The 72,089-nt window shown below is 33.8% G+C and overlaps 4 protein-coding genes across 4 annotated transcripts; 1 reads left to right on the forward strand and 3 right to left on the reverse strand.

Moving 5' to 3' along the window:
- The first annotated feature begins 13,082 nt into the window (after positions 1 to 13,082).
- Positions 13,083 to 15,787, forward strand: LOC25482739 (protein ECERIFERUM 2). Its single transcript, XM_013611332.3, has 2 exons — positions 13,083 to 13,556; positions 14,693 to 15,787. The coding sequence occupies exons 1-2, from the start codon at positions 13,119 to 13,121 to the stop codon at positions 15,572 to 15,574; spliced, it is 1,320 nt and encodes a 439-aa protein (XP_013466786.3). The 5' UTR covers positions 13,083 to 13,118; the 3' UTR covers positions 15,575 to 15,787.
- A 12,722-nt stretch (positions 15,788 to 28,509) lies between these two features.
- LOC25482740 (alkane hydroxylase MAH1) lies at positions 28,510 to 30,168 on the reverse strand. The gene has a single exon (XM_013611333.3). It carries the CDS (start codon positions 30,131 to 30,133, stop codon positions 28,604 to 28,606), a length of 1,530 nt encoding a protein of 509 aa, XP_013466787.2. The 5' UTR covers positions 30,134 to 30,168; the 3' UTR covers positions 28,510 to 28,603.
- Positions 30,169 to 37,752: 7,584 nt separating this feature from the next.
- On the reverse strand, positions 37,753 to 47,688 carry LOC120578020 (uncharacterized). The gene is made up of 5 exons (XM_039830100.1): positions 47,664 to 47,688; positions 47,341 to 47,570; positions 47,147 to 47,262; positions 46,676 to 46,907; positions 37,753 to 40,647 (listed from the first exon to the last, which is right to left on the reverse strand). The coding sequence occupies exons 1-5, from the start codon at positions 47,686 to 47,688 to the stop codon at positions 37,753 to 37,755; spliced, it is 3,498 nt and encodes a 1,165-aa protein (XP_039686034.1).
- Positions 47,689 to 58,311: 10,623 nt separating this feature from the next.
- Positions 58,312 to 60,086, reverse strand: LOC25482742 (alkane hydroxylase MAH1). The gene has a single exon (XM_013611335.3). The coding sequence runs from the start codon at positions 60,081 to 60,083 to the stop codon at positions 58,518 to 58,520; it is 1,566 nt and encodes a 521-aa protein (XP_013466789.2). The 5' UTR covers positions 60,084 to 60,086; the 3' UTR covers positions 58,312 to 58,517.
- Between the last annotated feature and the right edge of the window lie 12,003 nt (positions 60,087 to 72,089).

The raw sequence follows: 72,089 nt of genomic DNA on the forward strand, positions 1-72,089 counted from the left end.
CTACATGTTTTTACCACTTTCTTGATGATTTTTAATGATATTTTGCTTGCAAATAACTGGTAAAAATATGTGCATAGGTCTCTTGTTCGATTTACTTCTCTGGTTAGCTTTTTCATGCTTTTTAGGTTGATTCTTGTCCTAAGAATTTTGGTGCATAGCATGGCTAATTAGAATGCATTTTCATGATAGATGTGATGATAATCCAATGATTGTGCCACTGTTTTCATTTGGTTCGTGCTTGTTCTTGCATTATAGGCCATTTGTTACACATTGTGCTTGATAAATTCTCATGTTTTTACCCCTTTTTATTGCATATTCATTTGGTGCATTTTTCATCATTCCCATTATATTTTTCCTTGTTTCACTAACATTTTGTTCCTCATGTGACTTCACTCATAGCATTTCACTATCTCCTCCACTTTCTTTAGCTTAGCATTTATTTTTGCAAATTTTAATTCATTCGGTGATGTAATTTGTTATCATTGGTTTGTAGCTTGGCAAAGAGGCCATAGAATGTATTTAGGCAATTTTTGTAATATGGACTATGGACACTATGGCGCACCGGCACGCACACGCTCACCCTAGATGTATGCCTAGGATTGCATGTGTAGATGTATGGCTAGGATTGCATGGTTGGATGAATGCTTAGGTTTAAACACTTAGAGAAAATCCAATTTTTTCCAAAAAATATGCAAACAAATTCGCTTCAAATGTTTTTTCATAAAAAATGGAGTCAAAACTCCAACAATTTTTCACCTTTTATTTTCTTAATAAAATTCTCAAATAAATCTAATCATTTAGACTTTTTTGCAAAATCACTAAACAAACCCCCACTTTTTTCATACTCTAATGCTCATGAAGCCTCTCAATCCCCTTCTTCAAAATCATTTTCAAAATTTAAAATCAAACAATTGAAACAAAAAAAACAAGTCTTTTTAGCAAGAACTACGCCGGTTTTGATCCCGTAAAACGGTACGTAGGCAAGGGACTTTAACCCCTCCAAGCCGAAATAAAATCAAATTCTACTTCTTCTCACCCCCATTCTTCACTAACCACACCTTCATTTTTTTACAAGTAGGCAATAAAAATAAAGCGTAGAAATAAACTTAGGAGAACGGTTCTTATGGAGTACCATAATCGCTCCGGGTGCCTAACACCTTCCCTTAGCGAAAACGACCCCCGAATTCGGAAAATCAAGGGTTTTTCTCCTTTTACCCTTCCCAAGAAAAAAGAGAGATATCAACGGTCAAAAGGTTCAAGTCCAATTAATGGCTTGGCACCCAAAAACCACGATAACAGTGACCATCTCCGAAAAGTTATTCGGGGCAGCGATGATCATTCTCTCAACATAATCCTTCTTCAAGGTCTTTAAGAATGTCTGGGTCATTTCTTCTTCATCAAGAGCGGGAGTAATGCGGGCAGCTGCCCCCCTCCATCTTTGTGCGTATTCACGGAAGCTTTCCTCCTTCTTCTGAGAGAGAGATCTGAGGAATTCCCTGTTCGGCTTCAATCGGGTGTTAAACCCATAGTGGCTCTTGAAAGCAGCGGCTAATTCATCAAAGGTATGGATGTCATTTTTGCTCAAAATAGTATACCACTCTGCAGCATCTTCCATCAAACTATCCTGGAAGCAGTGGATCATAAGGGAATCATTGTCTTTGTAATTGCCCATCTTTCGGACGTATTTGATGATGTGGTTTTGGGGACAAGTTAGCCCGTTGTACCGGTCGAAATCTGGGATTTTGAACTTCTTAGGGACATCCACTTTTGACACCAAGCAGAGATCTTGAGTTTTGAAAGAGTCCGCATTCCCTCGATTGGCTTTAATCTCATGACGGAGTTCTTTAGCAAGTTCCTCCATCATCTCTTCCATGGTTTTGGTCACGGGGATGCTTCCGTGCTGTGTGTTGATGTTAACACTTTGAGGCATGGTATGCACAAGAGGCTCGGTGACAGCTGCCGTTGTTTGTGGCAAAGTAGCATTGATGGAGACAGCATTTGTTGCAGGGATCAGAACATTGTTAGCAGTGCCCGAAGTGCCCGCTGCAGTACTGGGAGTGAAGAACGGTGGAAGCCCATACGGAAACCCAGCCGGCATAGCAAAGCGAGCGTCTGTAGATGTGGTTGGGAGCATGCTTGTAGTCACCGGTACAGCTGTGGCTATAGGGATAGCCGTAGCTGATTGTTCTTGAGCGGCTAGCAGAGCAGTCATGACATCATTAGCTTTGGCCAATTCTTCCCTTAGAGTGGCTACCTCGGTACGGAGCTGAGCGTTCTCTTCTTCCATAGCCTTTTTCCTTCTTCTGTATTCTCTGGTTCGATCGATTCTGTCAGGTTCGTAGACCTTCTGAGCACGAGCCACTTTTCAAACTGTGGCAGAGGAACCAGGAGGTAGTGAGCAATTGGAAGCCTTTGTGACCAATGCATGATGCATATGATGCATGATATGCAAATGCAAATGCAAAAGACTTCTTTTTTTTTCATCGAAGGATTTTTAAACAAATTAGAAATCTTGCAAATAATCAAAACTACATAGTATTTTCAAAAGGAAGACTTTGAAATTTCAACAAGATAAACAAATGAAGCCCTCAAGCATAGGAAGTAGTCGGAGAATCATCGGACTCGGAATCTGAATCACGGTATCTGGCAAAGAAGTCTCGTCGTCCTCTGGCTCTCTTGGAATCCCTCATAAGCAGCTCGTCTTTCTCTTCCAATTCCCTCCGGACCTTAGCTAGTTCCTTCTTCAACATCAGGTTCTCATGAGTCTTCTGCTCATCTCTACCATCCAAAGTCATGATTAGATTATCAGCTTGATTGTACCGAGCTTTCCACACTTGCTTCTCACGACTCTCCATAGCTAGATGCTCCTGATACATATCCTGAGTCGTGGGGAGTAGAGGTAGAGGCATAGATGGAGCAGATGAAGACACGTATCTCATAGCTGGATAAGGCATGCCAATCTCCTCAGCTCGATCTATCACCCATTGAGTATAGGCCTCATGAGCAACACCGGATCTCACACCTAGATGCTTCACACTCTTCCTTCGAACCTTGGACCAAGCATCCATGAAAGCTTTCCTTTGTCCGGTAGGAGCATTCGTGTAGAAGAAGAACTCTGGAGATGTAGCAAGATTGATGGGCTTCGACTTCATAGGAAAACCAAACTGTCTCATAGCAAGCTCGGGGTTGTAGTTAATTCCTCCACGAGTACCAAGAAGAGGTACATTGAGAAAGTCCCCACAACCCATAATGATTTCCTTCACCTGAGCGGCAGGAGTGAGCCAGACGACCTCATTAGGAGTGAGGGCCATAATCCGCTGCGAGTAGGACCAGTTCTCCGAGTTGTCATGGAAGGAACTCGGAAGGTGCGAAATAAACCACCTATACAAAAGAGATATGCAGCAAAGAATATACCCACGGCCCTTGAGAGTCCTGTCATGAATGGCGTGGTAGGTATCCGCTAGCAAAGTAGGAACCGGGTTCTTGGAATGGAAGACCTCGATAGCATTCATGTCCACGAAGTTGTCGAGGTTCGGAAAGAGAATGAGCCCGTAGATAAGCAGAGCAAGAATAGCCTCGAGTGTATCCTGACAAGTAGTACTGAGATTAGCCTGCTCAAGAAGATACTTCGAAGTGAACCCCCGGATGTGAGACTTGGTAATAAGATGGTTGGAGACGTCGGAAGTCTTGAGGTAGAGATCCTTAGCAATAACCAGAGGAGTAAGAGAAGTCCCGGGACCGGTGAAAGGCGTCTTCTCGGCTATAGGTAAACCCACTAGATTGGAGTAAGCCTCGAGAGTAGGAACCAACTGGAAGTCCGGGAAAGTGAAGCAACGGAAGCTCGGATCATAAAATTGCACTAGAGTGTGCACTAGCTTCTCTTCCACATCGGTTCGGAGCAAAGTAAGCAATCCCCCATACCGGAGTCGGAACCCTGTTTGACTCTTGACCTTGAGTGCCAACTCTCTTAAACTGACCAAATCCACTTCCTTGAACTTGTAGCACTTAGTCTTCTTCATACCTGTGATTATTTACAAAAATTTCCATTTGTTTAAGCCCTTCGATGAATGCATGAAAAATGTTTATGCATGAATGTATGTATGCATGATTGTGTTGTTTAGTTACAAAGAACAAGGTGGGTTGAGATTCAAAGTAACAGGGCCACGGATGGACACGGCGTCCGGTGAGCTAAGGCTTTGGATAGTAGTAACCAAGGTTCTAACACAGTTCCCAAACTGCAACCTCTCTCACATATATCATGGTAGTACAGGACGACACCCGTTCCATGATTATTTGTGAGAAGGTCTAGTTTGAGTGTAGTATCGCGTGACGACTAAAGTTTGAGACAACACTCAATTTAGCCACCGCACTACGTCCTAAAAAGGCTAGGATGGGTTTGGTAACTACGGTTCATAGCTTCGTCGAACAATTGAAAGTGAAGTGCCTAAGCATGACAACACACGCCAACAATATCACCTTCAAAATGCCTCAGCTATGTGAGATTGATCGCATAATCCAATACACGAGGCAACCCCCGGATCGAATTGTCGATTATATCTCTACCTAAACATAAGTTCACTTAGCCCGGGTATAGGACTTTTGATATTCTCACCCCACACGTCAAATGAAAGTAAACAAGTATTCACATATGTAAGCAATAAAACAAAGCGTAAATATAAACTAAGGAAAACTAGGCGCGACCCGCTAAAAAAAGTCCCCAGTGAAGTCGCCATTTCTGTTATCGCGATTTTCGGGTGTCAAGTCATTAATTTGGCTTGAACCTTTCAATCTTTGATATTCTCTATTTTTTCTTGGGAAGGGCAAAATTGAGAAAAAACCCTTAGATTCCAAGTTCGGGGGTCGTTTTCGCTACGGGAAGGTGTTAGGCACCCGGAGCGATTATGGTACTTCATAAGAACCGTTCTCCTAAGTTTATTTCTACGCTTTATTTTTATTGCCTACTTATTTAAGAGAGAAATTTTATTTGAGTGAAGAATGGGGGGAGAAGATGATTGAGGTTTTTATTTTACTTGGAAAATGATTTTTGAAAAGGAGGAGAGAAGCCGTAAGGCATAGAAGAAAAATGTCGAATTTGATCTTTACTTTTATTTCACAAAAAAGGCATTGGAGTTTTGACTCCAAAGTTTGTTTGAAAAATTTAGCCTATTTCGAAGAAGCAATTTCACTAGGCGTCGAATTCCTAAACATACACCTAAATCGATAATCATGCAACGTGTGTGCGAGTGTCGGTGCTTGTGTCGGTGTACATTATTAGAGATAGTCCATAGTCCTTTACATTGTCCTAGATACATGCTATGGTCTTTGTGAAGAATTTTAAAAGGAACTAATCTATCTAAGATTATTACAAACCCAATTGATATAGAAATGAATAGAAAAAATGATGCCAAAACTATAGGATGAATGAAATGTGAGATGAGATGGTTAGTATCATAAAGCATAAAAATAGTAGAAAGGTAAACAAAATTGAATAGAATAGCAAGAGAGAAAAAAAAGTAATGAAATGAAATAAAGTGGTAAAAATACACCTAGAATTTAGGTATAACACTCATACATGCATATGACCTATAATTCCCTCATTATAGCCATTTTTGAAAGGTTTGAATTTAAGCTACAATGTGAGGATCATAAGAGCACACACAAGCAAAGCATTATATCATATTCCTAGAGATATTTTCACACATTATTTCACATGCCAAAATATCACAATATGAAAAAATGCATCAAAAACATATATAGAATTTAATGAGCAAGAATTAAAAGAACAAAGTAAAGAAAATAAATGTAAAAATAAGCAAATAAATTCTAAAACTTAGAGGAAAAATCAAAATGATAGGGAAATATTTTTAGAAATTTTTTTTAGAAGCATAAAACACCAAGAAAGTGTAAAAAAGGTATTTAAAACACAATTAAAAAGCAATTAAAAAGAGGCTCAGCAGGATTTAATCTGGTCCGCTGGATGAATCCAGAGGTCCAGATCTAACTCCCAAGATCACATCACAGCCACTGGATCAAAGATCCAAGGGTCCAAAAAAAAAGCACAAAAGATAGTGTAAAAATGCAGGAAGCACAGTGACCGTTAGATCAAAGATCTAACGGTTCAAACAGAAGATATACCATATTCCACACAAAAAGTCACACACAGGATTCAAAATCAAACACACAGCAGCCATCAGATCTTGGAACAATCCAGATCTGATGGTTCACAGAGCGAGGGAACACAACAAGAGCACGCACGCGCGCGCGTGGGAACGGAGGGAGTATAAAAAGGATTTTTCACACAAAAAACTCACAAAACCTTTTCCTCTTCTCTCTCTAAGTTAAACTTAGAGAGAGAAGCTCTCCCTTCTCTCTAAAACAAGCTCGCCGGCGAGCATGAGGTGGTGGTGGCCGGAGCTGCTCCGGCGCGGTGGCCGGCCGGTTTCCGGCGGCGGCGCCACCGCGTCGGAGCTTTTTTTTTTTTTTTTTTAAAAAAAAATTTTATACCAAAAGCTTCGTCTCCTCCTCCTCTACACAAATCCGGCACTAGTTTTAGCGAGAACGGTTCGGTTCGGACTAGATCTACATTTTTCTTTGAAAATTTTTTCACACTTTTTTTGAAAAAAAAACCACGGATCTAGATATCCTTTTCGCTCTAGTGTCCGAATCCGGCCTCAAAATTTTCAAAATCCGAACGTACAAGCCTAGATCTACAAATACATATCCGTAACAAACTTTTCACATGTGTATATGCGCGAAAACGAGGGAAAAAAGTGTTACCGTCGTCGTGAAACGGAGAAAAAAAATCCGAGCCTCCTCTTCTCTCCGCCGCGCGCGCGCGGATTTTCTCCGGTGGTGCCGCTTTTGCTCGAAAATCCGGTACGGATTTGGTGTTGGTGTGGTGATTCGCGGTGGTTTTGAATGATTCCGGTTCGGATTTGTTGATTTTGTGATGATTTGAGTTGGTTTTGAGTGAATCCGGTTCGGATTTGTTGATTTTGTGAAGATTTGTTCTTGGTGTTCTTGGAGAATTTTTTGGTGATTTTCTGTTTTGGATCTAACTGATTTTGGAGAGAGAAAGAAATTTCTGTTTTTGTGATGTGACTGATTCTGATTTTTTTGACTGATTTGACTGATTTACTATTTATAGTCTGCCATGTGTATCTGAGAACCAATGAAAAAATGACATCTGGACTGTTTTGGACTTAAGGACTAATCTGCAAAAAAGTTAATATGAGGACTAATCTGCAATAAAAAAAAAGACTAAAAAAATGCAATTAAAAAAAGTATTGGACAAAAATGCAATTTTGGGACTCTTTTGGGGGACCGAAATGTAAATAAAAAATAAAATGAATTAAAATTGGTAATTGGTAAAAAGGTAAAGTGAAACGAAAAATAAAATCAACAAACGGACTAAAACGAACAAATTACCGACATGAGGTATTTTAAAATACCTCCCTGCCGAAATTTTGACGGGAAAAGACCAAAATGCCCCTAGGGACTAAACTGACCCAAATTGACTCAGATGCGATTTTGAAATGATTTTTAACAAAGAATTAACGATGATTTGTACAGACAAGTTGAAGAGACTTAGAGACAAATACAGGGACAAAAATGGGTTCCACTGCAGGAAATGACCAAAATACCCTTTTGCATGATTTTTTTGAAATGAAATGCAAGAAAAAGTAACGCGACGTTTCAGAGAGTTCTTAAATGACTTGAAATGTCAGAAAAGACAGAGGCAGTAAAATTCGTTTAAAAAGAGAGTAAAGTTTCAGAGAAAAAAACAACAGCGAATTGACAAATATCAGTTGTTAAAAAAGAAATTTGAACGAGTATTTTTAGATCCAAAATCAGGGTATAACAAGTTTGTAAAAAAACTAAAAAAATTTCAAAGTGTGAAAATAATTTGTTTGAAGAGGATAATTTTTACTTTGTTAAGAGATTATCTAACAAAAACATCAAAATTCATCCAAAAAAAGAGTTTTTCTATTTAATATTCAAATGTTCATACAAACATTTTCAATGGGCATTTCTAAGTGCAAAGTCACTAAAAAATGTGTCAACATCAATATGTTCTATCATATATTTCTCAATACATAAAATGGCCAGATCATTCCACTTTTCTTGTGATATTGACGATCTCGAGTAGCCTTTCAATAGTTAGAGGACCGAAATAAATCAATTTTTAGTTAGAGGACTAATCGGATACCAATTAAATAGTTAGAGGACTAAAAAGGTAATTTAGCCAATATTGATTGTATGAATTATTAGATGTGATTTAGAGATAATTGAGGACCAAATTAAAGATACTTAATGTCTCAAAGTGAGACATAATTACAGCATAATGTAACATATGAAACATAATTCTATTAGATGTATTCCAATCAGGAGTTAAGAACGCTGTTATTTTTAACATTTTTTTATTAAAATTGAATGAAAGAAAAACAAATAAAAATATGCGGTAACAATGGTTTTTAAGGGAATATTGTAGCAATGTTTTCTTTTTTAAGAGCTGACAATTTTGTAATGGTAATATTAATAAAACTAAAGTAATTCCTTCACCCCAAATTATAGGTCGGTTTGAACAGAAAAATATGTTTCAAATTATAAGTTGTTTTACGATACCAGTGAAATATTAATATTATTTTTTCTATTATACATTTAAATATTTGTTACTCTTTCGTTTTTCAGTTTATTAATTTATCTTTTTCATATCAGTTATTAAAGACAGTTTTGTAAGTCTAGAAGTTCTAGCTTAACTGACAAATGATTAAATTGCAAGGTCGGACGTCGTAACCCGAATTCGAACCTAGAACCTCACAGTTGTGTGTGAGTTTAATTTCAGTGGATTACCACTTCATCTAAGACAAAAAAAAAGGACAATCATATAAAATAACTCATAATACATCAATTACGGTACGATTTCTTAATACTTGTCCAATGATAGTTGGCCAAAACCACTTATACCTTGGGGGACAGATGAAGTAATTATGATTACGAAGGAACTAGTTAATGACAGTTAACTACTAACTCCTAATTACGCTACGCCTATGGAAATGCCGCTTTGCATTAAAACTCAAATCAACACTGAAAGTGATTAGTGGTTAAAAGATTTCTTTATTTGGAAAATGGAGTGTCGATTATGCAACGGTGTTTCAATAAATTAGTAAATATATTAACCATGATTTAACTCATCATGGTTCGTTCGCTTTCATTTTGTTAGCTGTTACTCTATTAATTATTACGTTAATCAGTTTGTTGACAACTAATTATCATATTGCTATTGCCATAATATGGTTCAGTTGCTAAACTGTTATTGTGTTTATTAAGCTAACTAGTTAAAAAATTATCTGAAAAGATTTCAACAATGGCATAAATGACGGTGGCAGTTTAGTGGAAGAAGACTGCGTTAATCAATTCAAAAAAATTGGCTTTTAATTTTTAGGTTTAATTGCACTTTTGGACCCATATCTTTTTAAAAGAGTCCCCTATGTTTTGATTCTTTGGAAGTTTTGGAGTCCCTATCCATTGTTGACTTGGTCGTTGCTGACGTGGCACCCACATCCCATTAGTGAGGTGCCACATGTATTATTTTATTATTATTATTTTTTTAAATTCATGCAGGCATTTTTAAATTGGAAGAAATTAAAAAAAAAAAAAAAAAAGGAAAAACAATTAGGGTTTAAAAACCCCCAATTTCCCAAATCTGCAAATCGACCTCAATCCACCTTCTTCTCCAATCGTTGTCCTTGTTCGATTTCCTCCTCAGTTTTTGCTGGAAACCAAAAATGGTTGAATATTCATCTTCATCGGTTAGGGGGTCAACATTGAAGCACAGTTTACAAACATTAAATGTTTAAAAATTAACAGATCCATAGGTTTGTTCACACGTAACACTTCATAGCTTGCACTTTGAGCCTTCTCTAGAGATTAAAAGATCCATAGATATTAACATTAGTATATTTTATTGCAGGGTATGAGATGCCCAGCAAATACACATAAACCAAGTTTATGGTTGTTGAGTGGTGTAAATGTTTACTTAACATCACCATACCCTGAATCCTCCTCTGTTATAATTTTTAAAAAAAAAATCGAAAGTTTAAACCAATAAGCCATATCAATAGCCTAGAAAATGAAGAAGATAAATGGTTCATAGTTTGTATAAACTGTTTATTGATACCCTACTGTAGTTATGTCCATTAAAAAATATGAGAAAAAGTTTCAAGAGATCCATAATTTCAAACACCCTTTCATGTTCTAAACTATTTACCTATTTTCATATCTCTTGTTTGTATCACACATATACCCATCACCCATAATCAACAAAGCATAAATGAAAAACTACACACAATATGTTAAAATGAGAAGCATAAACGAAAAACATAACAAAAATTGCATTAATCAAAATGAGAAGCCAATTGAATCAGCATAAAATTAAAATGATCAATTAAAAGAACAAACCAGAAATTTCTAGGGAAAAGATTGAGACTTTGAGTCTTTGACATTAAACGTGAAAGGAGAGAAGGAGATGTAGTCGGTTACTAAAATTAAGAAAGGGAAATCTCAAATTTACTAAACTGTTGTTTAGTTTTCAAGGGTAAAATGTGAAATTCTCATTAAAAAGGGAGGGTGTAATTGGAAAAAAAATAGGCTACATCAAAACTAAATTTTCCCTTTATTAATAGGTATAGATTATTACTATTATTATTATTAGGGTTAATTATTTTTGTGGTCCCTCTAAATCTATGCCATCTTTAATTTTTAGTCACTCTATTAAAAAAATAAATTAAATTGAAGTAATAAGTATCGGTAAAAATATTTAAAAGCAACAAATAATATATTAATGTAATATATTATACAAATACATATGAAATATATATATATGTGAGTTAAACTTCTTACTTTTTATTACGGTTGCTAAACATGGCCGATGCTGATGCTGATGCTGTTGTTTTTGCTGAGCACACTTCATTACAATTGTGTTCAACCAATCTTCCTGTAAATGTCTTGTCTTAGTACAAAAATATATTTATTGTCCATGAATATATTTTCAGCATAAAATACATTTGTTGATAGGAGGGGCATCACCCTTTTCTATTTTTGTTTGCCCCCGAAGGGTTTAATGTCTTGATGAGAGCAATGGTGGAAGCACAACTTTACAACGGTTATGGGGTGGGCTGAAATGGGGAGGAAAGGCTCACACACCTTCAGTTCGCTGACGATACCCTCATTTTAGGTGAAAAGAGTTGGTTAAACGTGCGTTCTATGCGTGCGGTTTTACTTTTGTTCGAGGAGATGTCTGGTTTAAAAGTCAATTTTCATAAAAGTATGCTTACTGGTGTAAATATTAATGAGTCGTGGTTAGCGGCAGCGTCGATGGTTATGAATTGTAGAAGGGGATCCATTCTGTTTGTGTACTTGGGACTTCCGATTGGTGGGGATTCTAGAAAACTAAGCTTTTGGAAACCTGTGATAAACCGTATAGTTGCAAGTTTTTTCTTTCGGAGGGCGTCTGGTACTGCTGAAATCTGTCCTGTCATCGCTTCCGGTTTACTTTCTCTCCATTTTCAAGGCTCCAGCAGGTATAATTTCTCTTATCGAATCTATTTTTAAAAGATTTTTTTGGGGTGGGAGTGAGGATAATAAAAATAATTGCTTGGATTAAATGGGATGACATTTGTGTCCCAAAGGAGGATGGGGGGTTGGGGGTTAGGAGGTTAAGAGAGTTTAATTTTTCTTTGTTGGGGAAATGGTGTTGGAGGATGTTGGTGGACAAAGAGGGGTTGTGGTACCGTGTTTTAAAAGCACGTTACGGAGAGGAGGGTGGTCGATTGATGGAAGGGGGAAGACATAGTTCGGTGTGGTGGAGGATGTTATGTAATGTTCGTGGGGGGGTTGGTGAGGGAGTAGGGAATTGGTTTGACGGAAATATTCGAAGAGAGGTGGGAAACGGCCTAGGCACTTTATTTTGGCATGATCATTGGGCCGGAGTGTCGCCTTTGCGATATAAATATCCTCGACTATTTGATTTGGCGGTTAATAAGCATTGTATAGTGGCCGATATGGAGAGAGAGGGCTGGGAAGACGGAGGAGGGGCGTGGGTGTGGCGAAGGCATTTGTTGGCTTGGGAGGAGGAGAGTGTGAGGGAGTGTTCACTATTATTGCATCACTTTGTTTTATAGGTTAATACTATTGATAAATGGAGTTGGACTCTTGACACTGTGCATGGTTATTCGGTGCGGGAGGCATATCGCTTCATTACTAGTCATGGGGATCATTTAGACAGGAGTTTCGTTGACAAGGTTTGGCACAGTTACATACCATCAAAGGTGTCTCTGTTTGTGTGGCGCCTCCTTCGCAATCGACTTCCGACTCGAGGCAATTTGTTAAGAAGAAATATTCTCCACGCAAATAATGTTATGTGCGTGATTGGTTGTGATGTTCCCGAAACAGCAAGTCATTTATTTTTACGGTGCGATAATTCATTAATTTTATGGTCATTGGTAGCAGCTTGGTTAGGCTTGTCTTTGGTTTATTCTAATGATTTACGACAACACCACATTCAATTTTGTTTTATGGCAGGTTTTCCTCGGTGTACACACTCCTATTATACAGCTATTTGGTATGCTTATGTTTGGTTGATATGGCAAGACAGAAACAAACGTATCTTCCAAAACGAGGAAACACATCCTGCCAATCTTTTGGACAAACTCAAATGTATTTCTTTTTTGTGGATGAAAGCAAAGAGTACTTCATTTAGTTACAGTTATTATGACTGGTGTACTCGTCCGCTCCTTTATATGGGAGTGCATCAGTAGTTTTTTGTTATTTTTGTTGACGGTGTCGGTTCTTTTGGCACCGGATTGTTTGTAAATTCTTAGCGGTGTCGCACTCTTTGCATATCTTGTGCAGGGTGTTTCATGCGCATTTTTAATATATCTCATTTTAGCTTGTGCAAAAAAAGAAAAGAGAGGAGGGAGTGGTATAGTACACTCGTAGCATCAATTATTTCCCTATAAATAATTAAAGTCCCATCCAAGGTTAGCAACAAATAATTATTTCCCAACTCCCTTCTAGTGATCTCTATCAATTATCCAAGTCAGTTAGTTACCTTGGAAATGAGTTCGCTACCTAGTTTGGAAACTCCTCACCAAAGTTCAAGGATTACAACTGTTGTTCCTTTAACCCCAACCCTTCAAGGTGATGAAATCGTTGCGTATAACTTAAACTACATGGACTTGCTAATGAAACTCCACTATATCCGATCAATTTATGTATTCAACTCTGAAGTCATGCAAAACCTCTCATTATCCGACTTAAAAACACCAATTTATGCACTACTCGAGTCTTGCTCACATGTTTCAGGTCGGATTAGAATACTCGAATCTGGAAGACCGTTTATCAAGTGCAACGATGCAGGAGTACGCGTGGCTGAGACACGGTGTGATAAAACGCTGCATGAATGGTTTGATGAAAAAGAATACAGTGTTGAAGGATTTGTCCCAGATCATGTGCTTGGTCCTGATCTTGCTTTTTCTCCATTGGTTTTTGTCAAGGTACGTATACGTATACGTAGATTGTGACTGTACATTGTCATTTGCACTCCGTGGTAAAGTTATTTCTTTTTACTAAAGAGTAGTGCTAGCAACACTCTCTTTTGGACACTCTCTCTAACACTCACTATCTCATTGGGTTAAATCAATGTGGGTTATACATTTTGGAAATGGAATCCATATAAAGTGGTGGGACATATATTGATTTTATCTAATAAAAGAGTGAGTGTTAGAGAGAGTGTCCAAAAGAGAGTGTCGCTAGCATTTCTCTTTACTAAATATATGATGATGTGATTATTTCTTCCCGCCTTGTCCAAATTATTTTTACTGTTAGTGCAGTAAAATATTTGGAATTGCTTATATAATTAACTTGCTGATTAAATAGGAAGAATGATCAAATTAAATTTATGCAATGTTACATCATTATTACATCGTTTGATATCGTTTTACTTAATATATATTTTAAAAATTTGACCCTATTAGATCGTATAAGTTTATATTATATAGATTTTTATGTAAAATTGTACCCAAATCTATAATCATTTGATATGATATTTAGAGTCATTGAGATTAACAATGTTTAATAAAAACTCATAAATTCTTAATCTTTATGAGTATCAATAACATATCAAACTATTTTAAATTTGGATTAAAAGTTATATAGATATAAACTTATTTAAAATTCTTAATCTTTTTGTCGATGAAGTAAATGATATAAACTTAAAATTTATACAGATGACCTATATGATATAAACGTACACTTCAACAGTCATATTTAAACAATATGCATCGAGTAAAAGAATATTAAACCATGTAATATTACATCAACGTCATTGTCAATGACGTAAATGATATAAACTTAAAATTTATACATTTGACCTATATGGTATATACTTACACTTTAACAGTCAAATTTAAAAAATATACATCAAGTAAAACAATATTAAACCATGTAATATTACATCAACCTAATTTGATATAGAAGTATATATACGTGTGGGTATAATATTCACTCAAAATTTTGAATGATACAAGCAGAGACCAAAAGTAGTGAAGCAGAATTTTCGGAATCAAAAGTCGAAGGAAAATTTGGAGCTGAAATTCGTAGCTGCAATTAATCATGTATGCTTTTCTTGCAGTTCACACACTTCAAATGTGGAGGACTCTCTGTGGGAATGAGTTGGGCTCACATCCTTGGAGATGCATTTTCAGCTTTTAACTTCATCAGCAAATGGAGTCAAATACTAGCTGGCCAAGCTCCACCAAAATCTCTTCACAAGCAAAATCTCACAAAACCTCAATTCTCATTAAATTCTGTTTCTGACAATCCCATTTCCATCAAAAGGGCAACATGTGTTGAGGAATATTGGCTTGCTACTAACCACAGTGATGTAGCTACTCACACTTTTCACATCACTTCCAACCAACTTCACCATTTGGTAACACCATCCACAACATCTAACAATATCAAAACAAAATATTTTGAAATTATTTCAGCTATGATTTGGAAATGTATAGCGCAAATAAGAGGAGATTTTGGACAGACGGTTGTGACAATATGTACTACAAATATCTCTAATCGTGCTGAAAATGAATTCCCAACAAATGGCTCCGTGTTGAGCAAAATTGAAACAAATTTTCCACCTGATCAAGCTAATATATTAGATTTAGCAAATCTGATTACCGAGAAAAAAATGAATGAGAATCATGTATTGGAAAAAATTGTGGAGGACGGTGAAGGCAAAGAGCATTTTATAGTTTATGGAGCTAAGTTAACATTTGTAGACTTGGAAGAGGCTGATTTTTACGAGATAAAGATTAATGGACAGAAACCCATTATGGTAAATTGTGATTTCCGCGGTGTTCATGATGAAGGAGTTGTTTTGGTTCTTCCAGGACCAGAAGATACTGATGGTAATAATGGAAGGATGATAACAGTTTCATTGCCAGGAAAAGAACTTGACCAGCTGAAATGTAAACTAGCAGGAGAATTGGGAATACAATATTTGCATTTTGAGTAATTAATAATGTTTGAGGCTCTTGATATCTACATATGATGCTATTTTATAAGGGCAAGCAAAGTGATCTATTAATATTCACTATCTTATCTTATAAGGAATAATGAATGTGACATATATGGTGGCGAGATTATTGTAGGCTACTGCTATGTAATTTTAGGGATAGTGGTCGTTTTATAAGCTAATAAATTGAGTGTTGCAACATTATAAATTTGAATGGACAAATATGTATAATTTTAAATATTTTATTTTATTTTTGGTTACAAATTTTAAATATTTTTAAATCTCTTTAAAAGTTGATTTTAAATATTTTTTTTATTTGTCCCATATGTCCTACCTCAACTAACAAAAATGTCGAAATTGTTAGGCTGGACGTCATGACCAAGGTTCGAACTCCGGTACCTTCACTTTGTGTGTGTGAGTTTATGATGACTTTGCCATCTCCAGTTTGTGGTCCTCCTCTTGAGGTATCTCATAACATAACGCGCCACGCGTCCTTCACGGACAAGTGACGTGAGTTGTGTACCTTTGACTCCATGCGCATTATATGGACGAGCAATGCAAGGAAACATGGTCCGCGCCACGCGTCTGTTACAAATGAGCCATATGGACTTCAGAGGGTTAATGGGCCTAGACAGTCAAAGAAAGGCCTATTAGGTCAAGAAAGTGAGGCCTATAAAAGGAGACATCTAGAGAGCAATGAAGGGGATCGAATTCATTATCTTGAACAATGTATTTTCATCTAGTCTTATTCAGAGTACTCTTGGAATCCCACCAAGGATATTTCACTGAGCAGCTCATATGGTGTAATTAACTTGTGTTTACATACGTGAACAAGTCTTAATTTCACGAATTGTAGAAAAATATTAAAATAAAATGATAAAAAAATAAAACAGATTGACTTAATTTTTTGTATTCAAATCCACCATAATTATGGTCTTTGATCACCAATATGCACTCCTATGTATTCTCATTATAATACCCTAAATTTTTTGTTTTTTCTTGACCCTTTTGATCAAGTTGCATTAATTGTTTTTGAGAATGTAGGACGCTTCTTGGTTTAACTGAGTTTTGATGATGTTTATGTTTACTTGTTTATTTGATTAGATAATGTTCTTGTTTAGCTTAGTTACTATTGTAAGGTGCCCTTTAAATCTAGGTCTTCAATATCTGTTGTCTCATTCCATTGCATAAAAATCTTATTTCTCAAGTTGTGATTTTGGAAACAAGTTTGGTGATAATTTCTCTTTAAAATCTCCTATTTCAAATTTTGATTCAAATCATGGTTCAAATCATTAAAACTCAGTAGATTTGAATCAAATCATTTTAGATCTCCTGAGTTTTGATACAAACAAGAATAATGATGGTTCAAATCAATCTTCAAGCTGGGATCAATGATTCAAATAAGCGTTCTATTGATTCGAATCAATCTTCATTGCAACCCATAATTTATATTTGCACTATTGATTTGAATCATTAAAACTCTAATTCGAATCAAACATGGATTTTCAATTTTAAGTAACTCAAATGTGTTCCTATCTCACTCACCTATATATACTCGTCTCCGCTCATTCTCTCATGCATCATTGAATCAAATTACAAAAACACTCTAAAGTTTTTTCTCTTTCTTTTTCTACAACTTCTTTAGATTAAACACTTTTTCTAGAAACACTTGTAGGAATTGAGATCTAGATTGTTAGGATTCTATATGATAATTATAAGTTTGGTTTCATTCAAGATAAAAAAGAAAGGATGTATTTTTAACTTCAAAAGGTAATTGTGGGGGTTGTTTCTCAAAAAATAAAGTTTTAAGAGGATCGAAGTGAGGTCATAGAAAAGAAGATTTCTTGAGAAAGAAGATCGAAAGATTGTATGCTAGCTTGACCCAAAGACCTTGGAGTTCATGCAATTTCATGGATCTTTAAGGTTAAATGCATTGGAGTGGTTACATTAGTGTAGAAGATTTAGGATCATGGTGATAGGTAAATTAAAGGAACCTTGTAATTAATTCTTGTAAACATTTTCAATATTTTAGTGGAAGTCCGTCAATAAGACATTTTCTTCTAGGAAGAGAGGATGTACCCTTAGTGAGGACGATAGGAGATCCTTTATAATTCCGGTGTTCTATTTTCCCTGACTCCTTAATTTTTACAAATTTACTTTGATGTATGATGTTGATGGATTATGTTAATTGTTATATGCTTTTTGATTGAATAATTTCTAAAACCTTTCATATTAGAGATTAACTTGTTGGTAATCACATCACATATATAAAAAAAGTTTTGTTTCTTTTTTTTTTTGACAAAAAAAAAAAAAGTTTAGTTTCTTGTGATAGTAATTTCTTGTTCATGTTTAGGTTTGATTTGAAATAGTTATTTGTTTTTTGATTATAGCGTGTATTAATATTGATTGATAAATTACAATTCAAGATTGAATTTCTCATTCTAATTTGAATTGTTATTGTATCATTGATTATACTATTTTCATTGAAGCTATTGCATAATCATATGTAGTTTTTGATTTCAAAAAAAGTTTAATAAAACCACGTTTTTGATAAAGCTTTTAAAAGGGGATAGTCTATTCACCCCGTATAGCTTATCGTTGCTCTTGTTATATCGGCCAACAAGTGCCATAAGAGCTTGGTCTTGTCAGTCACAATTAAATCACGAAAAGATTTGATATGAATAACAGGTATCCTAAATGGGAGTACAATAATACTCCTGCTTTTACTATGACAGTTATGACTATTGAAAAGAATAAATGAGTGTGCATATCCAATTGGTTGACATGGATGTTTAGTATACTAAATGTCCAGGTGTCATGCAAACCAAGTCTAAGGGCGATTGAACAACTAATCATAAAAAAAGTCCAATACGATTCGAAAGCGAGAGAGACATACTCAACTTCACCCTAGGCTTAAATGGGTATCCCTCGGTTTCACATTGTAAACCAGCTAAAGAAATGTGGGACGCTTTGGAGACTCTCCATGAGGGTACCGAAGATGTCAACCAATCAAATATTAATACACTCACTCAACAATATCAGTTGTTTCATATGGAAGAAGATGAAACCATCTCTTTCATGCAAATGAGATTTACTCAAACTGTAAATGAGCTACAAAACTTTGGTAAGACTATCTCAAACCAAGATTGCACTAACAAGGGCTTGAGATATATGACTAGGGAATGGAAACAAAAGGTAACCACCATTAAGGTTTCTGAAGATCTCAACACTATAGTCACTACTTTATTTGGAAAGCTCAAGTAACATGAGCATGAAATCACAATATTGAAATCTAATGAGGAAAATGTTAATAAGAAAGAGAAGAAATCAGTTGTGTTCAAGGACTTTTGTCCAATTCTAAATACTTAGTGCAAGAGAATAATGATATCGATGAGGAGATGAAATTATTTGTGCACCAATATCATACATATATTCAAAATAATGGTTTGAAACATAGTGACGAAAACTTGATTATTTTTAGGAAGGTTTCACTTAAGTGAGGAGAATTCGGGAAGGATGAGAAAGTTCTAAATTGCTAAGTTTTAACCGATGTTTTCGGCAAACTGAAATTGCAGGCTAACACTATGGGGACACTATAAGAATTCCCCAATTTTACTAATCAATTCAAAATTGCATACATGAGGGATTTAGACCCTCAGTAATTACTGGCGGAATAAACCTTCAATAACATCCAAAAAACCCTCAATAATGTTACTGACGGAAAAATCCCTCAATAATTCAGTGAGTTACATTACTGACAGATAAATCCGTCAGTAATATCAACAAAGAACCTATGAATTATTACTGCGGAAATGTTCCGCCAAAACGTAATCGTACAAGGCATTGCATTACTGAGGGATATAAATCCGTCAGTAATAGTATAAGGATTAAATAATCCGCCGGTAATGCCAATAATCCGCCGGTAACAATGTTACTTGAGAATCCGTCGGTAAACCATATTATCCGTCAGTAATGCGCCTTACTTGAGTACACTAGTGAAAAAGCATCGCGTTTCTTTCTGTTCTCTCTCACTAACACAAAGTTCGCCGCCGCTGATTCTCTCTATCAGTTCGCCGCCGCCGCTGATTCTCTCTCTCAGTTCTCATTAAAAAATCAGAATCAGAAGAACTTTTAAACACGAAACAAAACAAAATAAAATTAAGTGATAGAGAGGTGAAATTTACCTAACGGTGTCGTTTGGAATGTCACTCCTACGTCGTAGGAAAGGGGAAAATGAATGGTTTATGCGAAAAAGAAATAATTGTGGTGATTCTTTCAATGAAATAGTTTTTCAAATTGACTGATTAAGTGATTATTCAAATTAATGGTGGTTTAGGCTCTGTTTGGTAAAAATAGCGGATAGCTGATAAGCTAGCTGATAGCTTATAGCTGATAAGCTAACTGAAGTGTTTGGTAAAAATAGCAGTTCAACTAGCTGATAAATGTAAAATGACATAAAGGATATTCTTAATTCATAATAAAAATTATATCATTAATTTAAGTATTTGTAATTTTGTAAACTAATTTTTCTTTAAAAAAATACTTTAAATTTATTAATTTAATATATCCTATGTATTATAAATTAAATTAAACTTTATTCACTAAAATTTTATCTTATATTTATTATCATTTAAGTGTTTCCACTTTATAAAAAAATAACATTTACCTCAAAAACAAAAAAAAAAAAGGTAGCACTAATAGAGTAATACTAATAACAGAGAATAAAGAAAATAACACTTACCTCAAAAAAAAAAGTAACACTAATAGAATAATAGTATTTTGTTTCGTAAAAAAAAACGAAGGTATATATTTTTTCAAAAAAAAAAAAAGGCCAGCTGATATATATACAAAAATTGAAATAAAGGGATAGTTGTCTTTATTACATAGCTTATTATAAAAATTATAATGGATAAATATACAATTTAAATGAAATAATAAGGGTAAAATTGGAAGAAAAAGTGATAAGCTATAAGCTCAAACGCTACTTGGAATAGCTTCTGAAAAATAGCTTATAAGCTCGTGAAATAAGCTATAAGCTCATGGTGAAAAAGTGTTACCAAACAGAGCTTTTTTTGTCAAACGAGCTTATAAGCTATAAGCTAAAAGCTAAAAGCTCTTTTTGGGGTTAACCAAACAGACCCTTAATAGCATCAAATTTATATCCAGAAAGTGGAACTAGAGTATAGAAAAAACTCATACGTGTGCTGAAGAAAAAAAAGTAACATATACTTTTTTAATTTAAGTGGGGGTGTGTATTATAATTTTTGTTGAGCCCCATAGTTTTAGAGACTCGGTTCGGTAGCGCTTCTTGCACTCCCCAAGGTTCGGCACTGAAAAAAGATGGTGATTATGATGAGTATCTTTCTTAGCAAGCCCTAATAATCATTGTTCTCTTGAACTTTGGGGTGTAAGCCAGCCTTATCTTGTGAAGGTAAGAATAACTTTTTTTGAGGAAAAAAATATTTAAATTTTTTGAGATGGAAATGTTATATAAGAACACATATTTAAAATGTGGGGGAAGTTCTTTCAGATTAGTCGTGTCCTTTTTCCTTCCATCTTCAAAATTCTCTTTGTGCTCCTCTAATGCTGGTGGTGATTCCAAATATACTAGCTCTTCTTGTTTCTTGATCTAGATCATCATCTATTAGCATTGATAATCATCCTTTCCAAACGGTCAGAACTTCCACTCCTTGTTCTCATCAACTATTCCATTGTTCTCATTACTTCAACTTCCTAAGTTTCATCCGAAAATGCATGATTGCCCATCTCCCTTTAGGTATCTAGAAACGGTCTTCCAAGTAGAAGTGGGCAATTATCATCTTCTTCCATATCCATGATTACAAAATCAACAGAGAAGACGGATTTGTCAACCTGTTCCAAGACATCTTCAACTACTCCATATGTGTACTTGACAGATCGGTCTGCCAGATAAAATGTTATTCTTTCCCTTCAAGATTTTTCATCATAGAAAGTGGCTTCAAACCAATACTCTCTCCTAGATCGGACAAGCCTTTCCTGTATAGATAACTTTCCTATTGAGCATGGAATGGTGAACCTTCCTAGGTCGGTTTTCTTTTGTGGAACCCTCATTTGTAAGATAGTGCTACAATCTTTGGTCAACATTACAAACTCTTGTTTGGGTAGTCTCTTTTTTTTAGATAGGAGTTCTTTCATAAACTTCGCATAAATGGACATTCTTTCAAGATATTCAACTAGAGAGATGTTAATTTGCAAGTTGGTTTAAAACTCCATGAATGTATAGAATTTCTTTTCTTGAGCAGGGTAAGGTAGCTTCATGTAACTGGGAAGATCCTTAGGATTGTTACTTTCTTCCAAAGTCTTCCTACGGTTCATTCTTAGAATGGAAACATTGTCTATTATGCGCGGTTGGATGGCATCTCGAATAAGTTTTGTAGTGATGTGTAGAGTTTCCTGAGTAGTCTTCATTAGCAATAGGAATGCATTTTCTATTGCTATGGCATATAATATGGATTATTCGAATTCATATGGGTTCTAAGACAGAATATGGATTATTTGAATTCCTATTTATTTTCCTGTAAGAGAAAAACTAATACCAAAGCAATATTGTACATGGTATTAATTTAAAGAATTTTTATTTAATTTTTTGAATTTTCATAATAGAATAAAAGAATCTAATCTAACGACTACAAACCTAATTCTAACCGATAAATTAAAAACAAATCTAACCTAAAAGAAATTAAGTTCTAATAAAAAACTAACCTCTAAATTAAAGACTGACAAACTAAAATTTGAATTAAGTAAAGATGATTGTCTTCTTGAAAATATCAACAATTCCCGTTGATATTGCAAAAAAACTTGATGACTAAATTTTGCAGGTGCATCAAGTAATAAAGTTTGATTTCGACAAGGCAATTTGCTAAAGACTTTTTTTAAACAAACAAATCACTAAAACGTGATGACTAAAGTAAGTAAATCTTGTCCCCATGATTTTTCTTTCGAGAAGGCAATTAGTTAAACCCATTATATATATTAAAGCAAACAAATGGTTGGAGTTTGAAAGTTTGATTTGATTGCAGAAATATAATGGGGGTTGATTTAGATGATTTCTAGCGATTAGGATTCTTCGAATCTCATCTACCTCTTTATTGGACTTAATGCAATTATGATTACCAATTATGAACTAAAGTCATACATGCAAAATGGTAAAGGGTCGTCAACCCTCTAGGTTCTATACACATTGATATAGTTATTAAAGTGGGGACCTAAACATTACTATGTAATTAAAATGAGACAAATATTGAAATTTCTAAATTGTAATTTAAAGAAACTGCACTGCAACCGAATCTTAGAGCCTAAAGTTCACTAACTAAATTAAAGATATTAGAATAAAATTCATATCCAACAATTTTGACAAAAGCAAGACTCCAATCTTTACCTGATCTAAGTTCAATCACATGGGTTAGGTATATCGCACTCCCTAGTGAATGAAGGCTATGAACAAACATATGAAAATTAAATAAAATTTAGATCATAACGAAACAAAAGACTTGCATTAATAAAATTCAATAAATAAATAGAGGTTCATCGTTGAATCCAAATTAAAAGATGTTTAGTTATTCATGGTAACAAAATACATAATCAGAGAGAAATAAAACATATTATAAGAACAAAAGTTGAGGAGGTGTGAGAATCTTCCTTGACACTCTTAGCGCTTGACTTCCACTTGAACCTCCAAATTTTAAATGAAAATTTGTCTGTGGAAGGAGTTCTATTAATATAGGTATATTTCCTACTGGGTTTGGGCTGAACTTCTAGGATTTTTTCCCAAATTCTCTATTTTTTCCTAAACATCACGGGCTTTGTGTGTGGGGCTTTGCACATCGCGCATGGCAGTTTACATAGAGCAATTTGCTCTCTGACCCATGCGATTAGGGCGCAGGGATTCAGCCTCATTTGTAGATTTTGCATTTTTTTTGCCATTGTTTAAGTGTTTTCTTCCTTCGACTTGTTTTTGGGACTAGAGTTAAATTATCCCCAACTTGTGTTGTCTTCAAATCCTTCTTGAATGTTAATAATTTTCATTCCATATTTCCCAAAATTTCCATGAGGTGTCATACTTGCTAAATTACATGATTTTTCAATACAAGACTCAAAATGGTATAGTGACTCGATTGCGGACGAAACAAAATTACTTGACTCGATTTGAAAACATTACTAAATGTCAGTTAAACCATTATTAACTTATCTAAAACTCCTCTATAATAACTCAAATGCCAGAAAAATGATTGAAAAATATACTATAAAAAACATAGGATGACTTGTTATCAATAACATGAGTACTGAAAGCTTAAATTTAGAAAGATGGTTTTTAGAACTTTGTTGTTCCAATCACATGACAGGAAATAGAAAATGGTATAGTGCATAATAAAGTTACAACTCCTTACACTCCATGACACAATGGTTTAGCAAAGAGAAGGATAAATATGTTTAAACGAAGAAAATGCCAAATACATTTTGGGGAGAAGTTGCATTATCTGCAGCCTAAGTTCAAAATAGATGACCAACAAGACAGCTAAACAAAATTCCAGAACAATTATGGAGAGATAGAAACCAATCAGGGAAACACTTAAGATTGATTTTTTCCTTGTTCTACAAGCATATCCCTAGGGTTAAAAGATGGACGATGGAAGTGAAACTATGATACTTGTGTATATCATGTGTGTTGCGAATTCGTTCAAAAATCACACCAATAAATTACTTGATGTGTGGAGCAAAAATAATCAAGCAACCAAAACAAGTGGGTGACAGTTATAAACACAAGCAAAAGTAGAAAACAACGAGAGAAAGAAAAGAGAGAACACATGAAATTTGTTTACCTAGTTCGGTCCTATACTGACCTAGTAAGGGGGGGAGAGCAACTCTCCGTTCCACTATAATGATGAGTAACTTTACAAAAGAGATATCAAAGGGTTACAAGAATAAGTCTTCAAACCTAATTCTACCCAAAGTCCCAATCTCTTCCCTTGACCAAGAGCCTCAATCCTAACAGCGTTTCCCAATGTGAATCAACCTCAACCCTAGTGTTTGTCGCCAAGAGCAAACTCTATACCAAACCCTAGTTTCCTTGTTGGCTTCTTAACCCTTGTTTCAGCCCCCTTTCTCTCAAGTTTTACTCTGATACAAGGTTTCTATTTATAGAGAAATAAAACCCTCAAAATTAGGAACAAATCTCACGCTGAAAATACGTTTAATTTTTATCTTTCGGGACAAAATCGAGGCATGATTATTGCAAATTGTGGCCCGATTTTTCCATAAGAAAAACTCCCAAAAATCGTGGCTCGATTTCAACAAATCGTGGCTCGATTTTGACAGATTTCTTATCCTCAATTTTGAGTCAATTCTCAACAATCTCCACCTTGACACTAAATTAGTGATGATGCCAATTTAACCATCAATCACCTTGACGCTCTTTCCCTTGCTTCCCATTACACCATGTAGCTCCACAAGTTTCCACCCAACCTCTTCAACCATCAGATTTCCTTCCACCTTCTTGAAGATCCTTGCATGCAACTACGCTAGGAATTTTAGGTAGTTCCGCAAGTCTACACCTTAACCTCTTCAGCCATCAGAATGTCTTCCGCCTTGTCGAAGATCCTTGCATCCAACTACACTAAGAATTTTAGGTAGTTCCACAAGTCTACACCATAACCTCTTCAACCACGGAACATCTCCCCTTCCTTGAAGATCTCCTTGCATCTAATCACCCTTGGTTTTTTAGCGTAATCCCACAAGCCATGCTATACTTTCTTCAAACTTCGGAATGCCTTTTGTCTTCATGAAGAATTTCCTTGCTCACAACTAGAGCATAACACAAGGTCCTCTATAGTCGTACCATTTTCAGTGTGTTCAACTCCACCTCTAGCTGAGCTTTCTCTACCTCAACTTCCAAATGCGTACATCCCACTATGTCTTCCACCTTGAAACTCCACCTTAAAGGTAGATTACAAGTATTCTTACCTCCGCCTCTTCAGACTAACCATAAGTATTCTTACCACCGCCTCTCCAAGTTGATGTTGAGTGTTTATCATCTCTCCAGACGACCACCGCTCTACAAGGCATCACTCCCAAGGTGAGAAACATCGCCTTCTTCATCCTCCCAACAACACACCACCAAAGCACCCGCATCCTCATAACCCTCAGAGACAATTTGTGCGGAGTTACCATTGATCTCTGGACAATCCTTCCTGAAGTGACCCATCTTGTTACAGTTAAAGCATTTAAACTTTGACTTGTTATCAGTCTTTCCCCGGTTACATCTACCTCCACCATTCCCTCTTGAAACACTTACGCCTTCACCATTTTCATCAGCTCTCAAGTCCTTGGATTTGGTCAACTCCTTGGTTCTCAAAGCTGCTTGAACTTCTTCCAAGGTAACAGTACCTTCTTTGCCATAGAGCATGGTATCTTCGATAGATTCAAAATATCTCGGTAGAGCACACAACAAGTATAGCTTTATCTTCATCCTCAAGATGCACCTCAATATTCTCCAAGTCATCAAGGATTTTGTTAAACTCCATAAGTTGCTACATGATGATCTTTGACTCCGCCATATTGAATGAGTATAGTTGTTTCTTTAAGAATTGTCGATGAGCCAAAGAATTTGTCATATACAAAGACTCCAACTTTGAAGACATCGATGTCGCGGTTAGTTACTTCGCTACATCTCTCAAAATTTTATCCCAGAGGCACAAGAAAATGGCACTCCTGGCTTTGTCCACCATCTCAGTCTTCTCCGCTTGTGACATGGTGACCGATAACGCACCTTCACTCTTTAAAGCCTTCTCACACTTTTGTTGTATTAACACCGCTTCCATCTTTAACTTTCATAACCCAAAATTACTATCTTCGGTAAACTTCTCAATATCTCACTTCAAACTCATGGTACTTCATTATCGTTTGATCCTTGCCCCACGGTGGGCGCCAATTACTTGATGTGTGGAGCAAAAATAATCAAGCAACCAAAACAAGTGGGTGACAGTTATAAACACAAGCAAAAGGAGAAAACAATGAGATAAAGAAAAGAGAGAACACATGAAATTTGTTTACCCGGTTCGGTCCAATACTAACCTAGTCTGGAGGAGAGAGCAGCTCTCCGTTCTACTATAATGATGAGTAACTTTACAAAAGAGATATAATAGTGACCAAGAGACTTAATTCCAACAATGTTTCCCAAGGTGAATCTATCCCAACCCTAGTGTTTGTTGCCAAAAGGAAACTCTATATAAACCCTACTTTTCTTGTTGGCTTCTAAACCCTTGTTTCAACCCCTCTCTCTAAAGGTTTACTCCGATACAAGGTTTATATTTATAGAGAAATAAAACTCTCAAACTAGAAACAAATCTCACGCTCAAAATATGTTTTATTTTTATCATTCAGCACAAAATCGAGGCTCGATTTTTGAAAATCGTGGCCCGATTTTTCCAAGAGAAAAACTCCCAAAACTGCACCCAAAATCATGGCTCGATTTATCCAAATCGTGGCCCGATTTTTCTACTTATAATTAAAAATCAAAACTAATTCATGTTAGTTTCTTCAAGGTAATAAATCCTATTAAAAAAAAAAAACCTTAATAGTTATAAGAATAAATTCATAGAAGAAAGAATTTATATAATTTACTAATTATGAAATGAACTGAACTTTATAATGTAAAGAGTTCAATCATATTTTGTGATACTGGAAGATTTTAATATTTGTATTCTAAATGCTGAACTAGATATTTCGCACGGACTAGCAATGAGTTGAACCCTTCTTTCAAAAAAAAATTTAAAAAATGAATCGAACTCACTCCAAAATAATTTGGAAACAAGTTTGAATCCAAACATTTAATCAATTGCATTGAAATGAACCCCACCTTTATAACAGAAGTACTTGATTTGGACTGTCATACATTTAATCAATTGCTAATTTGATCGCAAACAATATTTTGTCCACATCAGTTCCAACTTTTCCTTTGCAGTGCAGCAAGGTTGAGAGGCTATTATTCCTTGGCGCTGTCACTGTCTCTACTAGTTCTGCTAGGGATCCTATTCTTGATATGCGAATTGTTCCACCTGCGCTAGCTTCTCTTGGTGATTTTATTCTCTCACCTATCATTGCCCCTATTACCATGACTGATGAGAATCTTGGACTGGACAAAGGTAAGGTTGCTCAATCTGCTAACGTTGTTAATAATTCTGAGGCTTGCAGGAAAAGTGAGAATATTCTACGTAAATTCTGGGCTGATGATTTGGACACTGATCAGGCATCTGATAGCACATGAGAGCTTGACAATACTGAGCAGCAGTAGGTTTTTTCCACTGTTTCTCCTGAAGTGAACAAATACTTATCACAAACTACAGAAACTGTTAAAAAAGGCAAGAGAGGGAGACCTAAAAAGTCCAAGAGTCTCAAATCTCTTTTTGGCACCAACTCAAAACACAAAACCTCTACAGATCTTATTGAGACTGGCTCTAATACTGTGAATACAATATCCAAACATGGTGTCATCAAAATCAATCCCAAATATGGTGATTAGAGGATTAGGAAATTTTGATACTCATTTATTTTGCATAACAGATGCTATATCTGATTAGAATTCTTTAGGGGCATGTGCAGCCCTATGCTTTCTTGGCAGGCTACACTTTGTTTTGTTGCTATAGGGTAGCCTTTGGCTTCCTTTCTTACTTTTGTAAACAGGTTCAGGCCTTAATCCTGGTTTGCATTTTATTTTCATTGCTTTGACCCAAAAAAAAATTGCAGAAACAAGTTTATAAAAGATAAGATGTATTATTATTGATGCTTGGAGAGCTTATCTCCAATAACTTCAAAATATAACAACAGTTCAACTTAACTTACAGCAGTTTATTACATTGAAACATAATTTCAAATAAAATAGAGAATAACATAATCAGACCATACAATGTATAGAAAAGGCACACAGAGCAACAATATATGACAAATAGGTTATAGGAGACAACATAAATCGTGGATCATTCGGAGAAGTCTCAGTCAAATGCTTCTTTTAGAGACTTCAACCTTCAAGCCATGTTTCATGCGAAGAAGCACAGAAAGCCTTGGGGTTACAGGGTGACCTTCCACCACCTGTATGTGAAACTTCTGTAACAAAGCAGCTGCGACCATCTTCATTTGAATGAAACTAAGATCTTTACCTATACAAATTCTGGGTCCTGTGTTGAAAGCTACGAACTTGTAAGATGGTACATGTATAATATCTCCCCTCTCAGATATCCATCTCTCAGGCTTAAATTCCATGCAGTCTTCTCCCCATATTTGTTCCATCCTTCCCATAGAATACAAAGAGTAAATCAAAGTTGTATTTGGACTAACATGGTATCCACTAGGTAGTATATCAGATTTGATTGAACAGATATGCTCAAAAGGTATAGGAGGATAAAGCCTTAAGGTTTCACATATAGCTCCATGGAGGTATACTAGCTTATCAAGATCCACATGCCTCAAAGTAATCCGATTACCCTCTTGTGTTAACCAATTATCTTTGATCTCTTGAATGATTTTTTCTTCCACAATAGGATAAGTTGAAAGAAGCCAGAAAAACCAACTGAGAGCTGAACTAATTGTACCATTTCCGGCAAATATCATAGTAAATGCAGTGTCTCTAAGATACTTCTCACTGATTTCTCCCTTTCCATGTCCTTCTTTCTTTAGGGCTTTTACCATGCCTAAAAAACATTGGTCCATTTCTTCATCGCTGCACTTGCTTTGCTCTTCACCATGGGAAAATGTTATACTTTCATACAAGAATCGGTCAAGATATTCTTGGGCAACCTTGAACTTCTTCTCTTGACCAACATTGAGCCATTTTTGCAACTTCCATAAACTACTTGGAATGAAGTGCCTGTATAATATCACTTCCTCCATCACAGGAAGAGATTCTTTATACGGAATTTTTCTAAGCTGATTAAACTTGTTTGGAAGGCAATTTGGATCAAATCCGAATAAAATCATGCAGCTGCTATCAAAGGTGAACCTATTAAAGGCATCTTGCAAATCCACATGAGCTCCTGCTTCAGATACATCATTAAGAAATGGTATCAGGTAGTTCTCCACCTTCTTCTGAATGGATTGTTCGAACATGTTCTTGAAGCTTTTCCTTCCAAGAACTAAATGAAACATTGTCTTCTCTTGTTTCCATACATCGTCGGAATCAGAATTGAAAATACTACCTCCAAGAACTTCAAAAATGTCATGATATTTTGACCCTTTCCTGTAGTTGCCACAATTCTTCTTTGTGATGTAGTTCACGTTCATTTGATCAGCTAGAGCGATAAAGCTTGTGTTTGTGAACCAGGGCCCTTGAAATCGACAAGTTCCTCCATAACGCTTCAAAACAATGGTTGAATAATCATGGTAATCGGAGAGATGACACAAAAATGACGGTAGTATACCAATTATTGGCCAATTAATTAGTAAAAGTTCATCTCTATTGCGTCTCGAATAGTAGATGTATAGGAAGATTAGGATGGTTACAAATCCTCCAATACACTGAATTATTGACATTGTAGTTTTACTAAAGTGTATGTTTGCAAATTGCATGTGTCTTTCATGCATGCTTATAAAATGTGTACATGGTTTACACTTATATAGCCTTTAGTGCTTGATGAAAAGTAACCACTTCCCACTGTGGAGACTGTTAGCTGCATGTGAAATTAATTTAAGTGGTTGATTCAAAGTTAATATGCAGGTGGTTCTTGTCTGTGAAAGGACGATACCATGCATTATGAGTTGGTGGGAAGAAAAAGTGATGTGCCTTCATGACTTGATCTCCTCATTTGAAAGTTGAGGTTCTTCAACAAAGTTTTCTCATCTTGTTCTTTCTTCTTCTCATAGACTCTTCCTCACCCTCGGATTTTCCATGTTCTTCTAAATCCTTGTTGTCTTCAGTGTTCTCATTTTTCTATGTGCTTCTTGAAAGTTCTTACTGTAGTTTGTTTAATTCGTGTACCTTCAATAAGTCAGCAGAATAATAACGACAGACCTAGTTTTGTCTCCAATTCCACCTCCAACATGTTTAGAGACGAACTTCTCTTGTTTTAGAGACCGATTTTGTCCGACTCTATTCTATTCCCATTTTTTCTAGTAGTGATTACCACGTCGGAAACACTCAAAGATTGAGTGAAATTAACATATGTTTTGAAATAAGTAGATTTAGAAAAAACCTAGTTATAAACATTGAGAGTAGTGAGAGAGTCAGGATTATTATATAGTCTAGGCAATTGCAGCAAATAATCAACATTCAGCGAGGTTTACATAAGAAATTGCAAGGAGATAAGTAAAAAGCTAAAGAAATTGTCCAATTTATAGTGATTTATATAAAAAATTTAGAGGAATTTACATAAGAAATTACAAAAGTTTTAGGCTAGAGCCCGTGCAACTGCCCAGACTAGACGGGCCTTGAAACCGCCCATGGTTGAGAGTGAATATGAAAAATGGTCATGTTAACTTGTGCCCTTAGGGCACATTTTAAGCATTAAATTATTACCACTAATGATAAGTATTAATTGAAAAAAATTAATATTAGATTTTTTGGGCAATAAATTAACGCAATTTCCGAAACATAATTTCTATTAGTGGAATCCTTAACATGTGCCCAAAGAGCACAATAAAAAATTATGCTCTAAACTTTCTCACTTTGTACGTTATTTTGGAGGAATGTTATGGGATAGATTCAATTATGATACTCACTTTGTAGGTTATTTTGGAGGAATGTTATGGGATAGATTCAATTATGATACTGTAATTAAAGAATTGTGGAGCCTCTACGATTCGCGTGGTCCTATAAATCTTTCTAGCTTCCTTGGGTAGTAGTAATTGTTTTGGATATTCTTGGTGGGAGGTTTTTGGGGCCTTTTATGGCAAACTCCCAAATTTTAGTTTTTGTTGATTTTTCATTCATTTTGGGATGTCTTAGAGCTTTTTGATGTCATACACTCTTGATTCAGAAAAAAAAAAATCTTTTAGGTTTACGCATGTAACTTTTTAATCATAACATGATAACAATAATTATTTCCTTAAAAAAAATTATTCTTTATCGTTATGTTTTTCTGTTCAGAGATATTAAAAGACATCTTCTATATTTTTGACCGGCAGGAAGAAACACAGTAAATTTCAGACTTTGAAATAGATGAGAGTAGAGACCGTAGAGATGTAATCAATTCACAATAGATTTTTCCCTAATGTGTGAACTAAACAAACAAAAAAGTTAGACTGTCCCTAAAAAAAAATAACCTAGAGTGCAAAATCTTTAGAAAAAATGGTGCTGACTATTGCTGGTAACTAAATTAAGGTTCATCAATAATTATTATTATTCCCTTCAAAAATAATAATATTTTTTTGAACAAGTCAAAATAAGATATATTAATAAATAATTTTGCTCCCTAACACTAAAAGTGCACAAAGAAGCAGAATAAAATTACAACAATCAATCCTTATGAATCAAAATAGTGGTAAACTACGGTCAGCCAATCCTCAAACGAACAAGGAGTTGCTGCCAGTACCACCACATATGGTAACCAAAAGCAAATCATACATTTTTAGCTTTGAATCATGTAAGAGAAGTGACTTTTACCTTTTCAATAATAATAATAATAGAGAGAGGAGCCCTTAATATGGACCTATTTTTTATGGTCCACCCTTGGTCCTTATTAGTTGTCAAGTTTATGCTCATTTCCATTTACACAATACAACTTTTCCACTTTTTGACTCATTTTTTCGCTCCATTTCTTCACACAACCAATTTACATGGTACAAAACTGAAAAAAAAAACGTTTTTGCTTGGTGTTATGCTGGAAACCACCACTAAGTTAATTCCACAATTCACCGTGTTCGGAAATAAATTTATCGACTCACAGCAACTTCTTTAATTTAAATTACAACATTCAAAGTTTTGGGAAACGCAATTATATTACACACAATTTTTAAGAAAATTAAATCCATCAAGTCTCGTCTATCCCTCTCATTGGTTGGATCCTTCTTTGATTTTGATTTAATTGCTACCAGTATCATTAAAGCCATAAACTTCAAAAACATAATCTTGATTTTCTCCCACCACCACCCAACCAAGGTACACTCCATACATGGATTTGGAACCTAACGCCTATTTCAAAAACATAATCAAGATCTTCTTCCATAACTAAAAGTCGTAAATATTTTATGGAAGAAGGTTTTTCCATGTGAAATGAAGAAATACAGAGCATAAAATTGGAAAGTGATTTCTACCGTGTAAAAATGGAAATGAGCATAAACTATCTATTATTGCTCGTCAATTAATAAGGAACATGGGTGTACCCTTAAAAAAGATCTCCATATTAGAAGCTCTCTAGAGATAAAGATTGAGATAAACATGTCCGACAATGGAGCTAGGAAAAAATGTTCGGATGGACTACCAAAATAAACTACAAAATATACACAATTTACATTTCAATAAGCATTAAATGCAAAATCGACCATCAAAAAATTAAATTATTAATGACAGGTCATCTTGCGCTATTCTTAGCATATTATTCAGTCATTTTTTATCAAGATATTTTGTAATGTTTTCATTTTGAGTTATGTAATTTTGGTTTCATCGAAACATATAAACTCTAGGGTGTTTTGATGTAATTCATGAAGAAATCATGCAAATCGGCATGGCAAAACATCTTGAAGACATGTGAAGATTTGGGAAGGTCAAGAATGTAGATTCAAGAGGCCTCTAAAGACATTACAAGAGGGAGGAATTTTGTTCCCAAAGGATGAAGAAACATAATTAGGCCTCTAAGGGAATTTTGTTCCCTTGTAACATTTTTCAGACGCCCCGGATTAGGAAGTAACTAGGATAACGTAAATAGTAATTAGGGAAATAGTAGTATCACCAGAGAATTGAACTAGCATAATAGTTTTATTCTTCTTTCATCCTTGGTAAAGAAGACGAGATAGGGTTGCCCATTTGTAGAACTACCGATAGGGAGAGTATGTTGATGTACATCTAAGATTCATAGATGAGTGAACCTTTAGCACCATTGGAAATTTAAGAACTCAAATTTAAGTTTATGCTTCAATTACCTCTGAGAGAGTAAGACCTCGCACAAATATTCCTTACGAAGGTGTACGAATCATATTGAACTGGCAACCCTGTATTGTATCGTGCGTATAATCTTAGCGTGATCAATAAGTGCAACTCGACAGCTGAAGGGGAGTACAAACATGACCTCTAAGAGAGTAAGTCCCCCACGTACAAACCCATGTGATCAGTAGATTCAACTTGACAGCTGGTAGGATAATAAAACCGCACGAACTCATCACTTTTATGAAAGACATTTAACCAATCCCTAAATAATGAATAGAGAAGATTCTAAGAATCCTAACTGCCGCTAACATTCTGCAATCAAAACAGACTACTTCTAAACTCTCGTCATGAGCAAACAAATTAAATTGCAAAAATGCCCCCTTTATCTTTTATTTTATTGTTATTTATTTATGGTTTATTGTTCCCAAATAAATCACATGAATTGCCTAGTTGAAACGACAATCCTTGTGAATACGGTACTCTTACTTACCCCGTATTACTTGATAAACGATTTAATACACTTTCCTAGATCTGACCATTAAGTTTTTGGTGTCGTTGTCGGGAATTGTTGATATTTTCTACAAGACAATTTAACTTACTTATTCGTAATTGTCATTTAATCTTCATTTTTATTTATTTTTGTCTTCTATTTTTAAAATATTCCAAAAATACCGAAAATATTTTTTCTTTAGTTTAATTATTATTAAGGGGTCTAGTTTAGTTATTATTAGGTGGGTTTTATTTTCAGTTGTTACTAACCGTAGAATTCTTCTTTTCAGTGTAGTTTTATTTTATTTCTATAATTTTTCTTATTTTTTTAGTAAACATTTTTATTTTCTGATCTATTTAGGAACTAACCTCTTTATTTTCTTTTTATTTTCAGTTTAGGAGTTGTAATTTTTTTTTCAGTTTTAGGAGTAGTAAAAAAAAAAATTAGGTAATAATTAACAATACTCGTAAATTTTAGAAGTCGTAGTACTAATAACGGTCGCTATAACAACTATAATAATTAGATCGAGTCTTCTTTTTTGTTGGTGTCTGAGGTTCGAACCCCAGACTTTACTTATATTATGGATTATCCTTACCAACTGAGTTAAGTTCATAGAGACAATTAGATCGAGTCGAATTTAACTTATGTAGTTTTTAGAAGTAGCTTTAATTTTTAGGATTAGTTTACATTAGAATTATGATTAGTATTCAGTAATAATAATTAGTAGCACTTATAAGTACTCGTAGAATTTGTAAAAAAAAAAAAAAAAAAAGTAGTCATAGAAGTTAATTTAGGTAGTTATAATAACTAAGTAGTAAATAAATATAACCTTGTGGTAGTAAAGTATGACTAGTTAAATTGAGAAATTTAAAATTAACAATAAGTAATAGAAAGAGAATAGGTGTTACTTGTTCAAGCAAAATAATCAGCTATAGTGAAATATTATTCTGCTGAATTATTGAAGGTACACGAATTAAACAAACTACCGTTAGAACTTTCAAATGAGGAGATCAAGTCATAACCAACTCATAAAGCATGGTATTGTCAGCTAAGTAGTATTGTCCTTTCACCGACGAGAACCACCTGTATATTAATTTTGAACCAACAACTTATATTAATACCATAAAAGACACATTTCTTCACGCACTAAAGGCTATATAAGTGTAAAGCATGTACACATTTTATAAGCATGCATGAAAAACACATTCAATTTGAAAACACACACTTTAGTAAATCTACAATGTCAATAATTCAGTGTCTTGGAGATTCTATGTTTTGTTAATTAAATTACTCTGCTACCCTTTCATTGTACTCCTCCGTCTCAAATTATAAGTAAAAAAAATCACACTTATTAAGAAAATTAAAACATAAGAATTTGGAGTATAGTTTTTTGTGTTTTCTTTAAAAAAAAATTATAGGAAGATGTAAAAACAATTTCCATTGGCTATTGGTTATGGAAAAAATGAAAGAGAGAAAATTGAATATAATTTGCATTTAATTTTATAGAATAAACAAAAGTTTTTCTTAGAATAGATATTTTTTTAAAAACAAGATTAAATAGAAATTTTTTTTGTCCTTTTTGCTTATATTTTGCGACAAAGAAAAAGAGATTTATTTGCTTATATTTTAAGACGGTGGATGTATGTTTTATAAATGGAAGACATGGATATATTTGTCCAACTAGAAAAAGGTGTACCATGCACACCTTCTAATTTTTGAGTGGGTGTGCATTAGCATTCCCATATATATATATTGATTAAAGTTTTTTTTTTTTCTTTCATTTGTATTAAAGTTATTTTATTGCATATTTCTTTTTTTTTTCCAGGTTGAAAGAGATAATTTTTTACTAAAGATATAATGCTAGTATATAAAAAGGTATTTTTAATTCCTCTTATCACACCATTATTTATCAATTCAAAACTAATCTTTTAACTTACTTCAGTTACAAAAATTTATCGCTATGTTGATTCTTAATTTTTTAAACACTCGAAAGATATATAAATTGCGTATTTGTGGTTTTCATAGGTTAGGGGAAAAAAGAGAAGGTGTCATATATAATTTTCTAAGCAACAATGCCAACTTGGTTTTCACAGGTGGAAGGAAAAAAAGTGTAGATATCATCTATAATTTACGAAACTAACATTCCTAACATCACATACACTTTGATGAAGCAGTATGAAAAAGAAAATATGGCAAGCAATTTAACAAAAAAAGTGGGTAGTAAATGATTTTCTTGTTCTTCAAAAGGTGTTGTACGATTATTTGATATACACTCACGGTGCAATACTTTAAATTAGTTTTAGAAATTTCTCAGCAAATATATTAACTACACTGGTGTATGATGTATCATCTTCAGAAAGCTCAATGCACTTTTTTACACCTTTTTAGAAAATTTTACACTCTTTCTTATTATATTTATTATATATTATATACATATATAGTATTTAAAATTTATAAAGAATTAAAATAACATTTTTAAGGCATTAAACTAAATTACTTAATGTGTATTGGTTTTGCTTAATTAGCTCTCACAAATTATAGTTTCTAAAAAATTATAGATTCAATATACAATCATGTTGTAAATTCGGACTCAAAACTCACACCAATACAAATTATGATGTGTGGAGCAAAGGAAAGTAGTAACCAATTTCAAAGTAAACACAAGCAACAACAATAATAACAACACCTAGATCTAATCTAGTAATCAAAGTGAAAACCTCAAAACCACAAGCAAAAGATAAAGAGAGAAGAGAAACAAACACATCAAAGATTGTTGACCCAGTTCGGTCCAATATGACCTACTCTAGGGGAGAGATTGCTCTCTTCAATCCACTATCAATGTGTTCTTACAAAGAGATGCAAATGGGTTACAAGAAATTAGCTTCAACAAGCTCACAAAGAACGACCTAATTTCTATCCATTTTTCAATCTCACCAATGAACAAGACACTCAATGATTTTCACTCACCCAAGGTGTTTACAATGTTTCCCACCCCAAGAGAACCCTAATCAAAGACCCTCAACCCTAAAGTTACCTCCTTTGATTTCCCAAGTTTTTCTCTCTTGAAGCTCTTCCTCAAAAATTAAGAATGAAGCCTAAAAAATAGTGTTCAGAATTTCGCAGCATCGTACTACTGTGCCTCCCATCGTACTACGATGGAGCAGATAACAATACAGTACTATGCCTTATCCAACAAAATCGTACTACGATATCTCCCATCGTACTACGATTTTTCCAGTGCCTACGCAAACCTGAACTACCCAAAATCATACTACGATGTTTGTCATCGTACTACGACTTTTCCAGAACTTCAACATCCAAATTTTGAGTAGATTTTCAACAAATCATCTCACGGATAAATAGTGGTCTCTTGTTCTAAAAAAAAGTTAAAATATTGGGTGATATTTACATTATGATATTGTCTGAACTTATTAGAATATGAATTTATTTAGATTCATATTCAGTGTAGGATTTTTTTTTTTCTTTTTCAAAAAAGTAGCTAGCAAAACACTAGACTACCGAAAATAAAGATAGAGGAAGAGAAAAATACAAAGAAAGGGAGGGGGGCCAAACCAAACCTCCTTAATGGGTAACAAACCTAAAGTTAGGCATCCCTAACTTGTTTTGAGATACAAAAGCGCTAATGCTACCAGGGAGCTGCATCCATATGTAAGGAATATTACAAGTTAAACCCATGTTTGCCAGGTGATCAGCACATTGGTTACCCTCCCTAAAAATATGTGATACAATGAAGTTCATGTTGCTCACAATGTTCAAGCAGTTATCCCATCTATTCCTTAACCTCCAAGGGACTAAGGCTTTGTTCTTGAAAGCATTAACCACTAGTAGTGAATCAAGTTCTAGCCAAAGATTGAACCAATTGAATTGTTTTGCTAATTCAATCGCTCTCAAAGCACCTGATAATTCAGCATAATAAGCATCTTCTTGACCAGTATTCTCAGCAAAACAAAGAAGAAAATCTGAATTATGGTTTCTAAAGATACCACCACAGCCGGAGGAGATAGAGGTTGAGGACCCATCAGAATTGCACTTTATCCAGTTTAGAATAGGAGGGTGCCATAAAACCTCTATGATTTGAGGGGCCCTAGGAGGATGCAAAGTGATGTTGAATTTTTTTATGATAGTAAAATCATACATGCTGGAAGTGGAAGTTGCAAGAGTATTATTACCAGAGAGGTTGGTGCTAGAAATAAGATTAGCTATAGAGGTTCTCCAATGAATGGTTTTGCTGTTGAATCTTTTTTGGTTCCTTGCAAACCAGATTACATTGAAGATATTGATCATTGCAGCAGTAATAACTAGCTTACCTTGGGGGCTAGAGCATTTGTTAATGGTGGACCACATTTCTTCTTTAGATTGAAACTGAAGAGGACAGTTTAAACAAGTAGCAAACCACCTCCAAATATTAACTGCATACTGACATAGAAAAAATAGATGAAAATTGGATTCTTCTTGAGCCAAGCATAAAGAGCACACTGAAGGAAGATGACATCCTCGGGAGGCTAAGACTTCATCAGTAGGTAATTTATCTAGCATCATTCGCCAAACAAGCAGAGATTTGGAAGGGGGAATATCCTTTGACCAAATGAGTTTTGCCCACTTAATCTTGGGAAAGTGATGTTTTTTAAAAGCATATGCATCTTTCTGAGTTAGGTCACCTTTAGAGGAATGATTCCAAACTAGCGTGTCTCTCTGATCACTAGAAGGAAGGGTAATCCGAGAGACCAACGATCTCAGATTAGGGAAGTTTTGATTCAATTCTTCTGAAATGTTCCAATTGTGATTGCTGATATAGTTCTCCAACTTCTTAGGTAACAGCTGAAGCATATGATCATGCACGTTGTAAGTTTCAGCAAGAATCTGTCCACACCAAGAGTCTGACCAAAAATTTATTTGTTTCCCATTACCAACTATCCAAGAGCAGTTGTTCATGATAACTTGAAATTCACCTTTAACTCCACTCCAGATAGATGAGAAGATGTGGTGATTAATGCATTTATGGTCTCTTAAAACTCTGCTTCTAATTATGATTGCCCATTGCTCATCTGACTGGAGTAAGTTCCAACACATTTTCAGATTAGTAGCTTCATTCAAACATATGAGAGATTTGAGCCCTAGTCCACCCTCTTCCAAGTCTGTGCATATTTTCCTCCAAGCTACCGTCACCATTTTCCTCTTTGTGATATCACCACTCCATATGAAGTTTTTTATCCATTTCTCCATATCTCTAAGAATTTTAATTGGCCAGGAATAAATAGACATTGTATGAACAACCATTCCTTGGACCACCGATTTTACAAGTTGAATTCTTCCAGCAATAGAGAGCAGTGAAGCTTTCCATTTTGCAAGTTTGGCCTTCACCTTGTCAGCTATAGGTTGGAAGTGTATGCATTTAGATTTACCCTTAAAGATGGGAGCCCCAAGATAAGTAAAAGGGAGTGAACCTACAGAAAAACCAAGCAAGTTGACAATATAATTAATTCTAGAATCAGTAATGCCACCAGCAAAAATAAAAGATTTCCTCAGATTCATGACTTGACCAGAACATGCAGCATATCTGGTGAATAGAGATTTTAATGCTTCCAAGCTTGAGACCTTCCCTTTGCAGAACACCATTAAATCATCCGCATAAAAGCAATGTGAGGGGATGTTGTTATTCCTTGAAGCAGCAATAAGTTCTATTTTCCCTTGATCTACCAATATGGAGATACTCCTGCTTAACACCTCTTCAGCAATACAAAAGAGAAGGGGAGATAGGGGATCGCCCTGTCTCACTCCTCTATTACAATTAAAGAAACCATGTTGAGCTCCATTCATAGAGATAGACATTTTGGAAGAATGAAGAATTGACCAAATCCAGTTGCAGAATAACTCATTAAAGCCAAAAGTTTTGAGAACAAGAATAAGAAACTCCCAATTTAAAGTATCAAAAGCTTTCGATACATCTACTTTGAGAGCAAGGTTCCCACCGAAGCACTTTTTATCCAGCACATTGATTGCTTCAGAGGTAAGGGCAATGCAATCTCTTATGTTCCTGCCTTGAACAAAACCTCTTTGTTCTTTTGAGATGATACTAGGAAGAATTTTTGCTAACCTATCAGCAAGAACTTTGCTGATGATTTTGAATTTGAAATTGGCTAGAGCAATAGGTCGAAATTGATCAATACTATCAGCATTGGGAGTTTTTGGAATAAGAATGATTGAGTTAGCATTGAAATTGGTGGGAAACAAACCAGTTCTGAAAAAATCAAGCACAGCTTCATAAACATCCTTCTGCACAATACTCCAATATGATTGAAAAAAACAAGCACCAAACCCATCAGGTCCAGGTGCACCATCTGAGTTTAAATCAAAGACTGCATTTTTTACTTCTTCTTTTGATGGTAACATTGTGAGAATCCTGTTTGAAGTTTCATCAACAAGCTTTGGGATTGCCTCTTCGACAAGTGACTGATCCTGCAAAAAATAGTTAGTAGAAAAAAACAAATTTTTATAATAAGAAACAACATGCTCAGAAATTCTTTCTTGATCAGTGATGATGTCTTCACCATTTCTCAGTGATGAAATAATTTTAGTTTTATTTTTAATTTTTGTAAGCCTATGAAAATACTTGGTATTTCTATCACCATCCACATGCCACTTAAGATTAGCTTTCTCCAACCAGAAGGTCTCTTGTTTGTGTAAGGCTAGGATTAACTATCTTGTCTTCGCCCGAACAATAATAGTAGTAAATTGTTTATTTTATAACTAAATTATTTGATTGAATATGATTATGATTGTTAGAGTTATGATTCATCTTTATGAGAAGTCAAAAGTATAGCCATTATTGAGGCATAAATACTAGAACTTCCCACCGTTACATTAGGGAGTCATATCAAAACTTTGGTTTATAAAGGTTAGGTCATAACTAAAGGTAAAGCAAGTTAATTCGAACAAAGAGGTAGAAGGGATTTAAGGGTTATAATTCGATTTAAATAGTTGTTGAGCACTTTTTAATCAAATCATCACTAGTCTCCGGTGTTCCTCTTCTCTGGTGTGATTTGATCCAAATAATTCCTTGGAGATTTTGAATCGATTAATTTTCTTCCTTAGATTTCTAAACATTGGTCAATGCCTAGGGTTGGGAATGAGCCGGGCCGAGCCGGACTTTGCTTAAATAGGTCAGGCCTAGTTGAAAAAATTAAAGCCTAAGCCTGGCCTATTAGCCTATCAATGGCTTTATTTTAAGTCTGGCATGGCCTTTTTAAAAGCCCGCCCTGGCCTGTTAGCCTGTTTAAAAACCTAATTTATACTAACAATTTTAAATATAACATTTGACCTATTTATAAAAAGGTTAATAAACATATATTGTTTTAAAAGGTTAATAGGTCAATAAAATTTTGTAAGGCATGTACATCAATTTTTCCCCCACTTTATATATATATATATATATATATATACAATAAAATTTAGTGTCAACGAATCCGTTGACACCTGGTGTCAAGGGATCCTAACTCATATATATATATATATATAAACAATAAAATTTGGTAGAGCTAGCACATCCATTTTGTAGAGGTCAGTATGTGTGTATTGTATACTGTAGTATATATAATTACACATATATGAGCCGGCTAGATAGGTCTAGTAGGCTTTTCTATAAGCCTTAACCTAGCCTATTTAAATTAATGAGCTTTTTAAAAAGCTTGTGCCTAACCTATTTAATAAACGAGCTAGGTCGAGTCGAGCTTTAAGTAGGCCGGGCCATAGGCCCCTGATGGGTGATCTGGCCTATTCCTGCCCCTATCAATGAATCATATCAATGTTATTTGAATCATATCAATCTTCATCTCGAAACCATGATTCGATTCAAAGTCTTGCTTATGCAGTTTTGAATAGATTCAATCTTCATCTGGAAAATGGCTTGAATCGATTCAGAGTTCTTGAAATTCATATTAATCTTCATAGCTTTCATATTTTCTTTTTTACACTATTTGAATCGGTTCATGCTCAGAGTGATTCGATTCATGCTCATTATTTTGAGGCAAAATTAGCTCTTTTTACTCACACCTACCTATACCCTCATACCCCCATTTTCCAATTAGAGAATTAATTTGCAAAAAAACTCCAAGGTCTCCAAACTCTCTCTTTCTACAACTTCTTCATATTAATTTTTTTTCTTTCTAATAACTCTGGTAGGATTTGAGATCTAAATTGTTAGTGTGTTGTTGGATAAATGCAAGTTTGGTTTCTTTCAAGAATCTTAGGGGAGTATCAAGGATCTAAAGGACAGAGATGTACTTTTCACCTCCAAAGGTAATTGTGGGGGGTTGTTTCTAAACAATTTAATGTTCAAGGGGATTGAAGCAGAGGTATAGCAAATAAGATTTCTTGGAGTAGAAGATCGAAGGAATGTATGCAATCTCCAAATTCGATGACCTTGTGGATTGTTCAATTTCAAGAAAGCTTGATAGATTGGATTGGTAGTGTGTGATTTCTTAGCATAAAAGATTAGGAAATCAAATGAATCTTTATAATCATATTCTTATAAATTAAACATTTTCAACAACATTGTGGAATACTGTAGAAGAGCGTTTTCTTCTACAAAGAGAGGACGTACCCTTAGGGAGGGAAAAAAGGGGGAACCTCTACGAATTCGGTGTTCTTCTTTCTCTTATCCTTTTACTTTTAGCAATCTAACTTTGGTATATGAATTAGTTGATGTGAACGTCTGTGTTTGACACGAGTTCAACATCTTTGAAATTGTTCAAAAAGTTCGACAATGGAGTAAAAGATTAATTTTGAAAAAGGTATAAAGATCATACGAGTAGGTCGTGATGGTAAATACTTAATTAAGGAGTATAATGATTATTTAGTGATGACGATGGAGTGATTATTCTTGCTAAAACTATTATGATTCTAAATACGCATGATGTTAATGTATGAGAAGCTATGAGTCTCTATTATGCGTTGGAGTAGCTAAGTGACATGAGGTTTGGCAATATCGATTTCTTCCTAAACTCAAAGCTCACTACAATTCTTTCAACCATCGACGTCCAGGTGTTACTGAATTTGGACAAGTTATTATTGCTTGCAGAAGACCTTTCAACTCTTACTTCAAAAACTCAGATGTTGAGTTTAATCGACGACAAGTAAATGAAGTGGTTCACACCGTCGTCACACCACTTATTCTAATGTATTTTGTTGTATTGATATTTTATTATTAATGAAATGTCATAAGCATCTTTTATTAAAAATTTACAAAAAAAATATAATCTTTTAAGATGAGAGGAATTAATTATGAATTTTTTAAATTTAAAATGTTTATGATAAAAGTAATGAAAATGTCAACCTAAAAAATTAAATTTGGGGCTTTTCTAGATTTTTTTTTTGGACAAACATAAAAAAAAATGATATGCATTTATTCAAATTGATAGAGTACATCAATACAAACATCGTTAAAAATGTAAAGGGTGAATCTGCGAACAAACTCACAACATCCAAGTTAATAGCATAAAATGGCAAAATGCCTACAAATATTATGATAAAATCTAAGTCACTGAAATACTCATGCTTTCAGATCTGCAAAATTGACGTCCAAATCATTGATTGAATTTGTAATTGATTAAAGTCGGTCTTTCAATATGAATCAAATGAACACTACGACAAGACGCGAAATCAAATGTTGCACAAGACAACAGACAACACAACGCCGCATTTAGACGACGAAATCAAAAAAAACACAAAAGGAAAAAGTTGATATATATGAAAACCACTTATTTAGATTGAAAGAAAGGGGTAAAAATATGTAGAGGGATGATTCTAGGTCAAGAAAGGGATAAATGAAGGAGAAAGAAAGTTTAGAAAGAAATTGGAGTTTACCACAGATAATATGTATAGCTACTCTATTAGACTAATTTTGGAAAAACTTTTTATTATGTTATAAACATATATATATAAATAATGAAAAATTACAAATCGACTTAAAAACGACTAAAACAGCATGAATGGTAGGTAAGAGTGTTTTGGAAAATATGGTTAGGGGAGGGCATTAATTGTCATAAAAATGCCAATGCTGCATTAATGGTCATATTAGTTAGTACAAGTTTTGGTGTAAGCAGTGTCATTTTCAATATGACAAAACGATGTTGATTGATTCATAAACCGCAAGTAATTACTTCCTCCGTTCCTAATTTCCTTTACATTTTTCACATTAAAAAAAAAAACAAAAATTCAGTATAGTTAATATGTCTGTTTTGTATGTTAATATTACCAAATTGTCCTTTGTTTGTATGTGCATTAAATTTGACTTTTCATATTTTAAGATAAGTTAGTAATATTAATTAGGGGTATGTTTAGGAAAAAAATAATTAATACATCTAGTAATTTGAAAAGGGGACAAATAAATTTAAATGGGAGTGGTTTTTTTGAGCTGTAAGCTTACGAAGGGAGTTGAGAATGAAATGCAAGAGCAAGAATAAGAAGGTGGCACGTTTCCATAGAATCTTGAAACCGTTCGAATACTCCTTCCGTTGTCAATTATAAATAAATTTTGACTTTTAAGTTCATTCAATTAATGAATGTATGTGAGCCATAATATAGATCACATACATTATTAATTGAATGAACTTAAAAACTTAAAATTTACTTATAATTGATAGGTAATATCTATTTAACGAGTATAAAGGGTGCATAATAGATCAAAGGCTTGTTGGATTTTTGATTCCCTAAGTAATTTTCAATTTACATTTTGGTCGCATCAATCGTAAAATCAACATTTTGATCCTTGTTTTGCTCGGTTAGTCAAAAAGTTGCTGAGTTTTTCTAATTACACCCTGTTTAATCCTGGTTGCACCCTAAAATGACAAAATTACTCTTCCATAAAATTAATTTTCAAAAAGCATCTTCCTTTTTTCTTGGTTACACCCTAAAATCCCTCTTCAGTTTAAGTAGGTCATGTAAACTTAGTTTCAGTAGGTCATGTAAACTGAGTTTAAGTGTACATACTTAAACTCGGTTTAAGTAGGTCATGTAAACCGAGTTTAAGTGTACATTTAAACGTTCAACCTTGTTCAATAATTCTACGTAATCTCAGTTTAAGTATGTACATGTAAACTTATTTTAAGTAGGTCATGTAAACTAAGTTTAAGTGTACATACTTAAACTCAGTTTAAGTAGATCATGTAAACTGAGTTTAAGTGTAGTTTAAGTAGGTTATGTAAACTAAGTTTAAGTAGATTATGTAAACTAAGTTTACATGAACCTACTTAAACTGAATTTAAGTTAACTTCAACAATGTAAAACTGAAACTGTCGTACAGTGCAGTTGAACAAGAAGAAGAAAATTGAAACCAGCGTTATTGAAAAAGAAGAAAAAATTCACTTATTTATATGCAATCGAGTATGAATGAAAGATGTTTTGATTCACTCTTTAATCTTCCATAGAGATTAATTGAACATCAGGATTGTTTGATCGTTGGTGGGTGAAAGAGAGTGAAATTTTAAAGTGACAATGAATGAAATCAAGATTTTAAGAAAATTTATATAAAAGGACAATTTTGATATTATTAAAAACTTTTAAAAAAAACTGGATATAACCAAAAATATATAGGGTGTGAATAGAAAAACTCAAAGTTGCTTGGTTGTTAACTTTAATTTTAAATGTCTAAAGTGAAACATAAACAATGTTAGTCCACCATAGACCTTATTAGTTCTTTTAATCTTAACCGTTCGATATTTTTTTATCAAAAAGTGACTTTTTTATCAAAAAGTGACTTTTGGATCATAAAGGTACATAAGAATCATTAACAAATTTGGAAAGTCCTAACTCGGTAACAAGAATCATAACAAGAATCATAAACAGCTTATAGGATCGTTCCAAACAATAATAAATATTTCCTAAAATGTAAAATACACTTTAGAAATATTCCACAGCTGATTCTAAGATGATATGCGCGTTTCTTGATCAATAAGTTAAGGAAATATTGTTTCCTTAAACAATAAAGGGCGCGCGTACATACAGACGAGAACTCAGGCACACTGAACCGTGCCAGGATGTTGAAGCATCGCATCCAACATCTTCCAGAGACGCCTAAACACATGTTGAAACTTTGGTTCCAACTTACAGAACAAGGATATTTGTTTTAGCAACAATGCAGCCAATAAATACCCTACACGAGGACATGCCCAAACTCAGAAAAATCATCTCGACGTGAATGGAAGGCATCACATGTAACTTTAGAATCAAGTTCAAAATCTATATTGTTGAAAGACATATCACTAAGTCATTGGAAAGCTTCAAATAAACCCATGGCTTCACCAACTGCAACCTGATATACACAAGGAAAACTTACCATTTTAGCTAAGACAAAAGCACCTTTCTCATCACAAATGCATATATCAACCCAGTACGGTTAAAAGTTGAAGAAAATGACGCATCGACATTGCCTTTATAGCTCAACTCCAGGATCAATTGATGAATTGGCTTCAGCAGAATAGAGACTCACACGCAGAGATGAAGCTATGCGCACAGTCGGGATGCAGATGTTTACTAGCTGCCAATCTGTAAGCATCACATGCGCACGTACAACAACAACAACAACATCTTTTGTCAAGTCCTCGCATCCCTTTAAGTTCTGGTGTTTCCAAAGGCTCCACAAAGTAGGAGAAAATAATTGTTTCTTTTCAACGGGTAACGTTTCAATCAACGCGAAAATAGCCTCTATAGAAAAATAACAGCTGAAACAACGTGATGAATTTGAGAGTAAAGCCCAGACAACCGCCATACTTGGATAGAAATTGGGTACGCAAAGAATAAATGTATTAGATCCTCATGAGTGGAAACACAACTAACGCAATTTGTAGGGCATTGTACACCTTTGTCGTGAAGTCGAATCCTCGTAGGTAAACAACCCCTGCACATCCTCGATTCTAAGTTTTGAACCTTAGGAGGTAATTTTAGCTTCTAAATGCCGTACCAATTTCCCGGGCGGCGAAGGTGAGAAGAATCTATAAGTTCCTCGACACACAAACGATAAGCAATCTTCGGAGAATATTTCCCATGCTTTTCTGCCTTCCAAATCAAACGGTCCGACTGCACATGAGTAATAAGGGGTGTACTGCTCATGATTTAATCTTCTAATTCAGCACTAAAAACTTGTTTGACAACTACCTCGTTCCACCTCTTCTCAGTTGGCACTATCAAGTTTTCAATGGTAACATGACGAACATATTGTGCTACGACGATATTAGTATCAATGCACTCTCCATTCAGAACCCATGGTTCTCCCAAAATAGGAATAGTCCCGTCCGCGCCAATGCTCCAACGCACTCCTCTACAAACAATGAAACGGGCGCGAAGAATACGACGCCATACATAACTGGGATTATGACCAATAGTGGCTGTGAGAAAGTTTTTGTTTGGAAAGTAACTAGCTTTGAACAACCGGGAAACTAGGGAATCCGGTTCCGTTAAAAAAATTCAACCTTGTTTACCTAGCATAACAAGGTTAAAACCCATACCTCCAATGGTTTCGAGCCCAAAATCTCTATCTCCTTAATATATAATATTGATAATATTGTTCCTATTGTAGTGAGATATTTCTTATTTTAATGGAATTTAATTTTTTTATTAAAATTAATTAAAATAATATTATTAAAGGATAAACCAATAAATAAAATAGTTTAAATGAAGGGTAAAATAAATAATGAAAAAGGCAGCCTAAACTCATATTTTAAGGATATTTTTTTTCTATATAGTATAAATTATATATACATTCATCTTGATTAAGGTTTTTTTTTTTTTCGTTCTTTTGTATTAAAGTTATTGCATATCTATTTTTTTTTTCAGGTTGAAAGAAATAATTTTTCACTAAAGATATGATGCTAGTATATAAAAAGGTATTTTTAATTCCTCTTGGCACACTATTATTCATCAATTCACAACTAATCTATAACTTAAGTTAAAATAACTTATCGCTATGTTGATTGTTCATTTTTTTAAACACTAAAATATCAACAAGTAAAATATACTCCTACGAACATATAACTAATTTTATATATAAATTGCATATCTGTGGTTTTCATAGGTGGGAGGAAAAAAGAGAAAATGGCATGTAATTTCCTAAACAACATTGCCAACATGGTTTTCATAGGTGGGAGGAAAAAAAGGGTAGATGTCATATATAATTTTCGAAACAACATTGTCAACATCACATACACTTTACGAAGCAATATAAAAGAGAAAATATAGGTTGAGCAATTTAATAAAAAAATGGGTAGTACATGATTTTCTTCTTCTTCAAATGGTGTTAATAAAAAAGTGGATAGTACATGATTTTCTTATTCTTCAAATGGTGTTGTACGATGTATAGATTCTTCAAATGGTGTTAAATTAGTTTTAGAAATTTCACAACAAATATATCAATTATACTGATGTATGATGTATCATCTTCAGAAAGCTCCATGCACTTTATTATATATAGTTTTTAAAAGTTATAAATAATTAAATTAACATTTATCCACGTGAGTTTAACTTTTCTTTCTCCCTTCTCCATTTCTCAAACCCTAGCCGTCACCCCTTTCTTCTTGTTGTCTATCAAAGAGGGGTGATTGAAAGATTAACTTTGAGCAAGTGCAGATCCGATCAATGACTTTGGCGTCATCAACGTTACAGATCCAGAGACATAAGTATTCCGGAGACATGATTATAGTCGTATTTGTAGGCATATGTACTTTGCCGTTTTATGCTATTGACATGGATGATGTGAGTTTGTTCACAAATTCATCCTTTTTTATTTTAGCGGATTTGGATTTATATTGTATTGATATGTACTCTATCAATTTGAATGAATGAATATCGTTTATTTTTGTCATTTTTTTTTATTCACGTGAGTTTAACTCAATTGGTAGGGATGTTGCATAATATATACATGGGTTGGAGTTCAATCCCCGGACACCTCACTTCTCCACATTTAAATGTGTGAACTCTAGCCACTAGACAACTTGACAAAAAAAAAAATTAAATTAACATTTTTAAGGCATTAAACTAAATTACTTAATGTGTAACGATTTAGCTTAATTAACTCTCACAAATTATAATTTCTAAAAATTATAATTTCTAAAAAATTATAGCTTAATTAGCTTAAACTGTGATTTTTAAATAGTTAAAATATTGGGTGTTATTTACACTATGATATTGTCTGAACTTATTTAAATATGAATATACCAAGATTCATATTCAGTAAATTACTTTTCATAATTAAATTCTTTGATTAAATATAAGTATGATTGTTAGAGTTAAGATTCATATTTAGGAGAAGTCAAAAGTATAGCCATGATCTAGGCACTGGAACTTCCGACTGTTACATCACGGAGTCATATAGAAACTTTTGTTTATCAAAGTTAGGTCATAACTAAAGGTAAACCAAGTTAATTCCAACTAAAAGGTATAAGGGATTCAAGGAAACCTTAATCGTCGTTAATATTCTGAATCAAACAAATTTAATCTCGCATTGTGCAAGACATTTCAAAACTTGCAAACTAGAACCCTATTTCTCTTTAATTGCTTCGTTGAACGACAATCCCTGTGGAGACGATAATCTACTGTTTTATTACTTGTTTTGATTTGGTGCACCTGTCAATTCGTCCATCAATAGACAATTTAGTTCTTGGATACCGATGTTTTCATGGGTCCTCATAGGTCAGTTTTCCTTTTCTTTTTCCAGTGTTTTAAGCTTGAAAGCTTTTAACATTGAACAAACAATTTCTTGACATGTCCTCTCTTCATGCAGTAAGATCAAACTACATCTTCTATATATTCAATACCTTTTAGTTTCTTCTTTCTTACACCATAAATCATAGATGTTATTTTGATTCTTTCTATACCATTAGAAAAGATATACTTGAAAGGCATATTCATTTTTTTCTTTGGGGAGGTGTGATGGGGGTAAGAAGGTTTGTTGGGTAAAGTGGTTGACGGTATGCCTACTTCGATCAAAGGGGGGGGGGGGGGGGGGGGGGGGGGGTCTGGGAGTTAGAGATATGAGGATGGTGAATTATAGTCTTTTAGCTAAATGGAGGTGGATGTTGATTCAACTGAATCAAGTTTTGTGGAAGGAGGTCCTTTGTTGTAAGTATGGGAATCGAATCAACTATCTTTTGAATCCGGTCTAAAACTCTTGGCCATCTTATGCTTCAAGGTGGTGGTTGGATGTTGTGTCCTTCGAAGGGGCGGCGGGGGTGAATTGGTTCGATACGTAGGTAGTGAGGAAGGTGGGGAATGGGGAGAACACTTGATTTTGGCTAGATCATTGGGTAGGTGATAAGGCTCTTTGTTTAACATACCCGAGACTTATCTTGATCATTATCCAAAAAGATGCTATGGTGGGGGAGGTTTGGGTGGACGAAGTTGAAGGAGGATCTTGGAATCTTCTTTAACGGAGGAACCTTTTTGTCTGGGAATAGGGTCTTTTTCAAAGTCTCCATGGGGAGATAGAGGGGTGGGTGAAAATGGTGTCGGTTGACTCATGGTGGTGGAAGTTGGAGGATGAAAGGAAATTTACGGTAAGCTCAACCTATGAGTTGCTAGTGGGATTGATGTCGCCTAACGAGTTTTTGTCGGAAACTAAAGAAATGGTGTTTGGGTTGGCGAGGAAGAGTCTGGTACCCTTCAAAGTGGAGACTTTCTCTTGTCAATTATTTCTTGATAGGACTTGCCACGTGTATAATTTGTTTTTTTTTTTAAAAAAAATTGTGAAATTTTAATTTTAAAAAACTCAATTTTTTTTTAATTATCTACATCAGATTTTATTTTTTAAAATATTTGAAAATTAATTTTCAAAAATAAAAAAAAATATTCAGATTTTTTTCCAAAAAATTTAAAAATCGAAAAAGAAAAAATTCAAATATTAAAAAAATTAGAAAAAACGATAAGATTTTTTTTGAATTTTTCGGTTTTATTTTAAATTCGAATATTAAAAAAATCAGAAAAAATATTCGGTTTTTTTTTCGAAATTAATTTTTTTTAAAGATTCTGGAGTTTAATTTTCAAAATTAAAAAAAATTTAAATTAGAAGAAACAAATTCGAAATTTTTAAAAAAAAGTCATATTTTTTTTTTTATGGAAAATATTTTATTTTTAATAATCTGGATACAGATTTTTTTAAAAATTCAGATTTTATTTTCGAAAATTTTATTCTAGATTTTTATAAAATCATTTTTGAAATTAAAATTTAAAAAAAAAATCATTTTCTAAAATTTTAAAAAATCATATTTTTAATATTTGAATTTTTTTTTATAAAATCATTTTTGAAATTAATATTTGGAAAAAAATCTGAATATTTTTTTTTTATTTTTGAAAATTAATTTTCAAATATTTTAAAAAATAAAACAATTAAAACAAAAATTGAGTTTTTTAAAATTAAAATTAAAAAACGAAATTAAAATTTCACAATTTAAAAAAAAAAAAAAACGAATTATACACGTGGCAAGTGAAAAAAAAAAAATAAATCCATGTCAGTGCCGCATAGGCTGATTTGCTGAGTTGGAGGGAGGAGGGGGGTATTCCGGAAAAAAAAAAAATTTACAAGGACAGAAATCAAACCGAAAATTTTATAAGCGCGAAAACCGGAAATGACCTATATTACAAGGGTGAAAAACACTATTAACCCTTATTATTTTTTTGCCAATTTCTTTATAAAAATCCAAATAAAAGCAGAAAAATAATAAAAAAAAAACATAAATTTTATCATTATTCTTTTCCATTTGTTTCTATTTTTCTCATTTTCCAAAGAAAAAAAAAAACTCTTCTTCTCTCTCACGTAGACGACTACGACAACAACAACAACAAAAGATCTTCTTCTCTCCTCAAACACCACCACCACCAACTCCATTGGATTCAGAAACACCACCACCACCAGATTCCATTAGATTTTTCTTACCTTTCCCTCCCACCGCTACTCATTCGAGATTTAATCAACCACCACCACCAAGACTCTCCCTCCCCTTTCCCTCTCTCCTTCTCCTTAATTTCTTCCTTTTCCAACGACAACAACACTCTCTTTCTCTCTCCTACTCCTTCTATCGCGCTTCCCAATTTTCACGCGAGTTTAATCGATTCGATTGCGGCATTCTAACCAGAAGAAGTGTTGACGGGGTGTGAGAGAAACTGGATCTAGGGTTAGCGGCGATGAGGGAAGGTTTAGAGAATGGATTTCCAGTGAACTTCTTCTCATGGGGTAAATGGTTTCAGAATTTCTTGGATGAGGGTTTGAAGAATTTGAAACTGGAGGGGATTTGTTGTTGAAAGGTATAGAATCAAAATTGAATCATTATTGAAAATTAATTTTGAAGACATAAACAAATTCAATCTATTGGTTTATACAAAAAGAACAAAAAAAAAAAAAGATCCTGGAATTGGAAATTGACGTGGGGAATTGAAGAAAGATTCTGTTGGAATTGGAATTGGAAGTTGACGACGATGACAATGATGTTGATGTTGTTGTTATTAATGGTGATTGATGAATATGATGTTGAAGATGATGAAGAAGAGTGAGAAAAAAGATGAAGAAAAGGAGAATTAATTATTTGTTGTTGAGATGAAATACTGAGTGATCCAATGGTCCTCTCTAAGAAAAAATTTCAAACAATTTAAATTAAAATAATTAATAGGATCTATGGTGGACCACTATTAAGGTTGGTCCACCATAGACATTTGGGATTAAAGTTACAAGCCAATGATCTTTTGAAAACTGCTGTTGATACATCTTGTTTGGCTGAAAAACACAAGTAAAAGACGGAAATATCACTCGGTAGTTAACTGCTGAGGAAAAAATAGAACCGACTGCAGTTAACTACCGAGGAAAACCTCGACAGTTAACTGTCGATGATCTTCTGCTACAAATCTGGTAAAAACTCTCTCATCCATTATTCATCTCATCTTACAAAAGTTTTTCCAAATCTCGCTCAAAAATATCTCTAAAAAATTCAACCAAATTAATTCAACAAAATCACAAGTAAGTAATTATTATGCTATTAACTTACATTTTAGTTGTTATAAATGTTTTTAGTTTTTGAGTAGATTTATTATTTTTTAGTTTTTGAGTAGATTTACATGTTATAATTCATTTTTAGAGTAGATGTTAGTTGATTAATGTTGTTAAAATGTTTGCATGATGTTTATGTTATAATTTAGAATTTTAGAGCTATTTTTTATTTTGGTGTTTTATATTAATTTTTTTATTTTAGTTTTTAAGTATATTTACATGTAAGACTATATGATTTATTTTAAGAGTAGATATTAGTTATACTTTTTGCAATTTTATGTTTTTTTTAGAGTTTAGATTTTTTTTTTATTATTATTATTTTTTTTTTTATGATTTTTAGGGTTTATGTATAATTTGCACATGAATTGTTTGAATGAGTTTTTTATCGATTGTTTTTTTTCTTACTGTGTAGATTTGAAACAATGGCCGGGTGGATCGACGTTCATGCATAATTCAACGACAGAAACCTCAAAGGTTGAAGGTTCGATGCCTTGATGTAACCTTAAGAGGTCTCAAGGATCAACTGAATGAATTCAACCAAGGAGTCAACCCCAGAGACACAAGGAGTCAACCCTAGAGACACAAGGAGGGTGGAACACATTCATTATAAACGTCTAATTCCGCCAGTGTGTTTTTGGAGAGTATCATTCACTTGGGTGGAATTAACGAACGACGAAAACGTGAAGAACATGTTTTGAGAGCACAACATGTTCCAGTGGATCTTTCTTTTTTTTTCGTGGGAGCTCAACCTCGACTAATTGTACACCGGCAGCTCCGAACCCTTTTTTTTCTTTCGGAACCATCACAAACAATTCCGTGCTAAGCGATTTTTCTTTCTTCTTCTCATCACCCTGAATGTTACCCTAATTCTGATTATGAGACATATCTACATTAAAAAAAATTGCGATCAAAACCTAAACTAAACAACAATGCCATAAAATCAAAAACTAAACCTAAACCTAAACTCTCATCAAAACCTACACCTAAACCTAAACAATTCTGACAATTCATCAAAACCTAAACCTATCAATTCAATAAAACTTCTATAACAATTCATAACAACCTAAACCTAAACAATTCTAACAATTTTAACCTAAACTATTCTAAAATCGTAAAACCTATATAATCCAAATTTAACAAAAAAGAAATAAACAATTCGTCCACAAAACAACGATGCAATAGGATTAAAAAAACTTACTTGTTTTTGTGATTGAAATTGGCCTGGAATGACTTGCTCAAAATCGTACCTAGGAGAACCAAAAACATAACAATGGAGTTTTGGAAACTCCTATGTCTGTTCTTATAACAAATTATCGGCAGTTAAGCTGATTTCTTCAAAATTCGGCAATTAACTGCTGAGGGGTATTTGAGTAATTTACTCGTGTTTCTCAGTCGTTGCATATGTGACAACATCAATTTTCAAACTTTTTTGACTAACGGTGTTAAAATTGAGGGACCATAATATTGATTTTAAGAGTTATAAGACAAATAAAAACTGAAAATTAGTGAAGGAACAAAAGTTCAATTAAATCTAGATCAAAAGTTGTCTTGGTTCATTCTTGCCCTTATGCTTTATAATATGCAGCATTTTCCATTTCTTTTGGTTGGCCAAATCACTAGTACTTAATCATAGTTAGAGAGTTGGATCCAATATTTTAATCCGCTGATGTATAAGAGCTGGATTTCTTTTTGGCAATGTTCTAAATTAAACAAGGGAGTTCTAGTGAAGTTATAAAAGACATACACTTTCACGGTGGTACGTGGGTTCTAAAGTTGTAAGCACACTTTAGAAGAAAAAGGAGTAAATAGGCAATTACCCCCTTTGTAAGTTTCGTCAATTATTTCTCTGAAATTAACAAAACAATCAATTTACCCCCTCCGTCGAATTTTTCTGTTAGTGAATATGACGTTTTGCAAATACCCCTCCTGAAGTTTTGCACTTATGTGCAAAATGCGCCTCAAACTTAAAAATTTATATTATTTTTTTCTTAAAAACAAACAATTAATAGTTAAATATTAAAACTAACTATTAATTTTGGAATTTGGAAAAACTACATGCATATATACATCAAAATAAGCTTCAAAATGGGGAAAAATGTGTATTTTTTAAAGTGACAATAATGGGATGATTTGTGGATTAATTTCAAAGGTAAAGAAATATATGTCTAAGTGTTTGACATTTCTCAATAAGTGTTCCTTTATACATACCGATCACATATTTCATTTGTGTCTTTTTTACATGAATATTACTTAATATGCTATATATGATATGTCAGTCTGATAGTATTGTGGTGTGAGCTAGATTGTATACGATGAATGATTGTCCCTGCCTGAAGCACAAACAAGAAGTTAGAATGAAGTTTTCTATAAAGTGTGTAAACAAGAACAAATCATATGAAAATATTGGGGGTTGTGTAGTTTAAATGGTTTGAGCAAATTGTTGAAGGAGTTGGAGGAGTTAAAAAGACTAAGATGGTGAAGGAGAAAATATAAATTTAAAACTGATTATTAATTTGTCTATAAACCCCTAAAAATAATAATTTGTCTATTGGAAATAACCATTATTGTCACTTTAAAAATACACATTTTTCCCTATTTTGATGTATATATGCATGTAGTTTTTCCAAACTCCAAAATTAATAGTTAGCTTTAATATTTAATCGTTAATTTGTTTGTCTTTAAGAAAAAATAATATAAATTTTTAAATTTGGGGGCATTTTGCACGTAAGTGCAAAACTTCAGGGGGGTATTTGCAAAACATCATGTTCACTAACAGAAAAATTTGACGGAGGGGGTAAATTGATTAACGTTGTGAAATTTCAAGGGGTAATTGAAGTTTTGTTAATTTCAAGGGGGTAATTGATGAAACTTACAATTTCAAGGGGGTAATTGTCTATTTACTCGAAGAAAAAGCTTATAGAATTTAATTAGATATCAATTTGTTAATACACAACAGTAAATTAACAAATAACAAATGTGACAACCTTCTAGGTTCTATACACATTGATATCGTTATTAAAGTGGGGACTTAAACTTTCACATGTAATTAAAATGTAATAAATGTTGAAATTGCAAAATTGTAATTTAAAGGAATCAAACTACAAACGAATCTTAGAACCTAAAAACATACCCTAAAGTTCTTTAACTAAATTAAAGATATTAGAATAAAATTCATATCCAACAATTTTGACTTAAGTAAGACTCTAATCTTAACCTAATCTAAGTTCAATCACACGGGTTGGGTATATCACACTCCCTAGTGCATGAAGGCTGTGAGCAAACATATGGAAGTTAAATAACATTTGGATCATAACGAATTAAAAGACTTGCATTAATAAAATCCAATAAATAAATAAATAAATAGAGGTTCATCGTTGAACCCTAATTAAAAGATGTTTAGTTACTCATGGTAACAAAATACATAATCAGAAAGAAATAAAACATATTATAAGAAAAAAAGTTGAGGAGGTGTAAGAAACTTCCTTGATGCTCTTAGCGCTTGATTTCCACTTGAACCTCCAAATTTCAAATGAATATTTGTCGGTGAAAGGAATTGTATTAATATAGGCATATTTTCTGCTGGGTTTGGGCTGAACATCTAGGATTTTTCCCCAAATCCTCTATTTTTTCCTAAACATCACGGGGTGTTGTGTGTGGGGTTGTGCACAGGGCACATGGAAGCTGACATAGTGAAATTTGCTCTCTGTCCCATGCGGCTTAGGGATTCAGCCACATTTACGGAATTTGCATTTTGTCACCATTCTTTGAGTGTTTTCTTCCTTCGACTTGTTTTTGGGATATAGATAGAGTTTTCCCAACTTGTGTTGTCTTCAAAGCCTTCTTGAACGTTGATAATTTTCATTCCATATTTCCCAAAACATCCATGAGATGTCTTACTCGTTGAATTACATGTTTTTTTTATACAAGACTCAAAACACCTATAAAATTGGTTCGGTTACGGACGAAACAAATTTACATGACTCGATTTGAAAACATTACTAAATGTCAGATAAACCATGATTAACTTATCTAAAAGACTAAAACTTCTCTTAATGACTCAAATGCCTGAAAAATGATAGAAAAATATACTAAAAATAACATAGGATGAGTTGTTATCAGCAACATCAATGAGTACTGGAAGCTGCAACTTAGAAAGATGGTTTTTAGAACTTTGTTGTTCCAATCACATGATAGGAAATAGAGAATGGTATAGTGCATGAAGTTACAACTCCTTATACTCCACAACACAATGGTTTAGCAAAGAGAAGGAACATAACCCTTCTAGATATGACCATAAATATGCAGAAAATGAAGAGATGTCCAACAAGACAGCTAAACAAAATTTCAGAAGAAGTATAGAGTGAAATATAGGAAGCAATCAAGGAAACACTTCAGAGTGTTTTGTTCCTTGTGCTACAAGCAAGTCCCTAGGGTAAAAAGATAGAAGCTGGAAGATGGAAGTGAACCTATGATGCTTGTGTTATATTATGTGAATTATAAGCTAGTCAAATCCTGCCATTCCAATGTTGAGTGAAGAAGAACATATTGAGCAACTTGATACAACAAAGACACATGTATGTGCCAACCAGATTAGCTGATCATGAAATGATACCTGATGACGGTGAAGTAAATGATGAAGGGGATTGTGTGCATTTTGCACTAATTGCTGATGCAGAACCTATTAACTATGAGATTGCATTAAATGATTAACTCACAAAAAACAGTTAGGTATATTTTAGTTTTCTATTAGTTTATGTTAACAAGGCAACTAAAGAAATTCTAACTTATCTAAAAAACTGGTTTGACAAAGATACAACAGATGAATAGCACTGTTGTCAAATAAACAGTTTGTATGAGTTTTAGACAATATAGAGCTACGGATTATACAATTAAAGTTCACTCGAATTACAAGTTATACCTATCAAATGTTGAAGATCTCAATGCATTCAAAAACATTAGATCGATATTTCCAAATGACAATTATAATTAAAAATAAGTTTGAATCCAAACATTTGATCAATTGCATTGAAATGAACCCCACCTTTTTAACAAAGTACTTGATTTTGACTGTAATACATTTAATCAATTGCAGAAAAAAGTTTATAAAAGAGAAGATGTATTATTGTTGCTTGGAGAGGTCATCTCCAATTACTTCAAAATATAACAACAGCTCAACATAACTTAAAGCAGTTTATTACAATGAAACATAATTTGTAAACAATGAATAGCCAAGACACACAGAACAACAATGACAAATAGGTTATAGGACACAACATAAATCTTGGATCATTCGGAGAGACTTCAGTCAAATGCTTCTTTTAGAGACTTCAACCTTCAAGCCATGTTTCATGCGAAGAAACACAGAAAGCCTTGGGGTTACAAGGTGACCTTCCACCACCTGTATGTGAAACTTCCGTAACAAAGCAGCTGCGACCATCTTCATTTGAATGAAACTAAGATCTTTACCTATACAAATTCTGGGTCCTGTGTTGAAAGTTATGAACTTGTAAGAAGGTACATGTATAATATCTCCCCTCTCAGATATCCATCTCTCAGGCTTAAATTCCATGCAGTCTTCCCCCCATAGTTGTTCCATCCTGCCCATAGAATACATAGAGTACATTAAACTTGTATTTGGACTAATACGTTCTCCACTAGGTAGTATATCGGATTTGATTGCACAGATATGCTCAAAAGGTATAGGTGGATAAAGCCTTAAGGTTTCACATATAGCTCCATGGAGGTATACTAGCTTATCAAGAACCACATCCCTCAAAATAATCCGATTATCCTCTTGTGTTAGCCAATTATCTTTGATCTCTTGAATGATTTTTTCTTCCACAATAGGATAAGTTGAAAGGAGCCAGAAAAACCAACTGAGAGCTGAACTAATTGAACCATTTCCGGCAAACACCATAGTGAGTGCAGTATCTCTAAGATACTTCTCACTGATTTCCCCCTTTCCATATCCTTCTTTCTTTAGGGCTTTTACCATGCCTAAAAAACATTGGTCCATTTCTTCGTTGCTGCATTTGCTTTGCTCTTCACCAAGGGAAAATGTTATACTTTCATACAAGAATCGGTCAAGATATTCTTGGGCAACCTTGAACTTCTTCTCTTGACCAACATTGAGCCATTTTTGCAACTTCCATAAACTACTTGGAATGAAGTGCCTGTAAAATATCACTTCCTCCATCACAGGAAGAGATTTTTTATAAGGAATTTCTCTAAGCTGATTAAACTTGTTTGGAAGGCAATTTGGATCAAATCCAAATAAAATCAGGCAGCTGCTATCAAAGGTGAACCTATTAAAGGCATCTTGCAAATCCACCTGAGCTCCTGCTTCAGATACATCATTAAGAAATGGTATTAGATAGTCGTCCACCTTCTTCTGAATGGAATGTTGGAACATGTTCTTGAAGCTTTTCCTTCCAAGAACTAAATGAAACATTGTCTTCTCCTGTTTCCATACATCGTTGGAATCAGAATTGAAAATACTACCTCCAAGAACTTCAAAAATATCATGGAATTTTGACCCTTTCGCGTAGTTGCCAAAATTCTTCTTTGTGATGTATGTCACGTTCATTGGATCAGCTAGACCGACAAAGCTTGTGTTTGTGAACCAGGGTCCTTGAAATCGATAAGTTCCTCCATTACGCTTCAAAACAATGGTTGCATAATCATGGAAATCGGAGAGATGATGCAAAAATGTTGGTAGCATACCAATTATTGGCCAATTAATTGGTACAAATTCATCTCTATTGCGTCTCCAATAGTAAATGTATAGGAAGATTAGGATGGCTACAAATCCTCCAATACACTGAATTATTGACATTATAGATTTACTAAAGTGTGTGTTTTCAAATTGCATGTGTTTTTCATGCATGCTTTTAAAATGTGTACATGCTTTACACTTATATAGCCTTTAGTGCGTGAAGAAAAATAACCACTTGACATTGTTAGGCGCATGACATTAATATAATTGGTTGGCCAATTACTGTTCCTATTATTATTCTTATTATTATTCAGACCTTGCAACCTATTAGACACGGATCCATATCTATATTAATATTAAATTGAATTTCATGAGTTTTTTATTCGTGCCTCATTTTTTTTATTTCAAAGTTTTAAGACAAATTCAGCAAAAAAAAAAAAAAAAAAAAGAGAAGAAAATAAATATATATCAGAATATATTATTTAGGTTGAGTCAATATCAGATAGAATAAAAACAAATGAAAGCCCCTAATATGGTTGAGTCATCAAAATGCACATAATAATGACAACTACAATAATGATAATTGGTGGACTTTTTGTCAAAAATTTACTAATAGTAATAACTGGTGGATCTTAATTTAGTTACTGCTGTAACCATTTTTTTATTTTTTTTATGTTTTTTCAGTCTAAGATTTTTTCTGAAGGACAGTCTAAGTTTTTTGTTTGTTTGTTTTTACAGATTAGGGAAAAATCTATTTTCAATTGATTACATCTCTACGGTCTCTACTCTCATCTATTTCAAAGTCTGAAATTTACTGTGTGTGAAAAATCTGAATAAAAGGCCCCAACAAGACCCATGGGAGAGCCTCCCACCAAGAATATACAACACAATTACTACCTAAGGAAGCTAGGAAGATTTACAGGACCACGACAATCCCAGACGCCCCACAATTCTTCAATTACAATATCTTAGTTAAATCTATATCTTAACATTCCTCCAAAATAACAAACAAAGTGAGAAAGTTTAGTGCATAATTTTTCACATTTACTCTCAACGTTTATAAATTCCACTCATCCCATAATCATTTTCTACTCATTTCTACACATATGTTAATTTCACTTAAACTTTGAGTATTTCTAACGTGGTGTTCACTACTTGAAAAAATTGGAAAATAATAGAAACGGGCAAAATCATTCTCTAAAACAAGAAAAGTCTGTCCCTAAACATGTCGGAGATGGAATCGGAGACAGAACTAGGTATGTCGTTATTTTCGTCATTGCTAAAGCCTTCAGAGACAAAATTCTACTTTTCGTATATGATAGAGACAAAATAAATCCGCCTTTAGTTTATAAAATTCGTTGTTAATTGTTAAATAAAAGAGGACATAAAATTCGCTAGTAAACATAATTCCGTCTCTAAACTCGGTTGCAACATTTATAGTTCCGTCTCTAATCACTAAAATTATGTCTCTACTACGGAGACCGGATCTAAGTTCCATCTCTATAAACTATTTATTTATTTATTTATAATTTTTTCCTTAATATTCCAAATATTTAGTGCCAAAACAGTGTTTAAAATATTCATTATGTTTATCTAACTCACAAGAATGACACAATTATATTTTGATAAACATCAAATTTGCAAAAGTGACATGAAAGTACAGTCATACAACAAAACATCACCATATAATATCAAAATATAAATTAGTTGTCCAATATATATGTAAAAAGATCATGATATGTTTGATTTAATGAAAATTATATATTTTTTTTCCAAGATATTGGTAAATGCAAGAAGTGTACATTTACGACAAAAATGGCTCAACTTCTGGACAATTTAGAAGAACATAGAGATGTGCAGCTTTCATTTCTCTTTCTTGTAGGAAGTAGGATGTACATTTCCCAAGAGGACGCCTAGGATAATTCAAGATCGACAAAGGTTGTCTCATTGAACAACTTTCACCTCCATTATCATTCGGTGGAACTCTTGTCCTTCTACAAGTAACAACGATATTGATACTAGCGAAAAGAAACACTTGTCTTTTCGCTTTTTATATTGCGATAACACGTGTAAATTATGAATGGTATTTTATGTGAAATTTCGATTTTGATTAAATTATAAGTATATATATATATATATATATATATATATATATATATATATATATATATATATATATATATATGTGTGTGTGTGCGCGCGCGCGCGTGTGACTTTCAAATTGTAACAAAGTTTATCTTTTTAAATAACAATAGTAATTTAATATTAATAAATAGAATATAAATCCTTAACTTTTTTTATATCACCAACAATATAATATTAATTAGGAAAATTTGTTTATTTAAGGATATAATCGAAATTATAAAAAAATCAGTCTCTCATTGCATTTCATTTATAATAATAGTTTGAGTACAAGGTGAGATACGATAATAAATGACGGGACTAACTATAAATGTAGCCTCTTTTGCAAACTCATGAGCAACTGCATTTTCTTGTCGCCTAGTGAACTCTACCCTGGATGAGTTTGCAAAGAAGGAGGAAAATAGAGCTTTGCAAGATGCGATGTGAAATTCTAGCACACTTGTTTTAATACGTTCTGTATGATGTTTTAACGTTTGCGATGTTATGATTAATGTTACAACATCACGCGATAAACAGAATTAAAAACAAGAAAATAAAAGATAGGAAAGTAAAGAACACAATAAGTTTGTTGACTCAGTTCGGTGACAAACACCTACTGTGGGGCTACCAAGCTAGGAAGGAAATCCACTAGTGTAGTCCTTATTCAATAGCTCTCAGCATACTCCTCGTTTACAGTATATGACCTAGGACCTACCCGTATAGACTTCAACATAGGAACTCCTAGATCTAAGATCCCATCTCACTATCCTAATGGTCAGTCACTGCCGCAATGACCTATCAGACCTAAACCAAAACAAAAGTAGAAGTTACCTTCTAACACAAACAACTAGCACCTTGTTTCACAACTTCGGTGTAGTACAAAGAGTAATCAATACTCACACACAGTCCTAACACGTATCACAGACGATACAAGAAGAACACACAGTAGATTCTAAACTTGCATCACAACCGATACAAGAGCAGAATACATGAAGACTCAAACCCTAAAAATCTAAACTTTTTAGTATGACGACTTGAATGAACAATTATGTCTTGAAGTCTTCCTTATATACTGAAGCAACTTGGGCTAAATAATTCATTGGGCTTCAGTAAAATGCAGATCGGTTCAGCTTAATCTGCAAAACAAGAATTAGAAACAAATCTGGAAAGTCCTAAAGAGTCGGAAGATTTATAGGATCGTTCCAAACAATAATAAATATTTCCTAAAATATAAAATACACTTTAGAAATATTCCACAACTGATTCTTAGATGATATGTGCGTTGCTTGATCAATAAGTTAAGGAAATATTGTTTCCTTAAACAATAAAGGGCGCGCTTACATACAGGCGAGAACTCAGGCACACTGAACCGTACCAGGATGTTGAAGCATCGCATCCAACATCTTCCAGAGACGCCTAAACACATGTTGGAACTTTGGTTCCAACTTACAGAACAAGGATATTTGTTTTAGCAACAATGCAGCCAATACAAATACCCAACACGAGGACATGCTCAAACTCGGAAAAATCATCTCGACGGGAATGGAAGGCATCACATGTAACTTTAGAATCAAGTTCAAAATCTATATTGTTGAAAGACATATCACTAAGTCATTGGAAAGCTTGAAATAAACCCATGGCTTCACCAACTGCAACATGATATACACAAGGAAAACTTACGATTTTAGCTTAGACGAAAGCACCTTTCTCATCACGAATGCATATATCAACCAAGTACGGTTAAAATTTGAAGAAAATGATGCATCGACATTGCCTTTATAGCGCAACTCCAGGATCAATTGATGAATTGGCTTCCGCAGAATTGAGACTCACACGTAGAGATGAAGCTATGCGCACAGTCGGGATGCGGATGGTTACTAGCTGCCAATCTGTAAGCATCACATGCGCACGTACAACCACAACAATAACAACTTTTGTCAAGTCCTCACATCCCTTTAAGTTCTGGTGTTTCCAAAGGCTCCACAAAATAGGAGAAAATAATTGTTTCTTTTCAACGGGTAACGTTTCAATCAACGCGAAAATAGCCTCTATAGAAAAAACAACAACTGAAACAACGTGATGAATTTGAGACTAAAGCCCAGACAACCGCCATACTTGGATAGAAATTGGGTACGCAAAGAATAAATGTGTCAGATCCTCATGAGTGGAAACACAACTAACGCAATTTGTAGGGCACTGTACACCTTTGTTATGAAGTCGAATCCTCGTAGGTAAACAACCCTTGCACATCCTCGATTCTAAGTTTTGAACCTTAGGAGGTAATTTTAACTTCTAAATGCCGGGCCAATTTCCTGGGCGGCGAAGGTGAGAAGAATCTATAAGTTCCTCGACACACAAACGATAAGCAATCTTCGGAGAATATTTCCCATGCTTTTCTGCCTTCCAAATCAAATGGTCCGACTGCACATGAGTAATAAGGGGTGTGCTCATGATTTAATCTTCTAATTCAGCACTAAAAACTTGTTTGACAACTACCTCATTCCACCTCTTCTCAGTTGGCACTATCAAGTTTTCAATGGTAACATGACGAACATACTGTGCTACGACGATATTAGTATCAATGCACTCTCCATTCAGAACCCATGGTTCTCCCAAAATAGGAAAAGTCCCATCCGCGCCAATGCTCCAACGCACTCCTCTACAGACAATGAAACGGGAGCGAAGAATACGACGCCATACATAACTGGGATTATGACCAATAGTGGCTGTGAGAAAGTTTTTGTTTGGAAAGTAACTAGCTTTGAACAACCGGAAAACTAGGGAATCCGGTTCCGTTAAAAAAATTCAACCTTGTTTACCTAGCATAACAAGATTAAAACCCATACCTCCAATGGTTTCGAGCCCAAAATCTCTATCTCCTTTATATATAATATTGATAATATTGTTCCTATTGTAGTGAGATATTTCTTATTTTAATGAAATTTAATTTTTTTATTAAAATTAATTAAAATAATATTATTAAAGGATAAATCAGTAAATAAAATAGTTTAAATGAAGGGTAAAATAAGTAATGAAAAAGGCAGCCTAAACTCATATTTTTTAAGGATTTTTTTTTTCTATATAGTATAAATTATAGATATATTAATCTTGATTAAGGTTTTTTTTTTTTTTTTTCGTTCTTTTGTATTAAAGTTATTGCATATCTATTTTTTTTTCAGGTTGAAAGAAATAATTTTTCACTAAAGATATGATGCTAGTATATAAAAAGGTACTTTTAATTCCTCTTGTCACACTATTATTCATCAATTCACAACTAATCTATAACTTAAGTTAAAATAATTTATCGCTATGTTGATTGTTCATTTTTTTACACACTAAAATATCAACAAGTAAAATATACTCCTACGAACATATAATTAATTTTATATATAAATTGCATATCTGTGGTTTTCATAGGTGGGAGGAAAAAAGAGAAAATGGCATATGTAATTTCCTAAACAACATTGCCAACATGGTTTTCATAGGTGGGAGGAAAAAAAGGGTAGATGTCATATATAAGTTTTAGAAATTTCACAACAAATATATCAATTATACTGATGTATGATGTATCATCTTCAGAAAGCTCCATGCACTTTATTACACTTTTTAGAAAACTTTACACTCTTTTTTATTATATATTTATTATATTATTATATATATATATATATATATATATATATATATATATATATATATATATATATATATATATATAGTTTTTAAAAGTTATAAATAATTAAATTAACATTTATCCACGTGAGTTTAACTTTTCTTTCTCCCTTATCTATTTCTCAAACCCTAGCCATCACCCCTTTCTTCTTGTTGTCTATCAAAGAGGGGTGATTGAAAGATTAGCTTTGAGCAAGTGCAGATCCGATCAATGACTTTGGCGTCATCAACGTTGCAGATCGAGAGACATAAGTATTCCGGAGACATGATTATAGTCGTATTTGTAGGCATATGTACTTTGTCGTTTTATGCTATTGACATGGATGATGTGAGTTTGTTCACAAATTCATCCTTTTTTATTTTAGCGAATTTGGATTTGTATTGTATTGGTATGTACTCTATCAATTTGAGTGAATGAATATCGTTTATTTTTGTCAATTTTTTTTATTCACGTGAGTTTAACTTAATTGGTAGGGATATTACATAATATATACATGAGTTGGGGTTCAATCCCCGGACACCTCACTTCTCCACATTTAAATGTGTGAACTCTAGCCACTAGACTACTGGACAAAAAAATAAATTAAATTAACATTTTTAAGGCAGTAAACTAAATTACTTAATGTGTAACGATTTAGCTTAATTAGCTCTCACAAATTATAATTTCTAAAAATTATAATTTCTAAAAAATTATAGCTTAATTAGCTTAAACGTGTGATTTTTAAATAGTTAAAATATTGGGTGTTATTTACACTATGATATTGTCTGAACTTATTTAAATATGAATATACCAAGATTCATATTCAGTAAATTACTTTTCATAATTAAATTCTTTGATTAAATATAAGTATGATTGTTAGAATTATGATTCATCTTTAGGAGAAGTCAAAAGTATAGCCATGATCTAGGCACTAGAACTTCCAACTGTTACATCACGGAGTCATATAGAAACTTTTGTTTATCAAAGTTAGGTCATAACTAAAGGTAAACCAAGTTAATTCCAACTAAAAGGTATAAGGGATTCAAGGAAATCTTAATCGTCGTTAATATTTTGAATCAAACAAACTTAATCTCGCATTGTGGAAGACATTTCAAAAATTGCAAACCAGAACCCTATTTCTCTTTAATTGCTTCGTTGAACGACAATCTCTGTGGAGACGATAATCTACTGTTTTATTACTTGTTTTGATTTGGTGCACCTGTCAATTCATCCATCAATAGACAATTTAGTTCTTGGATAACCATGTTTTCATGGGTCCTCATAGGTCAGTTTTCCAAGACTTATCCTTTTTTTTTTTTTCCAGTGTTTTAAGCTTGATAGCTTTTAACATTGAACAAACTTTCTTGTCATGTCCTCTCTTCATGCAGTAAGATCAAACTACATCTTCTATATATTCAATAACTTTTAGTATCTTCTTTCTTACACCATAAATCATAGATGTAATTTTGATTCTTGGCTAGATCATTGGGTAGGTGATAAGGCTAGATCATAGGTAGTGAGGAAGGTGGGGAATGGGGAGAACACTTGATTTTTGGCTAGATCATTGGGTAGGCGATAAGGCTCTTTGTTTAACATACCCGAGACTTATCTTGATCATTATCTAAAAAGATGATATGGTGGGGGAGGTTTGGGTGGACGAAGTTGAAGGAGGATCTTGGAATCTTCTTTAGTGGAGGAACCTTTTTGTCTGGGAAGAGGATCTTTTTCAAAGTCTCCATGGGGAGATAGAGGGGTGGGTGAAAACGGTGTCGGTTGACTCATGGTGGTGGAAGTTGGAGGATGAAAGGAAATTTACGGTAAGCTCAACCTATAGTTGCTAGTGGGATTGATGTCGCCTAACGAGTTTTTGTCGGAAACTAAAGAAATGGTGTTTGGGTCGGTGAGGAAGAGTCTGGTACCCTTCAAAGTGGAGACTTTCTCTTGTCAATTACTTCTTGATCGGATCCCTACCAAAGATAACCTCTTAAGGTGGAGAATTTTACCCTCGGAGGCCTCAATTAGGTGTGTGTTTTGTGACCAAGTGGGAGAAACGTCCGGTGGCATATCTTTTCCTTCATTGCAATATGATCTTCAAGGTTTGGGTAACGGTATGTGGGTGGTTAGAGATTAATTTTAGGGTTAATAGGTCTTTATCCCCCTATAATATAGGTCATTTCCGATTTTCCGTCCTGTAAATTTTTATTTTGATTCACCCCTCTGTAAAATATTTTTGTTTTGATTTACCCCCTAATAGGCCAAACAAAAACCAATTTTATTACACCTCAAAATCAAAATTTTACAAGGGTGAAAATCAGAAATGACCAATATTATAGGGGGTAAAGACCTATTAACCCTTAATTTTATTACTCCTCAATCTTTGTTTCAACATTTTGAATGTTGGAGCGGGGAGATTGGGAAGAAAAGGCTTTGCAAAGGCTATTGGATGGTTTGGCATGCTGTCCTATGGACGATTTGGAAAGCGCCAAACGATAGGATTTTTAACAATCTTGTGAAAGAATCGGGAGAAATTGTTGATGACATTAAGGTACTCTCTTGGAATTAGACGCTATCTAGATTAAAGAGTCCTACTTGCCTCTATTACGAGTGGTGTTTGAACCCTAAAGAATGTTTACTGAGAAAGCTCGGGTAGTTTAGAGGTGTTTGGGACTTTTGGTGTGGCTTGTGGGGCGGTTCAGCAGTGTTTTTATGCTGCTGATACTGTGTTTTTAGGATGCTGTTTTTTCTGGTTTGGTATCTGTTTTATTGGGCTGTTCAGCAGTGTTTTTCTGCTGCTGCTACTGTGTTTTTAGGCTGCTCTTTTTTCGGGTTTGGTGGATGTTTTGGGGTAGCTGATCAGTTTTAGGCCCTGTGTATTATTGGTGTTTTGCTGCTCTCCTCTTTATACGTCTTGTATAATTTGGTGTGTTAATATATATAAGCGGTTTCAAAACAAAAAAAAAAAAAAAAAACTTGCAAGTTGGTTAACAACTCCAATGAATTTATGGAATTGTTGTTCTCGTTGTTTATGGTTCCTTTTGAGAGCAGGGTAAGGTAGCTTGATGTAACTGGAAAGTTCCCTACGAATATTACTTTCTTCCAAAGTCTTCCTATGGTCCATTCTTAGAATAGAATTCTTGTCTATGCGCGGTTGGATGGTATCTCGAAGAAACATTGTACTGTTGTGTAGACTTTCCTGAGTAGTCTTCATTAGCATTTTCCAGAATTGGGGCTCGAGTTTGACCGAACCTTCTTCCTTGTGGAGGACACTGGTTATTTTCCAATTCATATGGGGCTTCAGTTTGACCGAACCTTCTTTTTATAACCATTTTTTATAAAGGCTAAAGCTTTAATATTTCAGTTTGTTATAAGCAAACTTATATATTGATAAAGAGCAAACTAGCACAAAATGTGCATAGCTACTGAAATCAGCACACAATTCATACAGTACATTTTTTCTGCCACAAAACTCTAATTTGAAGATACAAATGGATGACAAAGGATCATGTGGCAACTCAAAATAACCCCCCTGTAACATGTTACCAGAATTCATACCTAACATTTACAAAACAAAGAAAACTATCTATGTACTGCATGAACTCCTACCCCTTACAAAACAAAAAATCATCTATGTACTCTGCATGAACACCCCTCTAACCGATAAATTAAAATCAAATCTAATCTAAAAGAAATTAAGTTCAATAAGTAAAGCCAATCGTCTTCTTGAAAATATGAACAATTTCTGACAACAGCGTCAAAAACTTGATGACAAAATTTTGCAAGTGCATAAGTAAAAAAGTTTGATTTCGACAAGGCAATTCGCTAAAAACTTTTTTTTTTAACAAACAATTCGCTAAAAACATGATGACTAAAGTAGTAAATAAATCTTGTCCACAATGATTTTCGTGTCGACAAGGTAATTAGTTAAACCTATTAAATTAAACCTATTAAATCTTGCGCAAAGCAGCTGATTTGATGGGAGAAATATAATGGGGGTTGATTCAAATGATTTTCGGCGATTAGGATTCTTCGAATCCCATCTACCTCTTTGTTAGAATTAATGCAATTATGATTACTAATTATAAACTAAAGTCATACATGCAACACGGTAAAGGGTCGTTAATCATTTAGGTTCTATACACATTGATATCGTTATTAAAGTGGGGACTTAAACTTTCACAAATAAGTAATTGAAATGAGACAAATGTTGAAATTTCTAAATTGTAATATAAAGGAACCAGACTACAAACAAATCTTAGAACCTAAAACCATACCCTAAAGTTCTCTAATTCAATTTAAGATATTAGAATAAAATTCGTATCCAACAATTTTGACTTATGCTAGCAAGACTCCAATCTTAACCTAATCTAAATTCAATCACAGGGGTTAGGTATATCGCACTCCCTGATGCATGAAGGCTGTGATATTGAAACATATGGATATTAAATAAAATGTAAAGAGTTCAATCATATTTTGTCGTACTGGAACCAACGAAAGTTGGATATTAATATTTTTAATCAAAATGGTGAAACTGTTGTTGTTTTTCATATAGTTGTCTTCTGATCAGCTGTTATCTTTGAACTAGATATTTAACACGGATTAGCAATGAATTGAAACCTTATTTCAAAAAATAAAATAAAATAATGAATCGAACTCAAAAATAGTCTGAGACTTAATTCGATAATTAATTAACTTTGAAGTCGATTCATGAACTATAACTCAAAATTAAGTTTGTTAAATAAATGAATTGAACTTAAAAAAAAAAAATATATATATATATATATATAGGGTTTGCTCGGATACATCCACTAGTTTTTATTAAGTTGTGTTTTAGCAAAGATATAACTAAAAAGTTGTTAAATACACTTTAAGGTGAATGTTGCTAAAACACTAATTCTAAAAAAAATAAGTGGGTGTATGTTAGCAACTCCTATAGGCATTTGCTATAATTCACCCACTTATTTTTTAGAAAGTTATAACTAAAAAATAGTTAAATACACCCTAAGGTGTAGCTTGCTAAAACACTCCCACATAAAAGTTAGTGGATATATATATATATATACGGATTTGATAGGATACACCCACTAGTCTTTATTAAGGCGTCTTTTAGCAAAAATATAATTAAAAAGTTGTTAAATACACCTTAAGGTGAATGTTGCTAAAACACACCTTCTAAAAAATAAGTGGGTGTATGTTAGCAACTGATCCTATAGACATTTGCTAGGATACACCCACTTATTTTTTAGAAGGTGTGTTTTAGCAAGTTATAACTAAAAAGTAGTTAAATACACCTTAAGGTGTAGCTTGCTAAAACACTCCCACATAAAAACTAGTAGGTGTGTTCTAGCAAATCCCATATATATATATATATATATATATATATATATATATATATATATATATATATATATATATATATATATATATATATATATATATATCAGTAATTGTTTTTCTTTACCTTGTGAATCCAAACACTTTTTGAAAATTGTTGTTGACACATTTCATAAGGCTGAGGCACACAAGTAAAATACTATTTTGCCCCCTCGGCAGTTAACTGCTGGGAATTCAAAAACCGGCTGCAGTTAACAGCCGAGGAAAACCTTGGCAGTTAACTGCCGAGAATTATGTTTCATCAGTTGAAACAGCCACCTACTCCCCCTACATACTATTTTATCATCAACTTCCATACCACTTCAATCCAAACCCCAAATCCAAAAAAAACAATTTCATCAAATCTTGCTCCAAAATCATTCAAGCATCAAGCATATGAGGTATCAACACACTTTTGACGTAAAAAAACAGATATTTAGCATTTTAATCCGTTCATTTTTTGGCTTTGTTATGGGTTTTTACGTCAGTTTACGTAGAACTCTATCATGGGAATCCTCGGTAGTAAGGTACCAAGGAATACTTGTGAAAAATTTTTACAACGGAAAAATGGCAGCTACTGCCATTTTTTCCAATTTTTTTTTCATTTGTTTTTTTTTTTTGTTTTAATTCATTATGGTATTGATGTTTATCCATTAGTTAGTTGTTAATTCATATTTTTGTGTTATTTAATTATAGTAATGGTAGAGAACGCGGAAAATATTCCGGGAGAGACAAAACCAAATTTTGTCGAATTTTCCGGAGATGTCAAACCGCCTAAGGTTAAAGCGAAACAAAACATTAATGGAGCTTCAAAATATGTTGACTCCGGTGTCCTCCCACTTCAAGCCCATGAAGTTGACACAACTAGGTTTTTTCAGGCGACGTTAAGTCGAAAGATAGAGAAAAATTGCTTGAGTGGGCACGTCGTCAAGAAAATAAGGTGGGATTTACAATTATTACTCAAAGATCAAGCTTGATCAATCCAATGTTCCGCCTAGTGTGTGAAAGGAGTGGAGCTCATA

This window comes from Medicago truncatula, chromosome 1 (assembly GCF_003473485.1).
Source record: "Medicago truncatula cultivar Jemalong A17 chromosome 1, MtrunA17r5.0-ANR, whole genome shotgun sequence".
NCBI lineage: Eukaryota > Viridiplantae > Streptophyta > Magnoliopsida > Fabales > Fabaceae > Medicago > Medicago truncatula.

What these genes read in the sequence shown, in the direction of transcription:
- LOC25482739 (XM_013611332.3), top strand. Translation starts at nt 13,119, where the DNA reads ATGAGTTCGCTACCTAGTTTGGAAACTCCTCACCAAAGTTCAAGGATT. An exon ending in CTCCATTGGTTTTTGTCAAG is followed by an intron (nt 13,557 to 14,692) that starts GTACGTATACGT and finishes CTTTTCTTGCAG; the next exon opens with TTCACACACTTCAAATGTGG.
- LOC25482740 (XM_013611333.3), bottom strand. Translation starts at nt 30,133, where the DNA reads ATGTCAATAATTCAGTGTATTGGAGGATTTGTAACCATCCTAATCTTC.
- LOC120578020 (XM_039830100.1), bottom strand. Translation starts at nt 47,688, where the DNA reads ATGGGTTTTAACCTTGTTATGCTAG. An exon ending in CTTCGCCGCCCGGGAAATTG is followed by an intron (nt 46,908 to 47,146) that starts GTACGGCATTTA and finishes ACGTTGTTTCAG; the next exon opens with CTGTTATTTTTCTATAGAGG. An exon ending in GCATAGCTTCATCTCTGCGT is followed by an intron (nt 40,648 to 46,675) that starts GTGAGTCTCTAT and finishes TATTTTTTGCAG; the next exon opens with GATCAGTCACTTGTCGAAGA.
- LOC25482742 (XM_013611335.3), bottom strand. Translation starts at nt 60,083, where the DNA reads ATGCAATTTGAAAACACACACTTTAGTAAATCTATAATGTCAATAATT.